Below are 60,948 nucleotides of genomic sequence, written 5' to 3'. Positions count from 1 at the left end.
TCACGTGCAGTAAGGCCTGAATAGCATACAGGTTTGGGCTGATAACATTATGGAAGTGGATCTCCAACAGAGATTTCAACCACAACCCCGAACATTCAATGGCATTACCATTGTCAACTGTTGCACAGCAGAAAAATAGATTAATACAGGACAAAAAAAAAGCCAGAATCCGGGGATTACCATTGATCAGAAAATGAAAGTGACCAGCCGCATGAATGTAGTGGCTACAAGAGCTGGTCAGAAGCTGGAAAGTCTGTGGAAGCAAGTGGCCTTTGCTACCCGACATAAGGCAAAAGCCGGAATGGGGGGATACTCTGCACTTGCTTCACTGGTGGAGCTCCTACAGCGCTCATGTAGCTTAGCACCATCCAGGACAAAGCAGCCCACTTGATTGGTACCTCATCCTCCACCATCTTAAAATTCACTACCACCAACACAGTGTGTACCATCTATGATATTCACTGCAATAGCTCAGTGTTTCTTGAGGCTGCACCTTCCAAACCCACAACCCTACCATCAGGAAGGACAAAGAGAGTGTCTACATGGCAACATCACCACTTACACGATCCCTCCAAGCTGCACAGCATCCTGGAGCTGTATTATCACTGGGTCAAAAACCTGAAGTGTCCTCTTTAAGAGCATAATGAGTGTCCCAACACTGGATGGGATCAGTAGGTGAAGAGGGTGGATCACCGTCACCTCAAGAATGCAAGTCCCGGCTGAAGTATGCTAAAGACTGAATTGTTTAAAGTGCATACGTGATCATAAAAGCGAAAGAGTGTGGGTGCTAGAAATCTGAAACAGAAAATGCTGGAGAAACTCCAAGGGTCTGGCAGCATCTGAGGAGAGAGAAATGCATACACGAACCTGTTTGTATCTTAATAAAACAAAGAACTCTTGATGCTGAAATCTGAAACAAAAACAAGTTGTTGGAGAAACTCATCTTTCTCCTTTTATCATTGTGAGGCTGTAGTTGATCCTTCATGCTATGCAGCCATATTTTACGTAAATTATTACTTAGCATTTACAGCATAGTAATAGCCAATTTCAATCCAACTCCACACCAGTAGCCTCACTTCATCTCACTGAAAAAAACCTGTATTTAAATGAGAGCTACTATTGTTTGGAACAGTGCGTGTGCCGATGTTGATAGTGCACTGTCACAGAGTTATCATGGCGCAAATATGGCAATAATGTGTGAACCTATGGGATCTGGGGCAACCCCATCTCGGTTATGACCCGCCTCCTTGCCCACCCACTCGGTTCTCAGTGGTTCCATGCTGTGAGAGCTGAGCTCCACCCATCGCACTGAAGCTGGGGAATCTCTGCTCAGTGTCACATGCTTGACAGTAGAGTCAGAGCAGGATCATGGCAGCAGCGAGACTCTGCCGCTGCTCCTGTGGTTGTCTGCTGTGGTGAGGAGCTGGCGCTTTCTGTTGCATCTCTTTTGTCAGGACAGACTGTAGTGATCGAAAGAGAAAGGCAATGGAGTACATGCTGACCCAAAGTATCGATAACGCCAGGTTGGAATTGCTGCTGGAGCTGGACATGATGGATGTGATCGAGGCATTTTACCCTTTGGAGGACACAGCACTCTACCAGGACAATATGCTGTCGCTAGAGCAGCACTCGGATGGAGTGCCAGCGAGTAGGGCCAGGGACGGTCAACAACCGCTCTTCTACTCAGTCAGATATGGCACAGTTGAGGATTTACTTAACTTTGCAAATCAGGTGTGCAATACATTCCGCAATCATCCCCAACACTTCCGAAACCGCGAGACGGGAGTAATATTGAACAAGGTGAGTGAGCAATGTTTTGTGTACATGCAAGAGGTTGTTCATAATACGGTAGTTTCTACCGTGTGGTCTTTTAAAGATTGTTTTTAAAATATGTTCCATGATCTCGTAGCGCCTCTAAAGATGGAAATTGGCCCGAAGTGGATCCAAATCTTTTTGAATATACTAGATATTGCCAGATAAGACGCTTGCATTTACGTAGCGCCTTTCATTACCTCAGGGCGTCACGAGTTGTTTTACAACTTATGAACTACTATTGATGTGCAGTCACTGTTGTAATTTTAAAAAGGTAGCCAGAAATCTGCATCTAATTTGCCTGAAGAAATCTTTCTAACAATTAATGTTGATAACATCAATTGGAACCATGAAGTGCAGCAAATTGTTTTTCCTTTTATTCCCTAAACTAGAAAACAAGGCTCTTTACTTCACAATGTTTAAAATGTTAACATGGTCTGATTGGAACAGGTTGCGAACAGCAAATGGGATATTAAAGAGCCATGAGCAATTCCAAAGTCACAAATTGCAGATCACCTGCAGCAAAATAATTTTATGTATAACAGGGTGTTACAAACAGCAATGTGCTTTTTTGTTACAAATGATATTAATTTATGGCAAGGACACTGAGGAGAACTACCTTGCTCTTTTCATATAGTGCCAAGGGATCTTTAGCATCTACCAGAGAAGATAAAAAGGCATTAGTTTAGTGTAGCATCTGAGAGACAGCATTTTATAGAATCGTAGAATCTTTCAGCATAGAAACAGACCCTTCAGCCCAACCCATCCATGCAACCAAGTTTTCCAAACTAACTATCCCACTTGCCTGCGTTTGACCCATATCCATCGAAACCTTTCCTATTCATGTGCTTGTCAAAAGGTCTTTTAAATGTTGTAATTGTACCTGCATCTACCACATCCTCTGGCAGTTCATACTGCATACAAACCGCCATCCATGTTAAAAAGTTGTCCTACAGGTCCCTTTTAAATGTTTTTCCTCTCACCTTAAAGATATGTCCCTAGTTTTGAACTCCCCCACCCTAGTGAAAAGACCTTTGCTATTCACGCCATCTCTGTCCCTCATGATTTCTCAGTGTTGCATTTGTGTGACTGCTAGATTTCTGATGAATGGAAAATGTTCTGCAGCTTAACCTATTTTTAAACTATTTTTAAATCCACCACTGTGCACTTCGTGTGCAGATGTGCATTTACCATTTACAGTAGGTCTGTGTTCCTCAAATTGTCATTGGGGGGGAAAAGGTTAAACTAACTTTCTTATTGCAGTCTTTTTTGTGGCTTTCTGTTTATTCTACAGAAGGATATAGTTATTAAAAATGGACATTATCAAGTTGATTCAGAAGTCTTCCTGTTTCCATGGAAGTTTGCCCATAGGAACATTGGTCCTGGTTACATTCCTCGCGGTACTTTTGGAAGGTGCCACCTTGCACAAGACAGAGAAACAAAGAAGCGAATGGCATGTAAATTAGTAAGTCACTTAGTGTTATGAATACATTTTTAATCTACGTAAAGATATTTTCAGTGCATATATTTTTATTATTAAAACTATACAAAACTGTTTAAGAATATAAGAATTTTTCGTAGTTAAAAAGTGAGTTGCCTTAATAAAACCAACCCATTGAGAAATCTTAATCCTTCAACTTACTGTCCGAGTTCTCAAATGGATTTTATACTGTTCACATTAATGACTTCTTGAAATTTGCATGACAACTTTTTTTCAAGAAATGGTTCCATGTGACTTCCCTTTTTATTTCTAACTTCCTAATTTTAATTTGAGACTCCTGGTATTTGAGTCCAACAGCACAAATATTAATGTACCCCAGTCAGTTTTTATTATTTCCTTTTGTAACCTTCAAAATTTCAATGAAATGAAAACTTGACAGCATTTTTTAAAAAGTCGTGCATTCCATCCTATTCCATTATCTGTCATTTACTGCAACCAGGCAAATTGATGCACCTGGGCACAGACACAGGCAAGTCACTCCTACACTTGTAATGCTCATTTGATTTGGGTGAAAGAAGACAGTGTTCCTAAGATCTGCATTAAAAATGGACTTTTCTGTATGTAGCAAACTTGTGGTTTTATAGTTAACGGACTATGACTGGTTTCATTTACTTTACTGCGCAATTTGTTTTTTTCAACAAGGCATATTTTGTAAATATAAAAATGTGTAAAACTAATTAAACTGCTAAAATGTCATGATCTTTATCTGATCATTTAGTGATCTAGAAAGTAAGTATATTTGCAAATGTCTTAAATTAATTCTCCAAGTATTTGCACATTGCACTTAATTAAAATGTTAAAATGGCACACCCAAGTTTTTTGCTGAGATGCCCTTGGAGCACACATTAGCAGGAGAAGTCATCACACCAGAGATGTTCATGAAGCAGATTCCCAGTTTTGAATATGCTGTCAGAGGAAGTGAAATCAAAAGCCAAATCTGACAGGAAATAAAGCTACAGGGTGGGAGAAGAGGAAATCCTGTCAGGCCTTTTTCACTTGTTTCCCAGGATTTAAATAAGGGGTGACATGGTAAAGATAAAGTTGCCATAGCCCTACCAGACCCATACAGCTATTCTGTCATTAGAGAGGTTTAACCTGAGGATCACCACATCTCGGGTGAGGGAAGAAGTTCAGCTGATGTGGGAAATGAGCCCACACCACTGGCATCATGGCACATCACATACTTGCCTTCCAGCCAACTGAGATAATTGACAGCCATAGCAGCTGTGATTGTAGCTTGGCCAGTAGGTGGCCAAGGGAAAGCTAAAATGTGAAATGATAAGTCATCAAAAAATGGAAAACAAAAGGGGTGAGAAGTGAGCAGAAAAGGATTTTGTTTAAAATGTAATCTGAAAATTAAATAATTTTAAGATTTCCACATCTTTTGGGCTTCCCTGAAGGGCTGTGTGGGAATGTGCATTGTACATTGCTGGACAAATGACAATAAACTGAATTTTGCTGCTGGTTTGTTTTGAATTAATGCAGTGCCAGAAGTTGATACAATTGGCCTTTGTATCACCGGGCTAATGATAAGAAAGGCTAACCAGGATTCCAACTGTCATAGTGTGAAGGTTTTTAGATGCCAACGGACGTCTGTGTCAGGCTCTCCAAATGGTAAAATATCCTCCTGAAGTTTATAGTCTACACTTAGATTGCTGTGAGCAGTTTTGGTCCTCTGATGTACGGAATAATATATTAGAATTGAAAGCATTTCACCAAGTTTATTCCAAGTGTGGAGTAAATTTCATATGAGTAGATTGAGCCTGTAATCAGTGGAGTTTAGAAGAATTACCTTCTTGAAATATAAATATTCTTTTGGGAGATTTAACAGGGTGAATGCTGAGAGTCTATCTCTCAACATGGGAGAGTCTAGGACCAGAGACTCAAAGTAAGAAGTCACCCATTTAAGACTGAGCTGAGGAGGAATTTCTTCTCTCCACAAGTAGTGAATCTGTGGAATGCCTTATCACAGAGTGCTATGGGTTTATGTGTAGCTAAGTATGTTCAACGCTGAGAGATTTTTAATCAATAAGGGTTATGGGGAAAAGGCAGGAAAATGGAGTTGAGGATTATCAGAGCAATCATAACTTCATTGAATGGTGGAACAGACACAATAGGCTGAAGTTTTGCTCTTGCATCTTTTGATGATCTCACATCATGAATGACCATTTAGAGGGGACACAATATTTCAGCTTGTATTATTGTCTTCAGGGTAGGAGGCAAGGGAATTAATGAAGTAAATGTGCTCTTTTCTTTAATTTTCCATATCATTACTGTAAACCTATACATGCAAATCATCTTTCATGAGTCATATAATCAATTTTGTTTTAAATTCCAAGATTCCAGTGGAATTTTTCAAGCCTGCTGATATACAAATACAAGCACAATTTCGCCATGAGAACATTGCAGAATTATATGGTGCGTTACTGTGGAATGAAACCATACATCTCTTCATGGAGGCAGGAGAAGGAGGTTCCGTTGCAGAGAAGTTGGAAAGTTGTGGGCCTATGAAAGAATTTGAAATCATATGGTTGACCAAACATGTCCTCAAAGCACTTGACTTTCTGCATTCCAAAAATGTAATACATCATGACATTAAACGTAAGTGATTTTTTTGCCCTTTTATGATTTTTTTGGGATAACAGCAAATCAGTTAAAAAGTCTGTTCTGGAAAAGTATATGTAAGAATGATTTGTTCATTTGTCTTATTGTTCATGTCTTCCCAGCCAGTAATATAGTTCTCATGTCAACCAAAGCAGTAGTGGTAGATTTTGGCCTTTCTGTCCAGATGACTGAAGAAACCTACATTCCCAGAGATATTCGAGGAACAGAGGTGAGAATGGTTATTGTGTTCCTAACATTAAAGTTGTATAGGGCCACACTTTTTAAACTCTTAATTTTATTCAGGATAGTGCTTTTACTTGACTCTGTAGGACTTTGTGGGCCATCTCAATCTTTCATGATTACTTTTGGTGTAATGACCAGATTACTTTCCTCAGTTAGCACTTTTCTCAGGTTCTCTGCAGACTATGACTATGAATTGGCAGTGGTGTTTCTTATGCACCCTGTTAACAATTAGGAACCGTAAGGGTATTGAGGTCTATCAATCTCCATGTATTCAGACCTGTCGTTTCACTTCCTCAAGTCTGATTTAAAAATAAATATGATGTGCCATGTGTTTAATGTTTGGAATACATGTATCTCAGGAATTTGCTTTGGTATTATTGCACGTATTCTTTGATTTTCTCCCATCTTTGGGGACTGCTTCGTCTTTGGTCAATGATCTGGTCCATGTTTGGGGAGACTTTTCAGGTTTTATGATGAATGTGGTTTGCTGATTGACTCAAAGTTTTCAGAGAGACTATAATATAGTGCACAACACTAAAGAATGTGATGAGATTGTAGTGGAATGAGTCAGAACTATTTTGAAGAAAAAGTGCTCATATATGCAATAAACCCTTGTACAACATAAGATTTTTTTTCTAAATTTTTGCTAAACTTGACTTTATGCACATTTCTCTCATGTTGTGTTCCAGAGCAGGTAAACAGATTTATAGAAAGCCAAAGACATAGAACATTTATTGAGGGGCACAAAAGCACATGATGTAGGATATGATTTTTCATTGGTTATTGCATTATGAGTTCCTAATTTACAATGCATCATGCAAAGTAATGCAAGGAAAGCAAGGTTGTTGACATCATAGGGAAAGCAATTTTGTTGACATCACATACATGGCTGAGGGAGGGACAAGATTGACAACTCAAAATTCTGGGAGATAAGATCTTAAGGGAGGACAGGGGAGGGTGAAAAAGAGGTTGTGGTGTTACATTATTAATTAGGGAGTCACTTACTACAATAAAGGAGGATGGTAGCTTGGAAGGGTCATCAAATGAAGCTTTGTGAGTGGAACTTAAGAATAAAAAGAGGCAGTCATACTGAGGAGTACTGTATATTGTAGGTTCTTTAAAAAAAGACAGCAGGCAATTGAGGAGCAGATAATCACTGAAGTAAAAACAATTTGGTAATTATATATGGGGATTTCAACTTCCTTAACATTGATTGGGCTAACTTAGTATAAAAAGTTTAGAGAGAGCAGAGTTCTCAATATATTTGGAAGAGCTTTTTATATCAACAAAGTGGCAAGAAGGGAAGCGTTTTGGTGATAGTGACCACAGGGAAAAAGCTTTGTCTATTTATCCTATCCATGCCCCTTATAATTTTGTAAACCTCTATAAGGTCACCCCTCAGCCTCCGACGCTCCAGGGAAAACAACCCCAGCATGTTCAGCCTCTCCCTGTAGTTCAAATCGTCCAACCCTGGCAACATCCTTGTAAATCTTTTCTGAACCCTTTCAAGTTTCACAACATCTTTCTGATAGGAAGGAGACCAGAATTGCATGCAATATTCCACTCAGGCCTAACCAATGTCCTGTGCAGCCGCAACATGACCTCGCAACAGATCTTATTAAAGAAAGCAAGATCTGGCCAAAGTGGACTGGATATGGCAATTTGAGGAATAATCCACAGCAGAACAGTTGGAGGTGTTCAAGAAGGAAATAGGGAGAATACAGGCCCAACCTTTTCTGTTCAGGGCGAAATGTAGGAACAGCAAGCCCAGAAAACCCTGGATGTCTAGGAATATTCAGAACTGGATAAAAAGGAAAAGAGAGGCATATAACAGGTACAGAGGGAGCAAATCAACGGAGGCTGTAGTAGAGTGTAGAATGTGCCCGGGGGAACCTAAGAAATCAATTAGGAGAGTAAAGAGGGGCATGAAAAGCACTGGCAGGGAAGAGTAGACAAAAACCTAAGAGATTCCACAAGCATATTGAAGGGAAGAAGATAACCAGGGAAAGATTAGGGACCACATCTGTGCATGTAGTTGGACAACCTTGGAAGAGTGTTAAATGAGTACTTCACATCTGTCTTCACTTGGGAGAAGGAGGATGCAGTTAAAAAGTTTGGGAAGGTGGACAGTAAGGTCCTTGAGCAGATTGATATAGAGAGTGAAGAGGTATTGCAGGTTTTGGTGGGCTTAAAATTGGATAAATACCCGGGTCTGAATGAATTGTATCCCATACTGCTGTGAATATGACAAGTGTCAGCCACCCAGCCAAAATGAGGAAGACATTCTGTGGTTACAAGAGATATAAACAGATTGACCAGAAGAACAGATCAATGACAGATGCAGTTTAATCCTGATAAGTGTCAGATCATGTGCTTTGGAAATATAACATGACAAGGAATTAGTTGATGAATGGTAATGTACTAGGAAGCTCAGAGGAACAGAATGATCTTGGGCTACTTGTCCACAAATCCCTGAAGATTCTAGATTAGATTGGTGCTGGAAAAGGACAGCAGTACAGGCAGCATCTGGGGAGCAGGAAAATCGACGTTCCGGGCAAAAGCCCTTCATCAGGAATAGTTCCTCTATTCCTGATGAAGGGCTTTTGCCCGAAATGTCGATTTTCCTGCTCCTCGGATGCTGCCTGTACTGCTGTGCTTTTCCAGCACCACTCTAATCTAGAATCTGGTTTCCAGCATCTGCAGTCCTTGTTTTTACCTAGTTGAAATCCCTAAAGATGGCAAGGGCGGGTTAATAGGGTGTATGGCATTAGATTAGATTAGATTACATTAGATTACATTACAGTGTGGAAACAGGCCCTTCGGCCCAACAAGTCCACACCGACCCGCCGAAGCGAAACCCACCCATACCCCTACATTTACCCCTTACCTAACACTACGGGAAATTTAGCATGGCCAATTCACCTGACCTTGCACATCTTTTGGACTGTAGGAGGAAACCGGAGCACCCGGAGGAAACCCACGCAGACACGGGGAGAACGTGCAAACTCCACACAGTCAGTCGCCTGAGGCGGGAATTGAACCCGGGTCTCTGGCGCTGTGAGGCAGCAGTGCTAACCACTGTGCCACCGTGCCGGCATATGGGACACTTGCCTTTATCAAATAAGACATAGATTTTAAGAGTTGTACAGAACTTTGGTTAAGCCACAGCTGGAGTACCGAATGCAGTTCTGGCTACCATACCATAGGAAAAATGTGATTGCCTTGCAAGAGTGCAAAGGAAAGTAATCAGGATGCTGTCTGAGATGGAGCATTTCAGCTATGAAAAGAGGCTAGATAAGCTCAGATTGTTTTCTTGGAACAAAGGTGGTTGATGGGGAACCTGTTAGAGATGTATAGAACTGGGTGGCATGGTGGCTCAGTGGTTAGCACTGCTGCCTCATAGTGCCAGGGTCCCAGGTTTGATTCCAGCTTCAGGTGACTGTCTGTGTGGAGTTTGCACATTCTCCCTGTGTCTGGGTTACCTCCAGGTGCTGTGGTTTCCTCCCACAGTCCAAAGATGCGCAGGTCAGGTGAATTGGCCACACTAAATTGCCCATAGTGTTAGGTACATTAGTTAGAGGGAAATAGGTCTGGCTGGGTTATTCTTCGGAGGGTCGGTGTGCACTGATTGGACCAAAGGGCCTGTTTCCACACTGTAGGGAATCTAATCTATGAGGGACATTGACAGGGTGTATGGAAAGCAGCTTTTCTGCTCAGTTGAAGGGTCAATTGCAAGGGCGCAGCTTTAAGGTGAAAGACAGAAGTTTAGAGGCGAGTTGAGGAAATTTTTTTTGTGCATGAGGATGATTGGATCGGAAATGGCATTAGAGGCAGGTAGTCTTGACTGTTAAACCTTGACTGTTACTTGGAAGAGTATTTGAAATGCAATAACATTCAAGGCTAAGAGGTAAAAACAATGACTGCAGATGCTGGAAACCAGATTCTGGATTAGTGGTGCTGGAAGAGCACAGCAGTTCAGGCAGCATCCAAGGAGCTTCGAAATCGATGTTTCGGGCTTTTGCTGCTCCTCGGATGCTGCCTCGGTTTTTACCTCTTAGCCTTGAATGTTATTCGAAGCTCCTTGGATGCTGCCTGAACTGCTGTGCTCTTCCAGCACCACTAATCCAGAATTCAAGGCTCTAAGAGCCAAGCACTGGCAAATGAGACTACTGTAGATGTAGTGTAGCTTTGATGGCACAGACTCAATAAGCCAAAGGGCCTTTTCTGTGAGTATGATTCTATCGAAGAATAGAAACCTGGTACTCTTAAGGTGTGAAACAAAATTGAAGCTTTGAAATGCCGATGGAGATTTCTTTGCAGCCAATTCACTGTGAAGTTGAGGCATGGAAGTCCTGCTGATGTGCTTCTTGTGGAGAAACTCAGAAGATGGGGATGTTAAATCCAAGTGAAATAATCAATGAATGTAAGGATGAAGGACATAAGAAATGTTAGCAGGATTAGACTCTACAGCTTCTTCTCCACAGTTTAATAAGATAATTCTTGATCATCAGCTTTAACTACTCATTCCCCATATCCCTGGATTCCATGACAGAGTCAAAATACAGTCTCTGTCAGCCATAAATATAATCAATGATGGTGTATCCACAGCCTAGGAGTATTAAAATACAGACAGTTCCCAAGCTGCGAACAGGTTTCATTCTTGAGTATGTTTTTAAGTTGATTTGTATACAAGTCCGAACACAATACAGGGCAATATAAAATAGCTATTCATAAGTATGAGGATATATTCGCATGTTAGATTTTTAAAATTAATATTAATACACACCTGTATTGATTTTGTTCATCAATACAAGTATTCATAAATCAGGCATTCATAAATTGGGGACCACCTATGCAAAAATTAATGACTTATTAAATTAAAATGTTTCTTCTTGTCTCCTCTTTAAATGGTTGACTCCTTATCCTAAGCACGGGATGACACTGTAGATTCTCCAGCCAGTACAGGCAACCTCTCTACTGTCTACTCTATCAAGCCTGTTCAGTTTCATATATTTCATGAGAACATCTCATTTTTAGTGACATTCCAAAGAGTATATACCTAATTTACTCAGCTTCTCACATAGGACAACTTTCTCATTCCATCTAGTGATGCACAGCCTCCAATATAAGAACATAATTCCTTGTAAATGGAGACCAAAATTTTTCCAGTCCAAGTCTGGTATTATCAAAGCCCTGTACAATTCCAGCAAGAATTCCTTATTTTGGTTGGTCTCCTTGTAATAAAGACCAACGTATCTTTTGTCTATTTACTTGCATGCTACCTTTGTGTTCATTTATGAGTGCACCCAAGTTCCTCTGAACATCAACATATATAACTTCTGTGTCCTTTTTAAAAAAAAATTCTGCTTTTCTGTTCTTAGAATAAACTCATAACATGCCCTTCATTAGACTCTCTGTAGCCAAAATATCCTGATAAATGAGTCATTAAAGGCTCTACGCATTCCACATCTGTGTCATGCTAACCAGGGGAGGATCCTAGCTCAATCCTGAGTGTGCCAACCTACCTGATCTTGAACTAGGAAGCAGCAAGATGATATTACCTTCAATATCCCTGGGATACAAACATCAAACTTTCTCCAGAGTTTCTGCTTTTAACTATCCAATACCTGCTGTGGATAACTGTGAACATGACACTGGAATAGATCAAGACTGTCAAGATCCCAAGGAACTGTGCTCCAGTATTCCTTTAGGAAAAATATGTTAAGTAAAAATGCTGATACCAATAACTTCCATGAGTAGAAAATTAGTTTTTGATGTCAGTAGTTGGACCAGAGTCTGAAGAGACTTTACAATAAAAATTAAAAACAAAGTTGAAACCATGCATCAAGGTTATTTCCAAACGCAAGAGGCAATTAGATAATTCCTTAGGCTGTTGATGGATTTCTGCCAGGAAGTTTTTCCCTTGGTAAACTAACGACATTTCTTTGTATTAAAGCGTGCATTATCCAGCAACAGATATGCAAAGGAATTGCCCAGTAGGCTTTTGTTTTACTCCCGTAAGTTACTGTACAAATTTAAAGGGACAGTGTTTCTATAATGAATTACTTTAACAACTTGTTGTTTGTTGCCATTTTGTCACTGTGCTATTGCACACAAGCTGCAAAATAGTTTCTTTGCTGAATGCCATTTCATTGTGTGCTGCATTTGAACAAATACATTTCGTAAACAGTGTTTCATGAAAGCGGTTTCCCTTTAAATGGGACAAACATGGGTCCAGCAGAACAAATTTTACATACCTGAATTTTCAGTAGTCTTAATAAGTAACTTCTTTAAATAAGCACATTCTTTCCAGAAAGATTTGTCATACAGGTGAGTAACAAATAATATTCACAACCTTTTGTAAATGCTGGGTCATACTAGTATTATACAAAGCTCTGTTCACAATTGTATTGGAAAGTGCTGTTGATTAGTTTATTCAGTATTTTATGTTACAAATAGTTCAGTTCTATTTAACTCTTTAATTGGCCAGTTTATCACTTTGGAGGGTGGTTGTGAGCTAGCAGTGACATGTGAGGTTTGCACAAAGCTATCTCAGACTCTTGATGTAGTCATTGGTCTACTGTCTGCAGCAAATTAAATATGGCATACCACAAATCCAATGGCTGTGACAGGCTAAAAATTTATTCACTACAAAAATACATAAACAATCTGATAACATTAAATGTGGGATATATGCGATTATAACGTTAAAGATTATACTTGATTCTCAAAACCAAGTATCAGTGTTTATGATAGATTTTTAAAATTAATGATGCTTGGAATATTGACATAACTGCCATCTGTTGCCCATCCTAGTTGTCCCACTCTAGTTTTCTCCAGTTTAAGACAATTGATTGGCTTGCTGGGCTATTTCAGAGGACTGTTAAGAGTTAATGAAGTTGATGTTAAATTGAAGCCATCTAAAGTCAGACTTGGGACCAACCGATTTCCTCCTCTAGAGGACATTAACCCAAACCAGTTGGATTTTTAGAATAATCTAACAGCCTTCTTTTGCCAGTCATTTTAAAAAAAAATAAGACCTTAATTGTCGGATTTGATCTCTTGTTCTCGAAAAAGTCCAGGTCTTTGGATTACTAGTCAAGAGACATAACTCTTTCCCAACTATACCTCCTTTCCATCTATTCACAGAATATTGGGAGAAGAATGTTTGCAGTTTATTAGAAATATTTTGTCTACAGTTTACGCAGTGAATGTGCTCACTAATCATTTTGATGCACTCACTAATCTTGATGTCCTTATGCGTTGTTGCAATGAAAGGATACAGCATTTAGTGTAGTTCTTTTTAAGGGCAGTACATTTAGTCAGAGATAACAAAAGCCATTAATATTCTGCAGCAGCCTTGTGTTTCCTGTTACTTTCAAAAAGATTAACATGTCTTTAGAGTTCAGTATTTTTGAAAATATTATCTGGTAACTGAGAAGTAATATGGCCTAGTGATGGCTTTATATTTAATGTACTTTATGTGCAATTGATTTTCTTAGTAATGAGGTTTGTTATGGCTAGAGGTAAAAGCTTTGTGAAAATGATTTTTTAAGTCATGAATTAACTATAGATCTATGTTATGTTTTAGTTCTATATGAGTCCCGAAGTTATTACCTGTCGAGGCCATTCAACAAAATCAGACATCTACAGTCTTGGTTCTACAATCATCCACATGCAGACTGGGAATCCACCCTGGGTGAAGAGGTATCCTAGGTCAGCTTACCCATCATACCTGTACATTGTAAGTTTTTCCATAACTAAATCTAAATTTTAAAAAATGTAGGTATTACATTCAAGTTAAGGGCAATGTTGAATAAGAAGGCTTAATTGGATAAATGCGAATATAAAGAAATTGCATTGTTGCAAAACAATGGATTGCAATTTTAAATTGAGAAACTGGATGAGGGGTCAAGATACCAGGTGAAGGTCACTACCAAATAATATGACAAAGAATATCAAGAAGTAGTCATTATATTTGGTCATCTGATGGGTAGGTAAGTAGATTCAGACATGACTGAGAAATGTAAGAAGTACTCCAATTTTATGACCCATGGAAGCATCAATTTTTTTTAATTAGCTAAACCAATTTTATTGAAAAAGGATATTTATCCTTTTTTAGAAGCAAGACTGAATGAGTAAGTGTAAAACTAACTGCTGTTGTTGTGGAGAAAATATAGAGAGTCACCAGGAGATGCAGAGAGTTCTTCAAAAAGTAGGTCTTTTATTTGCAAACAAAAAACCGTGACACTGAGAAAGCAAATTCTCGAATGCCCACAAACCTAATGGTCCGTGGATTTTTATTTTTTTTAATCATGTTTCTGTTAGCTTATCAGCATGTCCAACTATATTAATCAAAGTACCTCACTCTAGCTACACAATAAACCAGTGATGTTAGTTCCCATTATCTCTTTAGTTGTACATTCTACTTACTGTTATTCTAATGTCACGGTTAGATATTTATTGTTAATTCTGCTACAGTGATCTTCAATTCCAGACTAACCTGTCATGAGAGATATTTAGCTATTCCATCTATTACAATAATCTCCTGTCTCAAGCTGACTCTACTAACTATTAATTAGATATTTTAATGTCATGTCCCAAATATTTATTGTCCCAATCCTGTCATAATAACACTTTACAGAGGAACTTGCTTTATTACTTGTGTTATCTCATCTCGCCATAGTGACCTTTCAGCTTTAACCCTACTCTGCTAATTGGTGTAAGAACATTCCACTATTTTTATCCCATCTTGCCTTCCACAGACCACAGATTGCCAGTGGTCTTCATGCTTTAACCCTTTTCATGCTTTCATGTTCATTTTCCATACTGTCAGTTAAAATTTTCCTGTAATAATACCTCATGATGAGTGAAGTTAGTCAGTTGTTTCTCTACAAGATTTTGCTTACAACATTATCATCCACTAAGTTGTAAAAAGTGCAACTATCAGCGGCATAGTGAGGCAATCTGGACATCTGAGTGAACAGGACAGCAATTGATATATCTCTTCAACCAATAATATTGAATGATTGAGAAATTAATACTGGAAAGAGAATGACTGATTGTGGATTAAAATGGGTAAATTTTGTATCAAATTAGATTTCGAAAGAGAAATAAAGGGAAAGGAAGGTTCAGGGGTTTAAAATTTTAGAAATAATTAAGAGAAAGGAGTATGTTTTACCAATCTTTTTTACCAATCTCTTCTAATGGACATTGAGTATGTGTATCCTATAGAGTAGGAACAGCCTGGAGTGTTTCCCAGTTTATTGGTTTGTTAATCCATCGAGATGGAGGAATTAAGAATGGGCTTCTTTGCTCTCGCTAGGGAGGAGAAAGTTGACCAGAATTTCAGCTCCCACTCCCCAACTTCACAGATCCTGTCATTTCAGTTAAGAATAGAATCAAACTGGACCCTTGTCTGAAGTAAAAGGGCAATTGTGTTTAATATACTGGAAAATGTTTGTATCTATGGAACAAGGTACCCTGAATGAAGAGTGGGGATGGGAGAAAGCTAGTGAGAAAAATGAGTGAGGGCTCAAAACTAAATTGTAAATATAAGCAGAGTAGTGGCTTGCTTCTTGCTTATCTTTTTGATGGTCTTATTTTTGTATTTGTAAATTTGAGTTCTGTTGTTAATTCTGTGTCTTTCCCTGAAGATCCACAAGCAAGCTCCACCATTAGAAGACATTGCAGAGGACTGCAGCCCTGCCATGAGGCAGTTTATTGAAGCCACTTTGGAGAGAAATCCAAAACAGAGGTGGTGTGCAGGACAGTTGTTAAGACATACAGCACTTAGCCCTCCACCTGAAGACCAACCACGTTGCCAGAGCCTTGACTCAGCTCTCTTTGAAATAAATCGCACCTTTAAGAGAAAAGAACTGGAGTTACCTGAACAAATTTGTGGTATGTCCTTTCAATTTGTATCTGATGGGGCAACAGAAGTTATTTTTAAACCAATAACATGGATAATTTTAACCTGCCTCTCCAGCATGGGATCAGCTGGAACTACATTTTACACCAGCCCAATATTGCTTTCCGAGTCTGATCAGGTGGAGTGTGAAACCATTATTCCACCTGATCCCATCAGTTTCTTAGTGGGTGAAGAAAGTCCAGATTCCCCCCCCCCCAATTATTTTAATCTGTGATCATTGACTAGGATGAACTGTGGTTTAACTCTGCCCCTCTCTCTCCACATATCACCACGTTTGATTAACCTATCAGGGTTAGAATCTGGGTTCACATCAATAAATAAACAAGCTTTTAGAAAGTATCATGCATGACCTCAAAATGTCCCAAATTGCTTTATAACCAGTGACTTACTTCGCAGATATATATTTGCAATGTAGGAAACATGACAGATTTTCAGCAAACAGCAATGACAGAGTGACGAGGTAATCTGCCTTCTGTTAGTTGAGGGATAAATGTTGGTCAAGTCATTGAGGTGAACATCCCTACAGTCTCTTAAACATTGAGAGAGCAGACAGGGTGTTGCTTTAACCTCTTGCCTTCACAACAATACCCTAACAATCCAGCAGTCAGTCTGAGCTGAGTTAGCATGACACCCAGGTTTATGTGCTCACGAAAAGAGTGGCCACTGGAGTGTAAAGAGTGGACACATCGGAGTAACTTTGCGCTCAGCATGAGTTAGTGCCTTCAGGAGTGGAGGTGAATCAATTTGAGCTGGGGATTGTGTAGATGCAGGGAATGTGAGAGTTGCAAATATTTTTTTAAAATCCTGAAGCTCACAACACAAATTGGTGTTTCTCCATTCAAATCCAGTGTACAGTTACAAATTGAGCTGAAGTATTAGCTGAGATCAATAAAGATGTAAAGGATATAGAGGAAGAATGTTGCTGTAACAGTGGCTAGATTCAATCCTGAGGGATAAAATTTCCACTGTTTATGAATGATAATAAATAACATGTTTGAGGAAAAATAACAAGGTTAATGGCCTTGTTTAAATAGCAAACAAAGGGATATCATCTGAAGGCATTAACCAGTTTGTTCAAAATATCACTAAAAGACATAGTACTTCTACTGATGATCTGACCAGGATAGTTAAGCCCCTTGTTTTAGCATAGTATCTGACCTACAGTATTTTACAGCTCAATTATCTTTACCTTCTGGTTGTAGGTTGGGAATATTTTATTCTTAATGGCTTTGTTCAACTGGTAATTGTTGTCTGTAAATTTCTCCCCTCCTTTCCTAAAGTCACTGGTTACATTTAAGACCTCATTAAACTCTATGGTCCTTAGTATATCTGCCACCAGTTAAACCACACATTCAGCTTCTTTGCTTCTACCTGGTTATGGTTCAGCAGAACGGATGTATTGATGATTGCCAATAACTAACAAACAATGTGATTCCATGATGTTTTGTTGAAAGCATGCATTTGGATAGGCGTTTATTTTAATTTCCATCCCTGTGCCCCATCTGTTCAAAAATAGCGGCTACCAAATTCAACTGTCAATTTGGAGGAAAAAAAGGAACAGCTCTGAGGTACTTAAAATTAAATGGAATTTTGGGTTTTATTACAGGATGAATGTTTTACACTTATAAATGGGAATAATAAGCAAGATCATATTGGAGTACTGTGTACAGTTCTGAGTTTCATAGTGTGGAAAAGTGAAAACAATAGAAAAGGGTATATCATAAATTTATTGATATTCGGTCTGGAAAGAATAAATCAGACTTGTAAAATTAAACTGTCTTTGTTAGAACAGAAGAGATAATGGGATGATTTGATCAAGATTTTTAAATGATGCCCACACTGGATTAGTTAGTAATGAAAGCAGAAAGCATTATTTTTTAAATAACTTGAATAAGTTTGATTTGATTTATTGTAGTCACGTGTACCTAAGTACAGTGAAGTACTTTGTTTTGCAAGCAGTACAGGCAGATCATAGGGTACTTGGACAGAACAAGGTATGCAAGGTTACACCTGCACAGGAGTATGCAAAGCAAGATCAAATTAGTTGAAGGCCGAGAGGTCCATTCAGCAATCTAATAATGGCAGAGAAGAAGCTGTTCTTGAACCTGTTGATGCGTTCAAGCTTCTGTATCTTCAGCCTGATGGAAGAGTTTGGAAGGGATCATTACCAGGATGGGAGGTTTCTTTGATGTTGGCAGCCTTCCACGGCAATGCAAAGTCTAAATGGAGTCTATGGATGGGAGGTTGGCAACCGTGCTAGTTTGAGCTGTGTACACAACCTTCTGTAGTTTCTTGCAGTCCTTGATAGAGCAGTTGCCATACCACGCCATTATGCACCCAGATAGAATACTTTTATTGTGCATCTGGAAAAGTTGGTGAGGGCTGTTATGGACGTGCCAATTTTCCTTAGCCGCTTGAGGAAAAAGAGGCAATGTTCCTCTTAATCATCACATATGCGTGGGATGTCCAGTACAAATGGTTGGTTATCATCACTCGTAGGAACTTGACACTCTTGATTAAGTGATTATTTAAATAGGGAATACAGACTAATGGGAACATGGAAGTCACGTGGAATTAAGGATGTTGCTTGTGTAGAGGATAAAAGTTAAACCAGCCTGGTTTCAGTGTTGTTTCTGTTATGAGAGTAATTATACAAACTGGATGTCGTATTCAAGTTGTTTGATAACAAAAGACATTCGGTGATCCAAACCTAAACCATACCCAGCTCATTTTCCAGCAAAAGCACAAGTCAGAATAAAGCACTGATGCTTCACATGAACCTGTGCACTACCTTCCTTTATCCCAGATTTTGTGTACTGTTCTTTCAATTTGTTTTTTTTTTAATTCCAAGAATTTAAAAAATACTTTAAACAGTTGGGAGTCTGCATTTTTCTATTTATTGTGTACGGTAGTTTGTAAATAAAATGCAATTTTGCTACAGACTGAGTGCTAAAGGGATCTTCTCCATAGATGTTAAAATCACACAACATCAGATTATAATCCAACAGGTTTATTCGGAAGCATTAGCTTTCAGAGCACTGCTCCTTCATCAGGTGGTCAATTTACAAATTACCATGTACAATAAATAAAAAAAAGTGCTGACTCCCAACTGTTTAAAGCATTTTTAAAATTCTTGGAATCAAAGACAAATTGTAAAAGACTGTACACAGAATCTGGGATAAAGGAAGGTAGTGCACAGGTTCATGTGAAGCATCAGTGCTTTATTCTGACTTGTGTTTTTGCTGGACAATGAGCTGGGTATGATTTAGGTTTATATCACCGAATGTCTTCTGTGTCAAACAACTTGAATACAACATCCAGTTTGTATAATTACTCTCATAACATAGACGTAACATTGAAACCAGACCGTTTAACTTTTATCTTTTACACAAGCAGCATCTCTAATTCTACAACTACCTGATGAAGGAGCAGTGCTCCAAAAGCTAGTGCTTCCAAATAAACCTGTTTGACCATAACCTGGTGTTGTGAGTTTTAACTTTGTACACCCCAGTCCAACACTGGCACCTCCAAATCTCCGAAGATAAGACTGGTAAAATTAAACCGAATCTGGTAGAAATTCAACAGTAAACCTTAACTGTAATGTGATATGAGAGCTTAGTTTTAGAACAGTACAGGTATTTTTTTATATCCAAGTGATAGTGTAATATTTGTGCGCACAAAATAATCACATATACAAATTTCCCTGTTTTGCAAATAAAAACATATGCAGGCATATATTCGCTATTGAGATAATGTGACCTATCTCCCCACCAATCAGCTTGTTAAGAGTTGATGGGTTGAGTTTTGAATTTCTTGCCCTATCACAGGGCTCAACAGTGGCAGCCAGTTCACCAGAACAATGCCAGCCTCTGCGTCATAAAGCCCCAATTAAGGCATGCTCCCCAGGATCCAGTGAGAGGAAGGTTTTGTTTCTTCTTGTTGCAGATTGGGGTTCATAGGCAGAAACAAGTGTAGGAATTTGGAGCCAAGGGAACAGATTTGGCTGTCAGTAACCAATCATCCCATCAGGACCTCTGATTCCCTCTCACGGAGTCAATTGGAGCTCCCTTCCTCGTGAGGCTCAGTCACCCTGGTTCCCCGGCCTGGAAACCAGCTACCTTCTGTCTACTGGGAAGACAGGTAATCAGGAAAGTGATAAACTGAGGGCCTTAAGTGATTGTTTATTGACCACTTAAGGGGCTTAATTAGTGAGGGGTAGGGAAAATTCTGCTCATTTTGCTGCTTTTCTTTAAATAATCCTGCAAAATAAATCAACCCTTTGAGGAAATAAATTAGGCTTTGTAATGTTGGGAAAGCAGAAAAATGCAGAATTGTATGTAACAGATGGAAGCATCCAGTGCATATCATCTACATAGATAAGAGATTAGGAAAACAATCTCATCCACTGTTACATTGACAAGTGTAATCTCATCATGATCCTTGAGGGCAGAGCTGTAAAGTTATGTTACCAAACCTGTCCTGCACAGTACTGAACTCTTGGAGTCATTGTGAATGTCAACAAGCAGCCCAACACCCACAGCCTTGTCAAATAAATATTAGTCTGGGATCCTGTGGTTAGGTGAGGCACAGAAAAGGCAGATTGTTCGTGACTGGGAGATTGCAATCAACACTGCCCTATGTAATGGTGCAAATTACAGTTAAGTGGGGGGTGAGGGTGCCTGCTCCCTTATTTACTGGGATTGCTTTATGTTGATGATTGTAGAGGAAATTCCTAAACCACCTCACATTTTGCCCATTACACCCATATAAACTCAAAACAGCTGCGCTTCTCTGGCATTGGCAGGTGACTCTTAATTTTCCACTTAGCCTTTGGGCTGGGCATCTTTCTTGTTCTAGTACACTAGCTGGCAGCCTGTTGCTACCAGATTAAAATGACCCTCCTGATTTTTGCCTCAATATTGGCATGCGATCTCCTTCACTTTTCTTCCAATAGATCACAGATCCTTTAATTTAAAGGCCAATTGGTTAGGCTCACATTAAAAGCCAGTGACCAGAAGGAGGACCTGACACTAATTGGTGCTTTCACCTCCCCCATTCATTCAGCATAAATGTCAGAAACTGCCAGAGTAGTGCTGCGTAGAGTGATTGCAAAATCTCTGAAGCTGAAATGTTGAAAGTTGAGACAGAAGTGCTGAAGCAATATATATTATTTCCTTTCCTGTAATACATGGTTTGGTTTTAGGAAGTTCTTGAGTAGGGGGAAGCTTGATTTTCTTAACTTGATTTTCTTAACTTGATTTTATGTTAATTCCAGATACTTCTGTGAGCAGCACTGAAGAATCAACTGTGGGGAAAAGGAATCGGTCTCTCTATATTGATCTAGGTGCCTTGGCTGGATACTTCAACATCATCAGGGGTCCTCCTGGGGCAGAATATGGCTGATTTGTTTTCCCTTCATCTGCCGGTTTCATAGTGTTGCAAAGATCAAGCTACCTGTTGTAGAATCAGAGGAGTCAGTCTGATGGAGGAGTCACAGAACATTTCATCATTGTGATAATGGCATTAAGAACAATTTTTTAAAAAATGTCACATTACTAATTTTTTCTTCGCTAATATCCCCATTGTATGTTTCCTTAGTTTGAAAGGTGCAGTGATGGAAGAGGACAGTGTGAGGAATATGAATAATTCTTGACTGACTCCCACAACAAAAGCACTGTCACTTCTTTTAGTCTGTTATACTTAATTTGATTGATGGATAAATGTTCCCAGTCTCCCCTTCTTTGCTTTCAGTGATTATCGCTGATTAATGTATTTCTCTAATGGAAAATTTATTCAAAATGATGAGAATAGACTTGTCAGAATACATGTGTTCCTATGGAAATGAGAACATGTAGAATAAGAATAAATGCCATGCAGATGACTAAATTGCACACAGTGTGTGCTGTGGGTTTACAGTAACCCTGTAGCTCTATACATATAATGAGCTGATAGTTCTGTACACCCTATGGGATGGCTTAGCCTCTGCTTTGTTCTGCAAAGGGTTCGTTAAGCAATAATGGAAACATAGCATGCATTAGCAGCATGTTGTGTCTCATAGTTTTTATTTTGGCTGCCAAAAAGGATTTTAAAAAATGAAGTTATTACTGAGGTAGCAACTTTAGGTAGCATAACACCTAACATGTTGTTGTTAGCCTATTTTAACATTGTTACTGATTAACATATTTTATTTTCTGTTGGAAGACTCTGAGAAAATTTGCAGCTGAGCTGAATGAATGTTAATTGTTCTGCTGGTACCTTCAATATTCAAATTGTTACCCCCCGCCCTCCCATCTGATGAAGTGCAATGTGGTTATGTTATTGGTCTGGTAATTAATGACCTGAATTAATATTCCAAAGAATATTTGATAAAGTGAGAATATAAATTAATCTAATGAGAAGTTTGGAAATAATAAAAAATGGTGACCATGAAGCTATAGGGTTGTTATAATAACCCGACTGTTTCATTAGTGTATTCTTCAGGGAGAGAAACCTGTTGTCATCCATTCAGGTGCATCTATAACTAGACCAAAGCGATTGCATCTTAACTTCCCGCTGAATTGACAAATCAAGCCCACTATCTTGCATTAAAATACCTAACAATACCCTCCAATATCATCTCAGGGAGACTAGAGATGGTCAATAAATGCTGGGTTCTCTCATAATGGCAAAATTCTGAGTGAATTGAAGAAATGCAGAAAAAAGATATTTGTCTAAATATTTCAGTACATAATTCAAGCTAGTTAGTGTAGCCTGGAGAGGTTTACTGAGTATTACTGAAACCCTGGATTTGAATCTTGCAGGCACTTATGATACAAATTTTGCTTCATGTTGAGTATGAGTGTTCTCACTCTTTATCCATGTAATGCTGTTATACATTTTAATTTTTAAAAAGTCCAAGATTACTGACAAGATTTTATTTTCTCATGAAAATGTTTAAAGTTCCTGCTGTGAAACGAATATTTTTTATCATTTTACATGTTTGATCTATATTCTTGTCAATCACTGATCTAAAATACACAAGGTACAATCAGTTCAGACCTTCTGATAGGATGCATACATACTAGATTGCTTCACCTTAAAGAGTGGCATCACCAGAAGCTTGTGATCATGTGATTTGGCTGACCGGGAGGTGAAGTGAACCCATAACACATTTTTCTTTAAGGAAACGTGGCAATGAAATTGCCAGAAACTGCAATCAGATTAAGTCAACAGAGCTAGTTGGGCCCCAAAGCTCAATCAAAATGTCATCAAAATTGATCAATTTTGAAGCTCCATTGGTTTGTCGGTGTTGATCATTGCAACATCCTCAGACCAAGGTAGGAGGAAAATATCAGCAACCCTGATCATAATTCCTGAAAAGTATGGTTTCCACACAGTCTTGAGGTAGATTTGGCTTTGGCCAGGAGATCAAAAGGAATTGAGGCAAGTTACAGATGTTGATGCCTCATGTTTGCATGATGTTGAAAGGAGAGTGTTTTTGTCAGTACGATAGAGTCAGGGAGGAACACCTGCTGCTTCTGACTCCACATTCAAGCAAATTTTCTGGAAGGCATTTCTGGTGGGTTGTCACACAAGCAAAATCTCGATAACAGATTTTACATACCAGTCCTTTACCTGTTGTAACTAGCACATTTAATGGGGCTTAAACCTATGTTGGATATCTACATGTGCTGGCTAAAAAATATGCAACATGAATTTGGAAGTGGGATCAATGCTTGTGTGAAGTATACAAATTAGAAAGCTAAACTTGGTATGCCTAGCCAGAGATTAGTCATTGATGAGCAAAATAGGAGCCATATCTGGAGCCATTCTTAAGTGGCTCCTGGACTGGTAAATTGAAAAATGCTTTTTTGGTTTTACAATAAGTTAAGTGGAGCCAGCAATGCTTCCCTCAACTCCTCTCAGAATTTGAGCTAAAGCTGGTTGCCTGAAGGAGAAGTGTTGCCTCAGGCAAGCTGTCAGTGGTAATGTGACATGTGCTGACATTTCACACCAATTTACAATGAAGAGGCCTGATGATCAGTTTCTATTCATCTTTTTGGTTTAAGTGCATAATTGACACAAAAATAGATCCATTCAAAATCTACACTGGATATGCTAAAGCAATCTAATCTCTTATGATCCAGTCAGAACCACCAGTATATTAACTGATTCCCAGAAATTATCATCTGCTTCTCAGTCCCTCTGTCCCTTCTGCATTAAATGCTCTCACAAATTTATGATACATATCATATTTTGTTTAGTAATTGGCAGTTCACAACGAATGCTTTGTGAGAGCTATTTTCCAGCTGTAATCAATATGAAAACATTGTGGAAACAATTTGATTGATCTTGGACCTTGTACTTGATGTACTTTTTCTTCCTTATTGTTGTCTTTTTCAACTCTTATGAAGGTTTTGACTGATTTTAAGTGTACGATTTCATGGTCATCAGATTGTTTTGCAACTTTGTACACAAAGTAATAGTTGAATAAACAATTATTTAAATTAACTATTTTGAAACAATAGTTGAGTTCTGAATATTTTTTCTTCTAGTAGTGAAATGATGTGAGCTGACAGTTGCATAGAAAGTGATAACTGACAATTCACACAGACTGAGGCTATGAATTCCATGCTCATGAAGGCTATTAATTATGAATTGGTGTAGCATTTGTCAGTGTGCACTCCATAAAGTGATTTATTCCAGGTTAGCTCTGGTATTAACAAGCTAAGTTACCACTGTTTCATAATTTCCTAATATAGTAGGCGGGTTAAACACACAGTGAAAATCGCTTTCATCCACCCTAGTGATGGGGCATCAATTTTCTACACATCAAAACAACAATATACTGAGTGGCGGCAGCATTGAGAGAGCAACAGCTAGTAAAATGGTGAGTGCAACTTGGTGACCTCATTGGGAATTAAAACTGACAGCTAAATGGGCAACAAAAGTACAGAGGTGGATGGCTTTTGCTTCATTTTCTGTTATAAGCACCAATACATGGCAGGGAGTGAGAAGCACAAATCTTGGCTGGCAGCAACCCATTATAAAACATGGGAATGGGGAAGGTATGGTACTCCTCTGTGAAGGTGCAGGTGAAGTTCACAAAAAGTAAACTTTTTGTACAAAGTTTCAGTGGTGTCCAGTGATTGGAGCTTGCATTATATGTGTTCAAAGAGGCTTTTAAAGCATTTTCCACATTTAACCAAACACTAATTTCAGGCAGAGACTAGGTATGCCTAAACAATAGACAATAGGTGCAGGAGTAGGCCATTCTGCCCTTCGAGCCAGCACCACCATTCATTATGATTGTGGTTGATCATCCTCAATCAGTATCCTGTCCCTGCCTTATCCCCATAACCCTTGATTCCACTATCCTTAAGAGCTCTACCCAACTCTTTCTTGAAAGTATTCAAAGACTTGGCCTCTATAGCCTTCTGGGGCAGAGCATTCCACACACCCACCACTCTCTGGGTGAAGAAGTTTCTCCTCAACACTGTGAGGACCAAGACAGAAGTCACAATAGTTGAAATGTGGGACCTTGTGTCTGTTCTACCCCCAAACTGAGCAAGGCACTTACTTATTTCTATGTATGTCTAAGTAACGTCTGTTGAATGGAGCCAAATGCCAAGATGTAGGATCATGCCTATCGTATCAAATTAGTTTGACAACATTGATTAGGTGAAAATCCTCTGAGCACAGTTAGCCAACTGTGTAATTCCTGCTTCTTCCCAGTGCATCACTTGTGGAAGAATTGGAAGATTGGATTTGGACTCTGCTGTTATCAATGAAAGACAGGGTATCATTAAACTATGCTTGAACCAAGCTCCCAGGCCAAGTTATGTTGTTAAATCTGCCAAGTTGAGGAATGAATATTTCTCATTCCTCATCTTCCCTATGATCTGCAACTAACCTGCAATTTGCTGACGCCAAAAGGAAGTTTTATGCATTTTTGCAACTATACAGCCCTAAAACTATTTACATACGGGCATATATTTTCTAATCAACCCGTTTTAGCTTGCCTTAAGTACTGAGGCCAAAGTGAAAAAGAAAAGGTGTTATGGTATCCACAAACATGTACCTTAAAAAGGCTTCATACTAAGACGCAATGTAATGGGCTCACTAAAATATTCACTTTCTATAGTGACCCCAAGCTTCATTACTTGTATCCTACCTCCCACAAAGTGTCACTCATCAGTCAACTTTCTCCTTGATGATCAACAGTGATTCCCAGCCTAATATTGCCACAATTTTAATATTCTTTTCCACTCTACAAACCTTTCTTTCACCTCAGTTCTTCCTTTCTCTGCAATTACTTATAACTCGACAACCTTCTGAGATTTCTCTGCTGCTTTAATTCTGGCCTTTTGCACATCCCTGATTTCCATTGTGGCTATGCCTTTAGCTGCCTAGACTCTTAACTCTGGATTCCTTCTATAAACATCTCTGGCTCTATCTACCTCCCAGCAATCTTTTCATTAACCCGTTAAAACTTACTTCTAACACAAAATATTTGTTCAGCTTTGTCCTATTATCTATTCGTGGTCCAATGTTAAAACTTATCTGATAAGGTTCCTGTGAAATGTTTTAGGACATTTTATACCGTTAGAGCCTCTATATAAGCACAAATGTTCATTGTGATGGAGCAGCAAACTTGTAATCAGTGAAGGGTGAGTCTTATAGTGATAGAGTCCTACAGTATGGAAACAGACTCTTCGGTCCAAAGGTCCATGTCGAACGTAATTCCAAACTTAACTACTTCCACCTGCCTGCTCCTGGCCCATATCCCTTCTTATTCAAGTACTTATCCAAGTGTCTTTTAAACTTTGTAACTGTGCCCACATCTACCACTTCCTCAGGAAGGTCATTCCACACATGAATCACTCTCTGTGTAAACAAAAATGATCCCAGTGTATTTTTAAAATCTCTCTCCACTCCTTTAAATTAGGCCTCCTAGACTTGAAATCCCCTATCCTAGGGAAAAGATTCCAAGCATTACCCTATCAATGCCCTCCACGATTTTATAAACCTGTATAAGGTCACTTCTCAACCTCCTGTGCTCCAGTGGAAAACAAAACAGCCTATCCAGCCTTTTTTATAACTCAAACCACCCACACCTAACAACATCCTAAATATTTTCTGAACCCTCTCCAGCTTAAGGTCCTTCCTGAAACAGGGAGACCAGACATGGTCACCTTTAATAATGGAAATGAAGACCAAAATAAGTAAACAGGAAGAGAACAGTTAGAAGTATTCCACTACACTGTGCACTACCTTGCAATAGGCAGGTGTAGATACCATCTTCACTGATAGCACAGTAGCATGGGGGGTAGCAAAGGAATTTGCCAACTAGTCCTGAAATCACCCCTGAAAACATAATCATGTTTGGTGACCAACAGAAGTTGGAGACACAAATCATATTAAGAGTTACTTCTCCGATAGATATAGGACAGATGTCAGTAATAGTTTCTTTACTCAGAGAGTAGTAAGGGTATGGAATGCTTTGCCTGCAACAGTAGTAGATTCGCCAACTTTAAGTACATTTAAGTCGTCATTGGACAAGCATATGGACGTACATGGAATAGTGTAGATCAGATGGGCTTCAGATTGGTATGACAGGTCGGCGCAACATCGAGGGCCGAAGAGCCTGTACTGTGCTGTAACGTTCTATGTTCCATATTCAATCACAGAATCGCTTACCCCTCTCCCGTGCAGCTTAAAGTTCCAACAAATCATGGGCATTCCTCTCTCCCTGTCCTGAGACAGAGTCTGTAATTGGAGGAACAGGAATGGCAGGAGAGAGGAAATCCATGACTGGATGAGCTGGAGGAGTTATTCTGGCTGGTCCCGGGCCCACCTTGTAGCTATGTTTCAGGAGGACAGGGCAATCGGCTGTACAAAGAGGTGAGAACCCTTTAGGAATAAACTCAAGTATCAGCTGTCCAGGGATGTGAGGGGCCAGGGTCTGAGTATTCAACAGGAAGTAATGGCAGGGTAGGGCAACAAGCAAGGTCTGATTGTTGCGAATGGGTGAGGTCCCTGTGTCTGTATGAGATTCCTCAGATTAGGTGTTTGTTATCTGATTTCTTACGGATTAGGTGGATTGGCTACACTAAATTGCCCATTGTGTCCAGGGATGTGCGGGTTGGCCATAGGAAATGCAGGGTTACAGGGTGCGGGACAGATGATCTGGGTGGGATGCTCTTCAGATGGTTGATGTGGACTTGATGGGCCAAATGGCCTTCTTCCACACTAAAGGGATTCCATGATCTGATGAGCTCTTGCAGACCAGCCATGGTCCACAGCCAACATTTTGAGGGGAAACGTGTCAAAGAAGGTATTGGTTCATATTCCACTCAAAGAAGCATGTTAATATTTGAATAAACCAAACAAGTCACAGAGATACAGAAGCTGCAGCCATTAAAGATCCTACGATGTACAAAGACAATAATAACGGACATAACAAGACTCATTAATTCAACTGGCTTTGCCACAGAACTGTCTTGTTCTGATCCAGGGCACAAGATATAACACAATTAGCAATTCATTTGATGCAAGAGATGCAAGTTATTGTTAATTTACTTGCGTGCAAAAACTTTAAGATCATTCAGAAATGAGGACCTTGGATACTTCTCTTTTACTCCTGCGTTGGCTTGGTTCAGCCCTTGGGAAATTACTCTGTGCGAGTGTTTTTCAAGTGTGTTGTGGGCTTCCTGTTTGAAAAAAAAATGCATCTTTTATCAGTGGTGGTGTCAAAACCATGCCTACCAGCATTTGAGAAAGAAATATTCTTTTGTACTTTTTTTTTGAAAGTCCTATCTTCTCAGTTCCTTCTAATTTTCTGTGGTAAACACTGCCGAGAAGATGCAGCGTGATATTCAGGTAAAGGTAGTTGTGGTGTCGCAGGAGTATAAAAAATATAATCAGCAGTTCATCAAGGGGAAATTCTACTTAAATCAGAGATCAGATTAATGTTCTAACTTAATTAATTTTCTTTTCATTGTTATGGGGCAATTCAGATTTAACAGAGACCACATTGGCCATTCCTTTTGTGCAGGTTGGGTTTGTGGATTAAATACTACCCCATGTTGTTCAGATTCCATTATATTTTAGACCAGAAATTGCTGTGAAATCACTTCATTATAAAAATGCATTAATGGCACCCACCATTATAGATTTTGTAAAAACCTGCAGCCTAAAATCGTTATTCCGTGAGTCACAATTCTCCACAAATTGACTAACAAACTGTTTCTTTCTGCTAAGGCTTCACTACAGCTGTTTTTCACTGTGTGATTTCCCTTTGAACTTGACATTTTGTCAATAAATATTATCCTGTCTGTTGTTGAAAACAGTTATGGAGTCATAGTGTCATACATCATAGAAACAGGCCCTTTGCCCCACCGTGTACATGCTGCCTTAGAAGAAAGAACAGTACAGCAGAGGAACAGGCCCTTCCTTTGGCCCACCAAGGCAGCACTGACACATGATGATTAGGGGGTTAGATAGGGTTGACAGTGTGAACCTTTTCCCGCGTATGGAGTCGGGTATTACAAGGGGGCATAGCTTTAAATTAAGGGGGGGTAGATATAGGACTGATGTTAGGGGTAGGTTCTTCACTCAGCGAGTCGTAAGTTCATGGAATGCCCTGCCAGCAGCAGTGGTGGACTCTCCCTCTTTATGGGCATTTAAGCGGGCATTGGATAGGTATATGGAGGATAGTGGGTTAGTATAGATTAGGTGGGCTTGGATCGGCGCAACATCGAGGGCCAAAGGGCCTGTACTGCGCTGTATTGTTCTATGTTCTATGTTCTATGTTCTATGACACTTTTCTCAACTAAAAACCCTTTGCCTGTGTGATCTGTGTCCTTCTATTCGCTGCCTATTCGTGTATCTGTCAAGATGCCTCTTAAATCTGGTTATTGTATCTGCCTCCACCATCTCCTCTGGCAGCACATTCCAGGCACTTATCACCATCTGTGTAAATAACCTATGTCTCTTGTAAATGATATTGCTACTTTAGGGAAAAGACTCCGACTATGCATACCTCTAATAATTTTGTAAACTTCGATCAGGTCATCCTTTGGCCTCTAATATTCAAGTGAAAACAGACTGAGTTTTACCAATCTCTCCTCATCCCTAATACCATCCAAACCAGGCAACATCCCGGTAAACCTTTTTCTGTAAGCTCTACAAAGTCTCCACAGCCTTCTGGCAATGTGGTGGCCAGGACGGAATGTAATACCAACAAACATCAAAAGACACTAACCCCATTTACCTACACTTGGTCCATAGCCCACTCTGCCCAAGCATTTAAGTGCTAGTGTAGATGCTTCTTAAATGTTGCGAGAGTACCTGCCTCCATCACCCTGTCAGGCAGCACATTCCACATTTTTTCACCCTCGAAAGAAACAAACTTTTTCTCAGTTCTCCTCTAAACTACTTTCTCCTTGCTTTAAACTTGATACTGTCTGGTTTCAGACATGTTTGTCATGAGGAAAAAATTCTCATGAATATACTCTGTCTAGGCCTCTCAATTTTGTATACTACAGTCAGATACCCTCTTGGCCTCCTTTGCTGTAAGGAAAACAAATCCAGCCTATCCAGTAATTGAGTTATTTGCCACAGAATTACTGACCCACTCTTGTAGCCATAGTATTTATAATGGTTTGACCAGTTCAGTTTATGAATAATAGTAATCCCCAGGATATTAAAATTTTGTGGTGATGAAATTGGAAGTAATGCCATTAATTATTAGTAGAAGGCCCTAAGAGCAGAACTAGGCCATTTGGCCCATCGAGTCTCCTCTGCCATTCAATCATGGCTGATTGGCTTTTCAAACCTTTCCTCCGCTTTCTCTCCGTAACTTTTGATCACCTGAGCAATCAACCCCCCTCCCCCACTCCAACCTCTCACCCTCACAACGCGCAGCCCTCCAATCCCTCTGCTTCAATCCCAACCTCACCATCAAGCCAGCAGATAAAGGGGGCGCAGTGGTAGTCTGGCGCACTGACCACTACACCGCTGAAGCCAAATGCCAACTCGAGGACACCTCTTCCTACCGCTCCCTCGACCATGACCCCACCCCCCCCCATCACCAAACCATCATCTCCCAGACCATACAGAACCTCAACACCTCAGGAGATCTCCCACCCACAGCTTCCAACCTCATAGTCCGGGAACCCCGCACTGCCCGGTTCTACCTCCTTCCCAAGATCCACAAGCCTGACCACCCTGGCTGACCCATTGTCTCAGCATGCTCCTGCCCCACTGAACTCATCTCTACCTACCTCGACACTGTCCTATCCCCCCTCGTCCAGGAACTCCCCACATACGTTCGAGACACCACCCACGCCCTCCACCTCCTCCAAGACTTCCATTTCCCCGGCCCCCAACGCCTCATCTTCACCATGGATATCCAATCCCTTTACACCTCCCTCCGCCATGACCAGGGCCTCCAAGCCCTCCATTTTTTCCTCTCCCGACATCCCCAACAGTACCCTTCCACCAACATTCTCATTCGTTTGGCCGAACTGGTCCTCACCCTTAACAATTTCTCCTTCGAATCCTCCCACTTCCTCCAGACCAAAGGGGTAGCCATGGGCACACGTATGGGCCCCAGCTATGCCTGTCTCTTTGTTGGCTACGTAGAACAGTCCATCTTCCGTAGTTACACCGGCACCACTCACACCTCTTCCTCCGCTACATTGATGACTGCATTGGCGCCACCTCGTGCTACCGCGAGGAGGTTGAGCAATTCATCAACTTCACCAACACATTCCACCCTGACCTTAAATTTACCTGGACCATCTCTGACACCTCCCTCCCCTTTCTGGACCTCTCCATCTCCATTAATGACGACTGACTTGACACTGATATTTTTTACAAACCCACCGACACCCACAGCTACCTGGATTACACCTCTTCCCACCCTACCTCTTGCAAAAATGCCACCCCGTATTCCGAATTCCTCCACCTCCACTGTACCTGCTCCCAGGAAGACCAGTTCCACCACAGAACACACCAGATGGCCTCCTTCTTTCGAGATCGTAATTTCCCTTCCCACATGGTTAAAGATGCCCTCCAATGCATCTCGTCCACATCCCGCACCTCTGCCCTCAGACCCCACCCCTCCAACCGTAACAAGGACAGAACGCCCCTGGTGCTCACCTCCCACCCTACCAACCTTCGCATAAACCAAATCATCCGCCGACATTTCCGCCACCTACAAAAAGACCCCACCACCAGGATATATTTCCCCCCCCACCCCTTTCCGCCTTCCGCAAAGACCGTTCCCTCCGTGACTACCTGGTCAGGTCCACGCCCCCCTACGACCCACCCTCCCATCCTGGCACTTTCCCCTGCCACCGCAGGAACTGTAAAACCTGAGCCCACACCTCCTCCCTCACCTCCATCCAAGGCCCTAACGGAGCCTTCCACATCCAAAGTTTTACCTGCACATCCACTAATATCATTTATTGTATCCGTTGCTCCCGATGCAGTCTCCTCTACATTGGGGAGACTGGACGCCTCCTAGCAGAGCCCTTTAGGGAACATCTCCAGGACAACCGCTCCAATCAACTACACCGTCCTGTGGTCCAACATTTCAACTCACCCTCCCACTCTGCCGAGGACATGGAGGTCCTGGGCCTCCTTCACCGCCGCTCCCTCACCACCAGACGCCTGGAGGAAGAAAGCCACATCTTCCGCTTCGGAACACTTCAACTCCAGGGCATCAATGTGGACTTCAACAGTTTCCTCATTTCCCTTCCCCCACCTCACCCCAGTTCCAAACTTTCTGCTCAGCACTGTCCCCATGACTTGTCCTACCCCCTGCCAATCTTCTTTTCCACCTATCCACTCCACCCTCCCCCCCGACCTATCACCATCATCCCCTCCCCCACTCACCTATTGTACTCTATGCTACTTTCTCCCCACCCCCACCCTCCTCTAGCTTATCTTTCCACACTTCAGGCTCTCTGCCTTTATTCCTGATGAAAGGATTTTGCCCGAAACGTCGATTTTACTGCTCCTCGGATGCTGCCAGTACTGCTGTGCTCTTCCAGCACCACTAATCCAGAATCTGGTTTCCAGCATCTGCAGTCATTGTTTTTACCTTAGCAATCAACAACTCTGTCTTAAATATACTCAATGACCTGGCCTCCACAGCCTTGTGTGGCAATGAATTCCACAGATTCACCACTGTCTGGCTGAAGAAGTTTCTCCTTATCTCCTTTCTAAAGGGTCTTCCCTTTACTCTAAGGCTGTTCCCCAGGTCCTTGTCTCTCCTGCCAATGGAAACATCTTCCCAACATCCCCTCTGGCCAGGCCTTTCAGCATTCTGTAAGTTTCAATCAGATCTCCTCTCATTCTTCAACACTCCATCGAGTATAGTCCCAGAGTGCTCAAACATTCCTGTTAAGCCTTTCATTCCCAGAATCATTCTCCTGAACCTCCTCTAGATTCACTCCAGGGTCAATATCCTTCCTGAGTAGAGTGGTGCTGGAAAAGCACAGCAGTTCAAGCAGCATCCGAGGAGCAGGAAAATCGACATTTCGGGCAAAAGCCCTTCATCAGGAATGCCTCTATTCCTGATGAAGGGCTTTTGCTCGAAACGTCGATTTTCCTGCTCCTCGGATGCTGCCTGACCTGCTGTGCTTTTCCAGCACCACTCTAATCTCGACTCTGGTTTCCAGCATCTGCAGTCCTTGTTTTTACTTACATCCTGAGGTATGGGACCCAAAATTGCTCACAATACTTTAAATGTGGTCTGACCAGAGCCTTATAGAGCCTCAGAAGTACATACCTGCTTTTATATTCTAGTCCTTTTATGATGAATGACAACATTGTATTTGCCTTCCTAATTACTGACTCAATCTGCAAGTTTACCTTAAGAAAAATGCGGACTAGGACTCCCAAGTCCCTTTGCACTTCAGACTTCTGAATTTTCTCCCCATTTAGAAAATAGTCCATCCCCCCTTGCTCCCTTCCTAAACAGCAGGGGGGGTTACTTTAGCACTTTCCCACATTATATTTCATCTGCCTCTTCTTGGCCCACTCCCCTAATCTGTCCAAATCCTTCTGCAGCCTCCCACCTCCTCAATGCTACCTGTCCCTCTACGTATCTTTGTATCATCTGCAGAAATAGCCAGAATACCCTCAGTTCCTTCATCTAGATCATTAATGTATAAAGTGAAAAGTTGTGGTCCCAACACTGACCTTTGTGGAACACCACTTGTCACCGGCTGCCATCCCGAGAAGGACCCTTTTATCCCCACTTTCTGCCTTCTGTCAGATAGCCAAGCTTCTATCCATGTGAGCACCTTGCCTCTAACACCATGGGCCCTTATCTTACTCAGCAGCCTCCTGTGTGGCATCTTATCAAAGGCCTTCTGGAAGTCCATATAGATAACATCCATTGGCTCTCATTGGTCTAACCTGCTCGTTACTTCCTCAAAGAATTCCAGCAGACTTGTCAAGCAATGATCTCCCCTTGATGAAACCATGCCCTATTTTATCACATACTTCCAAGTATTTAGAAATCTCATCCTTCACAATGGACTCCAAAATCTTACCAATGAATGAAGTCAGGCTAATCAGCCTATAATCTCCCATCTTTTTCCTTGCTCCCTTCCTAAACAGCAGGGGGGGTTACTTTAGCAATTTTCCAGTCCTCTGGGACCATCTCTGACTCCAGTGACATGCCTCCACTATCTCTTCAGCTTTGTCTTTCAGAACTCTAGTTTGTAACCCATCTGGTCCAGACAATTTACCCACTTTCAGACATTTCAGTTTTTCTAGCACCTTCTCCTTGGTGACAGCCACTGTACTCATCTCTGACCCCCTACTCTTGAATTTTTGGGATATTACTTGTGTCTCCCACCATGAAGACTGACACAAAGTACGTATTCAGTTCCTCAGCCATTTCTACTTCTCCAGGAACATCATTTTCCAGCAGACCAATGTCCACTTTTGCCTCTCTTTTGCCCTTCATATATCTAAAGAAACTTTTCCAATCTTTCCTTTTTTTTACCAGCTTGCTTACCCTCATATTTAATCTTCTCACTCCTTATTTCATTTCTTGTATCCTCTGTTGGTCTTTGTAGTCTTCTCAATTCTCTGGCTTCCCACTGCCTTTCACCACATTCCCTGCTTTCTCTTTTGCTTTTATGGCTGCCCCTGACTTCCCTGGTCAGCCGTGGTTGCCTCATCCTCTCTGTACCATGCTTCCTTTTCCTCTGGATGAATCTCTGCTGTGTCTCCTGAATTACTCCCAGGAATTCCTGCCATTGCTATTCCACTGTCTTTCCTGCTAGGCTCCTCCCTCAATCAATTCTATCCAGCTCCACCCTCATGTCTCTGTAGTTGCCTTTATTCAGCTGTAATACTGTAAACCTCTGATTCCACCTTCGCCCTCTCAAATTGCAGTGTAAATTCTATCTTATTATGGTCATTGCCCCCTAAGGGTTCCTTCATCATAAGCTCCCTTATCAAGTCTGCCTCATTGCACATCACTAAATCCAGAATTGTTGAAGATGGTCATTGCCTGACATTTGTGTGGCACTGAAATACAATGCATCAAAGTAATCTTGCAATAAAATATCCCCCTTTATCAGGTCATTGTTTGCTATCTCAAAGAGTGTAGTGCTGGAAAAGCACAGCCAGTCATTTGAGGAGCAGGAGAGTCAACATTTCAGACATAAGCCCTTCATCAGGATTATAACTTTACTGCAGAGCCTCTTCCAAGGATGCCTAATTGAAGAATTCTCCTCCTCCCTCTACAAGGATCTCAGTGAATCTCTCTCACTGCACCCTCCAGGTCAACTCCAGCATCTGCAGTCCTCACTTTCTCCATTGTTCACCATCTACCAAGCAAACTTGCAAATAAGCCAACGTCTCCTTCAGAACCCTAAAAAGGAAATTATCTCAGCAAACTGAATAACAAATCAAAGATAGCCAGAGCATGAAATGTTTCTGTTAGTTTCATATCCTGACACAGGGAAGCCTGGCATTCCAGAGTTCCTCCCCGACAGCCGCTGCATTTGAATCTAGTTACTTTGGTTATATCTGTCTCCTTTTAAAATCTCACTGACTGCAATTTAGAAGTTGAATATACTGATAGGCGATCCAGGATTATGATCCCTGGTCATGAGACTTGCCATGCTATTTGTCTCTTTATTTTTGAGATTCTTAATGAGCTCACAAGCTCAAAACACTGAGAAAACCTGATTTTCTTCGAAATCAGGAAGTCGTGACGTTATCCGTGCATGTAATTTTCAAAACGTGCCCTCATCTGACCTTATTTCCTTAGGGAATTGAAAATCCAGCCCTTATTTCATTTACTTGGGACATCATTTCATGTTTATCTGATGCTTTTGTTTCCTGAGTTCAGACTGCTCAGTAGTTGAGGAAAATGAATCTCGTGAACACAGCCTTTTCTTACGGGCTACTTCGCGGTAACGGAAGTAGCAACTGGTTGTATACCTCACAAAGGGAAGCTGTGGCAACGCGAACAGTAACTGCTTCTATGTACCACTTAGAGAGCACTGCTTCACAGGAAGCACCAGCAGCTCCTAACGATAAATAGCTCTTACCACTAACTAACCGTACATTGTACCAATTCATTGGAGAAATTTTTTTGTTTTGAAATTCAAGGGATATCATTTCTCATAATGAAAACCAACATTTTGTTCCTGTAATAGCTTGTCTATTGATGCTAACTCTGGATGTGTTTGTTGTTTCCTTGATATGTTTATTTGTAGCGCTCTTGCCTCATTGGCTGCAAGTTGTGAACGCAGAGATGTACAAACACAGGCGACAACATAGGGTGTCAAAAGTGTTAGTTTTGGTTTTTTGATGGTACCAAAATAGCACTTCCACTGTCCTTCTGGCATGGTCCAAGCTAAACATCACCTTATTGATATAACACTGATTTGAAATGTAGTGCTGACCTCAACCTCATTGCTCCGTCGAACATTATTTCTTAACCATACACAATCCCCCCTGCATTCATCAGGAAGCACCCTCAGCCAGGCTTTTGAAATGTATCTTCAACCACTCCTAAACCATGACAGAAAAAATACTACTGGACCTTGTTTGAAAAGTGCTCAGTGTTTAAGAGTAGGTGAACTTTGCAGTTGGTAGTGCTGTGTGCAGCGAAGGCTTTGCTTCTGATTTCAAGAGTTCAGATCAGGTTTCTGGCTTCTACATTTATCACCATCTTCAGGCAACAGCAGGACAAGAAGTGATAAAGAGGGAAGTGGGAGGAAGGGCTGGGAGAAGGACTCTTAGCAGATTGCTGGGTAATATAGACAAGGCCCACAAGAGCTGACCAGCTGACACTGACTAACCCGACAACTGCATCCATGTTAACAGCATGTGGATGTATTGAGATCCATACAGCCCCACAAAGCAACAGACACAGGACTTTGTGAGGCAGAAGCACTGGGTTCACTGCCTCACTATTTTGGAGTAAGCTGACCATATTCACTGGAGCATGTAGCCCGATTCTGGAAATTCTAGTTGTCCTCCAGAAGCCTGCTGACGTGTGGATACAGACCCTGTCACCAGGGATATAATGAGCAACTGAGGAGAAGAAAGAGGGGGAAGGAAAAGACACAGCACAAGGAGGAAGGGGAGGGGCAGGAGAAAGGGAGAAGGCAGCCAGAACATCCCTTCTCTGCCCAGGTCAGCAATGAGCTCCTCATGTGGTGACGTTCCACTGAACGCACCCCAAATCCTCATTATACAAGAGAGTGTCACAGCATTCACCTCAGCCTCCTCCTCAGCTCTTCGGTATGACTGAAGCCTGTTTTTTTTTTCAAAACAGTTCATTCCACATGATGTCACAAACAGTGCCAATCTGATTTCCCAGTAAATATATTTATGCTGTTCCTTAATCACAAGCACCCAATATTTCTTTTTTTTAATTCTTTGACCCACATTGTGTTTACTGTTAAGGGACCTGTAGACTATGCCCACTAATGATTTCTTTCTCCAATTATTCCTCATCCCCACCCAAGTTGATTCTATATCCTAATCACCTGAACCAAGGACATTACTAATAATGGAATCAATGCAAAAATTGAGTAACATGATATCTTTCCATTTTTTTCAAAGCTTCCTTTTTCTCTTGAATGTTATAGTCTCTTAAATTCAGAAACTCTGCAGTTGGTAGTGCTGTGTGCAGAGAAGGCTTTGCTTCTGATTTCAAGAGTTCAGATCAGGTTTCTGGCTTCTACATTTATCACCGTCTTCAGGCAACAGCAGGACAAGAAGTGATTCTCATCCAAGATACATCTCCATATTTATTCCAATTTGCACTATGGAATTGTTTGCTTTGCCATAAATAATACACACATTCAGATACAGAGCCATTAGTTGTGTCTTCTTATTATCTGTTAAAACATCAAGTTTTGATTGCAGGTGCACTCTTTTTGTTTTTGTCCCATCCTGCCATTCCCTGACTGCCACGTCCTATATTACTTTATTCCTCTTTTACCTTGTCTTTATTTTTTAATATAACACATCTTTCCATATTTGGTCCAAAGCCCTGTCTATTTCTATAGTATCGTAGTTCACAGGTATACTGGCTCCAGCACAGTTCAGGTGTGGACATTCCAGCAATACACTCCCACCCCATTATCTCACTAACAATGCCACTGGCCCATAAATTGGATGCCACTTTGCCCACAGCAATCTTTCAGTCATTTTATCCATCTCTCTAATTTGATGTACTATGTGCCAATTTGCATGTGTCTCAGGTAATATTCCAGAGATGATGACATCTGAGGTTCTGCGTTTTAACACAGTTCCTCACTCCTTTGAATCTAAGTAGAACCTCTTTCCTAGTTTTTAGATTAGATTAGATTCCCTTCAGCCCAACAGGTCCACACCAACCCTCCGAAGAGTAACCCACCTGGACCCATTTCCCTCTGACTAATGCACCTAACACTATGGGCAATTTAGCATGGCCAACTCACCTGACCTGTACATCTTTGGACTGTGGGAGGAAACCGGAGCACCCAGAGGAAACTCACGCAGACACGAAGAGAATGTGCAAACTCCACACAGACAGTCGCTTGAGGCTGGAATCAAACCTGGGATCTTGGTGCTGTGAGGCAGCAGTGCTAACCACTGAGCCCACTGTGCTTCTAAGTATGTTTTTGCTACCTACAAGGACTACGACCATTGGATTCTCTTCCTTCTACTGTAAGCTTTTTTTCCAATCCTGAGTAGATGTCTGGAGCACTGGCACCTGGTAGGCAACACAGCCGTTTCGACTTTACTGTTTGCTCCTGTGAATGGTGTCAATCCCACTCAGTATACTATCTGTATTAACATGGTAGTCCTTGGCGCTTTTTGTCCCTTTTGGACTGAAGGGTCTTTTTCTGCGCTGTATATCTCAATGACTCCTGTACCATGGTGACATAGTCAACTTGCTCATCCAGCCTGCAGCCCCTGCTCTTATCCAAATGAGCATGAAAGAACCTCAGATATATCAAGCAACTTAAGAACTGACACTCCTACAATGATGCCCTGTGGTTTGCCTTATCTACCTCCCCAGTAGTGAACTACATAGAACATAGGAAATTACAGCGCAGCATAGGCCCTTCAGCCCTCAATGTTGCACCGACCTACATGAATTACAACTTGGTACAAAGAATTTGAGTAAGATTTTCCCCTCCCTGATGTGTATCTGTGTCTGAAGTTCGGTCTCCAGCACATAAATTCTGAATGGAAGCAACTTGAATGTCAAAAACTTGCTGCAAACATTGCAATGTAATCACCTGTGCTGTGATCTTTAATGAGTGTTCATTAGTTATTTAATTATATTATTAATTTACTTTTTTTGCCTTTGTCATGCCTCATTGGGTTCCACACTGGAAATGAAGCCCTGTTATTCCTGGAGTTGTCCCAAAAGAATTCTATCAAAGTACACGAAGTCCCCAGTTTACTTGTTAGATGGACCAGTTAACAGAAGATATGGAACAAGTTTATGTACTTACCAAAAACAACTATTTATTATAAATAAATAGAATGTAACCACAGGAAAGCAACTATGATCTGTCAATAAGAAAAGGCAGTTTAGCTAAACAATCTGTACTGGTTGGGGATTCTGGAACTAGGGGAATCGTTTGTGAATTAGGGCCAGACCATTCAGGAGAGATGCTAGGAAGCACTTCTAAACACAAAGAGTGGTACTGGTTTGAAATTCTCTTCCAGGCGTGATTATTATTAATTTTAAAACTGAGATAGATACATTTTTGTTAAGCAAATGCATTCTGGGATATGGGCCAAAGGCAGGTGCATGGAGTTGGCACAGTTCAGCCGTGAACTCATTGAATAGTGGAAATCCTTCAGGAATTTGTGGACAAACCTGTGGATCTCACGATCCCTCTGTTTTTCTGAGCTTCCAGGCATCCTGCCAGTCATTGTGTTCTTTCTTCTTGCAAAGTACATCACCTTACACTTTTCTGGGTTAAATTTGACCCACCACTGATCTGCCCATCAGACCAACCCATCCTTATCATACTGTAACCTCACTATTAACCATCCTCCAATCTATGTGTTATCCACAAACTTTATTATCATTAGCCCTGATTTTCTCATCCACAATATTTATGTATATTACAAACCATAAGAGACCTGATACTGACCTCTGTGGTAAACCACTGGGCAGAGTCGTGCTTTAAGCTGCATTCATGGGGGTGCGGGGCTATTTTGGGTGGCATGGTGGCTCAGTGGTTAGCACTGCTGCCTCACAGTGCAAGGGATCTAGATTCGATTCCCACCTTGGGTGACTGTCTGTGTGGAGTTTGCACATTCTCCCTGTGTCTGCGTGGGTTTGCTCCGGTTTCCTCCCACAATCCAAAGTTTTGTAGGTCAGGTGAATTGGCCATGCTAAATCGCCCATAGTGTTAGGTGTGTTAGTCAGGAGTAAATATGGGGAATGGGTCTGGGTGGGTTGCTTTCCGGAAGGTCAGTGTGTACTTATTGGATCAAAGGGCCTGTTTCCATACTGTAGGGAATCTAATTAAATGTTACTTGCCACTTGTCAACTTAAACCTGGATATGCAGAATCTGGTTTCCAGCATCTGCAGTCATTGTTTTTACCTCTTAAACCTGGATATGTCTAGGTCTCGCCGCATTTGGATAAGGACTGTTTCAATATCTGAGGAATGAAAATGCACAATTGTCAATGAACATCCCCACTTCTGACTTTATGATGGAGGGAAGGTCATTGATGAAGCAGCTGAAGATGGCTGGGTCTGGAACACCACCCTGAGGAACTCCCTGGATATGTCCTGTTTCACTGACATCAAGACCCAGCAGATGTTGTGGCACAGTAGTATACAATTCTCTGAGAGATATCAACATGGATCCTGGGCGCCATGAGGTCTCATGGCATCAGGTCAAACTTGGACAAGGAATCTACCTGTGAATTACCACATCCCAACCCCTGGCAGATGACTTAATGCTCCTTCATGCCAAAAACACTTGAAGGAAGCACTAAGGGTAGCAAAGCACTCTGGGCGGAGGCATTTCAATGTCCACCACTAAGAGTGGCTCAGCAGCAGCACCACTGACAGAGTTGGTTGAGTTTTGAAGGTCGATGTTTCTAGTCAGGATGCTGCAGCAGGTTGTGAAAGAATCAACAAGAGGGAAAGCATTCTTTGCCTCACCCTCACCTAACTGTCAACGGCAGGTACATCTGTCCATAACAGTATTGCTAACAGTGAATACCGCACAGTCCTGCCTTCACATTGAGAACACCTCCCCCTGCCCCCATTGTGTTGTGTGGCACCATCACCATGCTAAATGATATAGATTTCAAGCAGATCTCGCAACTCAAGACTGTGCATTCATGAGGAGTTATGGCCTATTAGGAGCATATAATCTACAACATCATGGAGGAGAAAGTGAGGACTACAAATGTTCGAGATCAGAGTTCAGAATGTGGTGCTGGAAAAGCACAGCTGGTCAGGCAGCATCCGGGGAGCAGGAGAATCGATGTTTCAGGCATAAGTTCTTCATCAGGAAGCCTGATGAAGGGCTTATGCCTGAAACTTCGACTCTCCTGCTCACCAGATGCCGCCTGACTTGCTGTGTTTTTCCAGCACCACATTCTCAAATCTACAACATCATGGCCTGTCATATTCTACACTCTATCATTACTAACAAACCAGGAATCAACCCTGGTTAAATATAGAGTGCAGGAGGGCATGCCAGGAGCAGCACCAGGCATTCCTAAAAGTTAGGTATTAACCTGGTGAAGAGACAACACAGGACTACATGCATGCTAAACAACATAAGAAGCAAGTGATAGACAGAGATAAGAAATCCCACAGCAAACAAATCAGATCTGAACTCTGCCACACCCAGTCAACAATGGTGGTGGAAATTAAACAATTCACTGCGGGGGAAGACTCTACAAATATCCCCATCCTCAATAATTGGGGAACACAGCATATTCATGCAAAAGATAAAGCTGAACATTTGCAATAATCTTCAATGAGATGAGGAGTGGATAATTCACCTTGGTCTCGTCCAAACATTGTCAGCATTACAGTTGTCAGCCAATTCAAATCACTCAACATGAGATCAAAGGTGGTACAGTAGATCAGTGGTTAGTATCTGCAGGCCTCGCTTTTGCCCAGTGGTTAGCACTGCTGCCTCATAGCACCAGGGATCCGGGTTTGATTCCAGCCTCGGGCGACTGTCTGTGTGGAGTTTGCACATTCTCCCCCTGTCTGTGTGGGTTTCCTTCAGGTGCCCCGGTTTCCTCCCACAGTCCAAAGATGTGCAGGTTAGGTGAATTGGCCATGCTAAATTGCCCGTAGTGTTCAGGTGTGTATAGGTTAGGGAAAAGTAGGGAAATGGGTCCGGATGGGATACTCTTCAGAGGGTCATAAAGTCATAGCATGGAAACAGACCTTTCAGTCCAACACGTCCATGCCGACCAGATATCCCAACCCAATCTAGTTCCACCTGCCAGCACCTGGCCCATATCCCTCCAAACACTTCCTATTCATATACCCATCTAAAAGCATCTTAAATGTTGCAATTGTACCAGCCTCCACCACTTCCTCTTGTAGCTCATTCCATACACGTACCACCTTCTGCATGTAAATGTTGCCCCGTAGGTCTCTTTTATATCTTTCCCTTCTCACCCTAAACATATGCCCTCTAGTTCTGGACTCCCCAACCCCAGGGAGGTCGATATATCTTATCCATGCCCCTCTTAATTTTGTAAACCTCTACAAGGTCACCCCTCAGCCTCTGACACTCCAGGGAAAACAGCCCCAGCCTGTAGAGCCTCTCCCTATAGCTCAACTCCTCCAACCCTGGCAACATCCTTGTAAATCTTTTCTGAACTCTTTCAAGTTTCACAACATCTTTCCTATAGGAAGGAGACCAGAATTTCATGCAATATTCCAACAGTGGCCTAATCAATGTCCTCTACAGCCGCAAAATTACCTCTCAACTCATGTACTCAATATTCTGACCAATAAAAGAAAGCATACCAAACGCCTTCTTCACTATCCACTTTCAAGAAGCTATGAACCTTGAAACAAAGAGAACTCCAAGGTCTCTTTGTTCAGCAACACTCCGTAGGACCTTGCCATTAAGTGTATAAGTCCTGCTAAGATTTGCTTTCCCAAAATGCAGCACCTCACATTTATCGAATTAAACTCCTTCTACCATTTCTCAGCCCATTTGCCCATCTGGTCAAGATCCTGTTGTAATCTGAGGTAATCTTCTTTGCTGTCCACTACACCTCCAATTTTGGTGTCATCTGCAAACTTACTCACTGTACCCCTTATGCTCACATCCAAATCATTTATGTAAATGACAAAAAGTAGAGGACCCAACACCGATCCTTGTGGCATTCCACTGGTCACAGGCCTCCAGTCTGAAAAACAACCCTCCACCACCACCCTCTGTCTTCGACCTTTGAGCCATTCTGTATCAAAATGGTTAGTTCTCCCTGTATTCCGTGAGATCTAACCTTGCTAACCAGTCTCCCATGGGGAACCTTGTCGAATGCCTTACTGAAGTCAATATAGATCACATCTACCGCTCTGCCCTCATCAATCGTCTTTGTTACTTCTTCAAAAAACTCAAGCAAGTTTGTGAGACATGATTTTCCACGCACAAAGCCATGTTGACTATCCCGAATCAGTCCTTGCCTTTCCAAATACATGTACATCCTGTCCCTCAGGATTCCCTCCAACAACTTGTCCACCACCGAGGTCAGGCTCACTGGTCTATAGTTCCCTGACTTGTCTTTACCGCCCTTCTTAAACAGTGGCACCATGTTAGCCAACCTCCAGTCTTCCGGCACCTCACCTGTGACTTTCGATGATACAAATATCTCAGCAAGAGGCCCAGCAATCACTTTCCTAGCTTCCCACAGAGTTCTAGGGTACACCTGATCAGGTCCTGGGGATTTATCCACCTTTATGCATTTCAACACATCCAGCACTTCCTCCTCTGTAATATGTACATTTTTCAAGATGTCACCATCTATTTCCCTATTCTATATCTTCCATGTCTTTTTCCACCGTAAATACTGATGCAAAATACTCATTTAGTATCTCCCCCATTTTCTGCGGCTCCACACAAAGGCCGCCTTGCTGATCTTTGAGGGGCCTTATTCTCTCCCTAGTTACCCTTTTGTCCTTAATGTATTTGTAAAAACACTTTGGATTCTCCTTAATTCTATTTGCCAAAGCTATCTCATGTCCCCTTTTTGCCCTCCTGATTTCCCTCTTAAGTATACTCCTACTATCTTTATTCTCTTCTAAGGATTCACTCAATCTATCCTGTCTATACCTGACATATGCTTCCTTCTTTTTCTTAACCAAACCCTCAATTTCTTTAGTCATCCAGCATTCCCTATACTGACCAGCCTTTCCTTTCACCCTAACAGGAATATACTTTCTCTGGATTCAACTTTTAGATCTGGTCTATCCTTTTCCATCACTATTTTAAATCTAATAGAATTATGGTTGCTGGCCCCAAAATGCTCCCCCACTGACACCTCAGTCACCTGCCCTGCCTTATTTCCCAAGAGTAGATCACGTTTTGCACCTTCTCTCGTAGGTACATCCACATACTAAATCAGAAAATGTTCTTGTACACACTTAACAAATTCCTCTCGATCTAAACCCTTAACACTAAGGAAGTCCCAGCCTATGTTTGTTTAACATCCCCTACCATAACTACCCTATTATTCTTACAGATAACGGAGATCTCCTTACAAGTTTGTTTCTCAATTTCCCTCTGACTATTAGGGCGTCTATAATACGATCCTAATAAGATCATCATCCCTTTCTTATTTCTCAGTTCCACCCAAACAACTTCCCTGGATGTATTTCCGGGAATATCCTCCCTCAGCACAGCTGTAATGCTATCCCTTACCAAAAACGCCACTCCCCCTCCTCTCTTGCCTCCCTTTCTATCCTTCCTGTAGCATTTGTATCCTGGAACATTAAGCTGCCAGTCCTGCCCATCCTTGAGCCATGTTTCTGTAATTGCGATGATATCCCAGTCCCATGTTCCTAACCATGCCCTGAGTTCATCTGCCTTCCCCGTTAGGCCCCTTGCATTGAAATAAATGCAGTTTAATTTATTAGTCCTATCTTGTCCCTGCCTGTCCTGACTGTTTGACCTGCTTCTGTTCTCAACTGTACCAGTCTCAGATCGATCTCTTTCCTCATTGTCTCCCTGGGTCCAACCCCCCCCACCCTTACTAGTTTAAATCCTCCCGAGCAGCTCTAGCAAATCTCCTTGGCAGTATATTAGTCCCCTTCCAATTTAGGTGCAATCTGTCCTTCTTGTATAGGTAACTTTCACCCCAAAAGAGATTCCAATGATCCAAAAATGTGAATCCTTCTCCCGTACACCAGCTCCTCAGCCATGCATTCATCTGCTCTATCCTCTTATTCCTGCCCTCACTCGCTCGTAGCACTGGGAGTAATCCAGATATTACTGGTCTCGAGGACCTCCTTTTTAAATCCTGCCTAACTCTCTGTAATCTCCCTTCAAAATCTCAACCTTTTCCCTTCCTATTTTGTTGGTTCCAATGTGGACAATGACCTTTTGCTGGTCCCTCTTCCCCGTGAGAACATTCTGCACCCTCTCTGAGACATCCTTGATCCAGGCACCAGGGAAGCTACACACCATTCTGATTTTTTGCTGCTGGGATCGATGTGGACTTGTTGGGCCGAATGGCCTGTTTCCACACTGTAGGGATTCTATGATGATTCTAAGAGTCTATGGTTGGAGGCAGTAGTTACTGCAAAGGTAATGGACCCTGACAACATTCCAGGAATTGCACTGAAGACATGTAATCTGGAACCTGCCACATCCCTAGCCAAGCTGTCCAATACAGTTACAACACTGAGATGAGAGTAACTGAACTGGACGTCAAGTGCACACTTGATCAAGTGTCGCATTGGAAGCTGTAGCAAAATTGGATTTAATGGGAATCGGGGGCAACCTCTCTGCTAGTTGGAGACATACCTGGTACATAGACAGACTGACATGGTTAGTGGAGATCAGTCATGGTGATGGTGTTGTTTGGGACATTGTAAAATACAATTCCATGAGCATGACTATGTCAGGTTGTTGCTTGACTTGTCTGTGCGAGAGCGCTTCCGCTTTTGGCATGAGCCCCCAGATATTAATAAGGAGAACTTTGTATGATTATCAGGGCTATGTTTGTTGTTGTCATTTCTGGCACTTTGTTTGAGTCCAGGTGGTCCGCCTTTGAGCATTCAGTTATCCTTTGAACCTGAATTCTCTAGCCCCTGGCCCAAATAGCTTGTGGTGGCTGAAGAGAATCATTCTCCAATCACAGTTGAATATCAGAAAGAATCAAACTACTGTAAATGTGTTGAACTTAAATGATAACTTGTTTCTCTCTCCTTAGATATTCACATTTTGGTAATAGTTGCTTGGTCACACAAAGGGAAGGCATCTTCCTGTATCATAGCTACCTTCCATTTCATCATCTTTTGAGGACATTTCTTTTAGTCTAAAACATAGAAGCTTCTTGCTGTCACTCTTCAAAGTTTTCAATCTCTTTGACAGGACTCTTGTGGTACCTGGGCTTTTGCCTGCCTATTTAAATGGGGAAACCGATCCGCCCACTCTTACCTCACGTGCTTTCCTATGGCCCTCTCTCTGTTTTTAATCCACCCACTCCACTGAGTCAGTCGTTTTTGGGAGCTGCTTCTCCTGGTGAACAGTCAAGGTCTTTTCCCCAGGGTAGTGGAATCCAAAACTACAGGGCATAGTTTTACGGAGAGATGAGAAAGATTTATAAAGGAACTAAGGGGTACCTTTTTCACACAAAGGGTGATGCGTGAATGGAATGAGCTGCCAGAAGAAGTGGTAAAGGCTAGTACAATTACAATATTTAAAAGGCATCTGGATGGGTACATGAATAAGAAGGGTTTGGAGGCCAATAGAGGCCAAATGCTGGCAAATAGGAGTGGACTAATTTAAGATATCTAGTTGGCACGGACAAGTTGGACCAAAGGATCTGTTTCCATGCTCTACATCACTTTGACTCTGTGGTCATCCAGAATCACTGACTGACCCTTTTTTCTTGACCTCAGCATGTCTGCTCAATGATATTGACTTTGTCAATGTTAATTCTTCTCTTGACCACAAATTGACTGGCAATGTTTCACATAAAACTCTAGCAACAATTTTATCCATGAATCTTCTTTTGAGGCTCCACTTTTAAGCTAATATACAGTCTCTGCAAGTCTGTACACATCAATAAGGAAAACATAAATAATTTCCCACAGTTACAGGGTAAGCATATGAAATTAAATCTGCTGAATAATGATTTTTTTTGTATATTGAAGTAGGCTTCAAGTGTTTTTTGTCATAGATAACCTTTTACGCAAAGGGAGGTAAGATACAAAGTGTGAAGAGGACATGAAGAGGTGACAAAATGTGGAGTATAATGTAGGTAAATGTGAAATTGCCCATTTTGGCAGAAAGAATAAAAAAGACCTTCTGATCCAAATGGTGAGAGATTGTGAAACTTTGAGGTACAAAGGTATCTAGTGTCTTTGTGCATGAATTGCAAAAGGCTAGTATGCAGATACATCTGAATAGGAAAGATAATCAAATTTTATCATTTATCACAAAAGGAACTGAATACTAAGGTATGGAGGTCATGCTTCCGATATGCAGGGCACTAGTTCTGAGACCACATTTTAATTTTTTTTCTAAATTTCATTCATTATTGTCACATATACCCAGGTACAGTGAAAACTTTTGCACTGTGCATAAAATAGGTCTTCTTACTGAGGGAAGGATACAAATGCATTGGAGATAAGTTAAAAACCACACAACACCAGGTGATAGTCCAACAGGTTTATTTGGAAGCACTAGCTTTTGGAGTGCTGCTCCTTCATCAGGTGGTTGTGGAGAATAAGATCGTAAGACACAGAATTTATAGCAAAAGTTTACTGTGTGATACAACTGAAATTATATATTGAAAAGACCTGGATTGTTTGTTAAGTCTCACATCTTTTAGAATGACCATGTTGGTTTCAGTTCTTTTATACGTAAATCCCAGAATATTTTTTGAAGTTACATTCTCAAGTGAACTTTAAAAATAGGTGCCAAGTCAACTCAGATAATGCATTGAAGGTGTGAGGTTAAAGTCTGTCTGCCTGTGCCTCAATGTTCAGACTGATTCTATTTCTAAAAGAGGGATTTACAGAATCTTACATGGATTCATGCAGTTTTTGAGCAAAATGAAATGTAACTCTGCAAGTACAAATTCACCCACAAACTTATGTGTGTCTGTGTGCATGTGAGTGTTTGTGAGAGAGTATGTGTATGTGTAAGTGTGTGAGTGTGAGGGGGTATAAGTCTGCGAGAGGGTGTGCGTGTGTGTGTGGGACTGTATATGTGAGAGTATGAGAGAGAGCTTGTGTATGAGAGAGGGAGTGCATGAGGGTATGGGTCTGTAGAAGGTGTGTGTGTGTGTGTGTGTGTGTGTGTGTGTGTGTGTGTGTGTGTGTGTGTGTGTGTGTGTGTGTGTGTGTGTGTGTGTGTGTGTGTGTGTGTGTGTGTGTGTGTGTGTGTGTGTGTGTGTGTGTGTGTGTGTGTGTGTCCTCATAAGAATGGGGTATGATGCTCACCTCAGCAACCGCCAGTTCTGATGTGCCACAGCAAGGAACCGTAATGACCTCCTCAGGAGACAGACACGAGCTGCAACTGACAGTCCAGTACTTCCCAGGAGCCGAAAAACTACACCATGTTAATCGCAGCCTGCAACACATTATCAATGAAGATGGTCACCTTGCCAAGACCTTCCCTATACCTCTACTGCTCGCCTGTAAACAATCACTAAACCTCAAACGGATCATTGTTTCCAGCAAACTGTCTGGCCTTCAGGACAACACCATACGACCTTGTCAAGGCAGATGCTGCAAGACATGTCAGAGTGTTGACACAGATACCACCATTACGTGTGGGAACACCTCCCATCATGCACGTGGCAGGTATTCAGATGACTCAACCAAAGTTGTCCATCTCTTATGCTTTTGGGTGACCATCCTCCAAGGCAGACTTCGGGACAATGCAAAGTGGCTGAGCAGAGGCTGATAGCCAAGTTCAGTACCCATGGGGATGGCCTCAATTGGGACCTTGAATTCATGTCACACCACAGATGACCCCACTGTACTACACACACACACACAGACACACACACACAGACATACACAAACACATCTTCTACAGACTCGTGCACTCACGCACTCCCTCTCTCATAAACAAGCTCTCTCTCATACTCTCACATATACAATCCTACACACACATACGCACACACCCTCTCACAGACTTATACCCCCTCACACTCACACACATACACGTACTCTCTCACAGACACGCACATGCACACAGACACATAAGTTTGTGGGGTGAATTTGTACTTGCAGAATTACATTTTATTTTGCTCAAAAACTGCATGAATCCATGTAAGATTCTGTAAATCCCTCTTTTAGAAATAGAATCAGCCTGAACATTGGGGCAGAGATAGGCAGGCTTTAACCTCACACCTTCAATCTGAACTGACATGGCACCTATTTTTAAAGTTCACTTGAGAATGTAACTTCAAAAAAGGTTCTGGGATTTACATATGAAAAACTGAAACCAACATGGTCATTCTAAAAGATGAGAGACTAAACAAACAATCCAGGTCTTTCTCAATATATCATTTCAGTTGCATCACACTGTAAACTTTTGCTTTAAATTCTGTGTCTTACGATCTTAAACTGATGAAGGAGCAGCACTCTGAAAGCTAGTGCTTCCAAATAAACCTGATTAGATTACTTACAGTGTGGAAACAGGCCCTTCGGCCCAACATGTCCATGCCGACCCACCGAAGCACAACCCACCCAGACCCATTCCCCTACACCTAACACGACAGGCAATTGAGCATGGCCAATTCACTTGACCTGCAGGAGGAAACCCACGCAGACACGGGGAGAATGTGCAAACTCCATACAGTCAGTCGCCTGAGGCAGGAATTGAACTCAGGTTTCTGGCGCTGTGAGGCAGCAGTGCTAATCACTGTGCCACCCACAAATCTGTTGGACTATAACCTGGTGTTGTGTGATTTTTAACTTTGTACACCCCAGTCCAACACCAGCATCTCCAAATCATTGGAGATAAGCTCAGAGAATGTTTACTAGGCTTACTGGAATTGTGGTGTCCTCTTATGAAGGAAGATTGGGAAGGCTGGCTAAAATCAGCTGGAGCTCAGAAGATTAAGAGGTGATTTTATTGAAATACACAAGATTCTGAGAGGTCTTCATAGGGGAGATGTATAAAGGGTTTAGAGCTAGAGGTTATTGTTTAAGAATTAGGGTTCACCCATTTAAACAAGAAAGGAGATAACTTTCTTTACTCAAGGGGTGGTAAGTCTCTGGAATGCTTTTCCTTAAACAGTGGTGGAAGCACAGCCCTTGAACATTTTCAGGTGGACAGATTTGTATTAAGCAAGGTGATCAAAAGTGATCAGGATAGACAGGAAGAGGATTTGAGGTTACAATGAGATTAGCGTGACCATACTGAAGGGTCAAGCAACGTCAAAGGGCTGAATGGCCTACTCCTGCTGCTAATTTGAGTGTTTGCATATTTGTATCTTCAATAATTCCCACACCTGGCAGTGATATCATCTCTGCAGTCATTCATTGTACATAATAGTTTGCTGACCCGCTTACTGCTCTGCTTTGCGTGGAAATGTGGGGTGCAAGGAAAATCTTTCACTCCAATTCAGTCACACTTTTATAATCCCATTTTCTCCTGTACTCTTTGATCTCTTTAATCCTAAGAACTATATCTAACACCTTCTTGAAAACATTCAATGTTTGAGCTTCAACCACTTTCTGTAGCATCTCATAGGCTTACCACTCTCTGGGTGAAGACATTTCTCCTCATTTTCATCCTAAATAGCCAAACTCATATCCTTAGACTGTGAGTCCTAGTTTTGGACTCTTTGGTCACTCAGAACATCCTTCCAGCATTTACCCCATCTAGCCCTGTTGGGATTTTACAAGTTTCTATGAGATTGACCCTCATTCCTCTGAACTCTAGTGAATATTGTCCTAACTGATCCAACCTCTCTTCATTCTTCAGTCCTGTCATTCCAGGAACCAACCTGACAAACCATTGTTCACCCTCTGCTCATCATCTCCACTGGAGATATCAGGGACCAGGTAAAAGCATTGTGCTTCAGCAATGCCTCTAACAACGTTCTCCTGAAGTCTACACACTAGGAGAAAAGGAATGCTCTTTTTCCTGTGAATGCCAACAATGGACCACCCTGGCTAATGAATCTGGCCTGGTCAGAGGTGGCTGCAGAGATCAGAGCCTGTAGGCAGCTTAGGAGAGCCTGACTCCAGTGTCACAAGAGGATTATTGGTCTGTAGCTCTGCCAGGGTGTGTACCATGTTTGCTCAGTGCTACTATGAGTGTGAGTTGGCATTGTAAAGTAGGCATTGCACAGGATTGTCACATAGGAGGATGGGTGCCAGATATGCCATCACATCATATCCAATCAATGCCCATCACTTCAGTGCAACTACCAGTGTAGCATTATGGACAACACAGTGGCACTGCTTCACAATATTTGCCATACACTTAATACAGAAAAACATAAAACACTCAGCAGTCCATGCACCATCAGCACCATCACTGAACCTTTCACCACACCAAGGAGCACATTGGAGAGCTTTTCATTAGAAGGTTTGCATGGGACAGGGACACATTCACAAATGGTGACTGTATTGAGTGGATCCCCTTTGGATTTCAGCCCTCCTTGTCTGCCTTGGTCAGGTTTGCTGGTATCAGCCAGTGTGGCTGCCACGTTTATTGGTTTAGAGAGGCTTCAGCACTAGCAATACGCATTTAACAATTACAAAGCCAGAGAGTGAGCTGATCAACCTGGAGAGGCTTCACTCTAACACTGTAAAGATTGAGGCAAAGAAACATATTGATTATGAAGGAGGCAAATAACTGAAGAAGTTTGTACACACATAAGCTTGGAGGAAATAGTCTACACTGTCAAGTACATGCCTCAGCTGTACAGTTAGAATTGTGAACCCATGTGTTTCCTAGTTTTGGCTTCGGAGATTGCTCATCTGAATGCAATTCCTTCAGGCTGAGGTATTCATGACACACAATGAATAACAAACTTGTGCCTGGCTATAAAGGTCAAGAAAGCCTGTAGGATTAAATTGATTTTTAAAAATAATTTTAGCATGATTGAGGAAGTAATGGATTAAATTATGTTCTGCTTAATTGCATTTAATTGTAAAACATTTTCTGCAAGGAAATACAGTTAACTGGTCAGGGCAAAGTAAAGTCATGGCTTTAATGTTTTAGGGCTGTCTTTTATGACCTGAGCTAATGTAAACCCAGGATAATAAATGCTTTAAAGTTAAAAAAAATGCTTACTTAATGCACAACTATATTTTAAATTTGTAACTTAAAAATGTGTAACAGGCGTGCATATAATGGTTTTGTATGGATATTTTAAAATTCATTTATTTTGCTGTAATTTATGTATTTTGCTGTAATTTATGTATTTTGCTGTAATTTATGTGTTTTGCTACATTTTGTGACTATATTTTGTTGCTTCGGTCTTTACATTCTTCAAAATGGTGATAGGGTGTGTTTATGCTACGTGTGTCCTATTTCATTTGGAGAACAAAGGAAGACCTTATGGTCTTTCCAAATACCTTTACTTTACTTGTTTCAGGCACGCAACAGTTACTATGGAGTCAAAGGTGGTTCCTTTAACTAAAAGATATCATTTGGCTTTGGGATGTTCCAGAATACTTGGATGCATCAGTTGGGATATTTGACATGATATTAATCACTGGGGTATGACAGGAAATAATCTCAAACAGACTCACAAATTACTCTGATGGTGCCTCATAATCTTAGTGCAGATTTATAAAGCTAATGCTTTCTTCTTTGGTTATCCCTTGTCACTGAGTAGCAAGTTTATTTTGGAAGTCTTGCGTCAGGCATACAGACATGTGGCCAGCACCACATAGTTGATTGATAGTAATTGGTGCCTCAGTATTGCGGATGCTGTTATAAAGTTCCTGAACTGAAAAGGAACAGACCGTAATTAAAAGGATGATCCAAAAAATGACTGACATCTCAGGGCACAAGTCACGGAACATAGGAATGTAGGAGCAGGAATAGGCCATTCAGCCCTTTGAGCCTGTTTTGCCATTTAATGAGAGACAGTCATATATATATATATTAGAGTCGTAGAGTCATAGAGATGTACAGCATGGAAACAGACCTATTAGTCCAACCCATCTAGGCTGACCAGATATCCCAACCCAATCTAGTCCCACCTGCCAGCACCTGGCTCATATCCCTCCAAACCCTTCCTATTCATATACTCATCCAAAAGCCTTTTAAATGTTTCAATTGTACCAGCCTCCACCACTTCCTCTGATGGCTCATTCCATATATGTACCATCCCCGTGTGAAAAAGTTGCCCCTTAGTCCTCTTTTATATCTTTCCCCTCTCACCTTAATCCTCTGCCCTCTAGTTCTGGACTCCCTGACCTCCGGGGAAAAGACTTTGTCTATTTATCCTATCCATGTCCCTCATAATTTTGTAAACCTCTACAAGGTCACCCCTCAGCCTCTGACACTCCAGGGAAAACAGCCCCAGCCTGTAGAGCCTCTCCCTATAGCTCAAATTCTCCAACCCTGGCAACATCCTTGTAAATCTTTTCTGAATCCTTTCAAATTTCACAACATCTTTCCGATAGGAAGGAGACCAGAAATGCACACAATATCCCAATATTCCAAACCAATGTCCTGTACAGATGCAACATGACCTCCCAACTCCGGTACTCAATATTCTGAACAATAAAAGAAAGCATTACAAACACCTTCTTTACGATCCTATCTACCTGCGACTCCATTTTCAAGGAGCTATGAACCTGCATTCCAAGGTCTCTTTGTTCAGCAACACCCCCTAGGAACTTACCATTAAGTGTATAAGCCCTGCAAAGTTTTATTTTCCCAAAATGCAGCACCTCGCATTTATCTGAAATAAACTCCATCTGCCATTCCTCAGCCCATTGGCCCATCTGGTCAAGATCCTGTTGTAATCTGAGGTAACCTTCTTCACTGACCACTATATCTTTACCTTTGGTGTCATCTGCAAACTTACTAACTGTACCTCTTATGCTCACATCCAAATCATTTATATAAATGACGAAAAGTAGTGGACCCAGCCCTGATCCTTGTGGCACTCCACTGGTCACAGGCCTCCAGTCTTAAAAACAATACAACACCACCACCCTCTGTTTTCTACCTTTGAGCCATTTCTGTATCCAAATGGCTAGTTCTCCCTGTATTCCGTGAGATTTAATCTTGCTAACCAGTCTCCCATGGGGAACCTTGTTGAACGCCTTACTGAAGTCCAAATAGATCACTTCTACCGCTCTGCCCTCATCAATCCTCCTTGTTACTTAGAGTCATATCTTCAAAAAACTCAATCAAGTTTGTGAGACATGATTTCCCACACACAAAACCATGTTGACTATCACTAATCAGCCCTTGCCTTTCCAAATACATGTACATCTTGTCCCTCAGGATTTCCTCCAAGAACTTTCCCATCACAGATGTCAGGTTCACTGGTTTATATTTCTCTGGTTTGTCCTTACCAACCTTCTTAAACAGTGGCATCATGTTAGCCAACCTTTAGTCTTCCGGCACCTCACATGTGACTTTCGATGATACAAATATCTGAGCAAGAGGCCCAGCAATCACTTCCCTAGCTTCCACAGAATTCTAGGGTACACCTGATCAGGTCCTGGGGATTTATCCACCTTTATGCATTTCAAGACATTCAGCACTTCCTCCTCTGTAATATGTACATTTTTCAAGATGTCACCATCTATTTCCCTACATTCTATATCTGCTGCGGTTCTGTTCGCCGAGCTGAAAGTTTTTGTTGCAAACGTTTTGTCCCCTGTCTAGGTGACATCCTCAGTGCTTGGGAGCCTCCTGTGGAGCGCTTCTGTGGTGTTTCCTCCGGCATTTATAGTGGCCTGTCCCTGCAGCTTCCGGTTGTCAGTTTCAGCTGTCCGCTGTAGTGGCCGGTATATTGGGTCCAGGTCTATGTGTTTGTTGATGGAGTTTGTGGATGAGTGCCATGCTTCTAGGAATTCCCTGGCTATTCTTTGTTTCGCTTGCCCTATAATGGTAGTGTTGTCCCATTCAAATTCAACATGAATTTGACTGGGACAACACTACCATTATAGGGCAAGCGAAACAAAGAACAGCCAAGGAATTCCTAGAAGCATGGCACTCATCCACAAACTCCATCAACAAACACATAGACCTGGACCCAATATACCGGCCACTACAGCGGACAGCTGAAACTGACAACCGGAAGCGGCAAGGACAGGCCAGTATAAATGCCGGAGGAAACACCACAGAAGCGCTCCACAGGAGGCTCCCATGCACTGAGGATGTCACCTAGACAGGGGACGAAACGTTTGCAACAAAAACTTCCAGCTCGGCGAACAGAACCACAGCAATGAGCACCCGAGCTACAAATCTTCTCACAAACTTTGAACATTCTATATCTTCCATGTCCTTTTCCACAGTAAATACTGATGCGATATACTCATTTATAATCTCCCCCATTTTCTGCAGTTCCACACAAAGGCTGCCTTGCTAATCTTTGAGAGGCCCTATTCCCTCCCTCATAATGCTTTTGTCCTTAATATATTTGTAAAAACCCTTTGGATTCTTCTTAATTCTACTTGCCAAAGCTATCTCTTGTCCCCTTTTTGCCCTCCTGATTTCCCTCTTAAGTATACTTCTACTGCCTTTATGCTCTTCTCAGGATTCACTCGATCTATCCTGTTGAGACCTGACATATGCTTCCTTCTTTTTCTTAACCATAACCTCAATTTCTTGAGTCATCCAGCATCCCTATACCTACCAGCCCTTTCTACCACATGTCTCTGGACTCTCGTTTGCTCATCTCTGAAGGCTTCCCATTTTCCAACCATCTCTTTACCTGTGAACATCTGCGCCCAATCAGCTTTTGAAAGTTCTTGCCTAATACCATCAAAATTGGCCTTTCTCCAATTTAGAACTTCAACTTTTAGATCTGGTCTATCCTTTTCCATCACTATTTTAAAACTAAGAGAATTATGGTCACTGGCCCCAAAGTGCTCCCTCACTGACACCTCAGTCACCTGCCCTGCCTTATTTCCCAAGAGTAGGTCAAGTTTTGCACTTTCTCTCAGAGGTACGTCCACATACTGAATCAGAAAATGTTCTTGTACACACTTAACAAATTTCTCTCCATCTAAACCCTTAACACTATGGCAGTCCCGGTCTATGTTTGGAAAATTAAAATACCCTATCATAACCACCTTATTATTTTTACAGATAGCTGAAATCTCCTTCCAAATTTGTTTCTCAATTTCCCTCTGACTATTAGGGGGTCTATAATACGATCCTAATAAGGGCATCATCCCTTTCTTATTTCTCAGTTCCACCCAAACAATTTCCCTGGATGTATTTCCGGGAATATCCTCCCTCAGCACAGCTGTAATGCTATCCCTTATCAAAAATGCCACTCCCCCTCCTCTCTTACCTCCCTTTCTATCCTTCCTGTCGCATTTGTATCCTGGAACATTAAGCTGCCAGTCCTGCCCATCCCTGAGCCATGTTTCTGTAATTGCTATGATATCCCAGTCCCATGTTCCTAACCATGTCCTGAGTTAATCTGCCTTCCCTGTTGGGTCCCTTGCATTGAAAAAAATGCATTTAATTTATTCGTCCTATGTTGTCCCTGCCTGCGCTGTTTGACTTGCTTCTGTTCTCAACTGTACCAGTCTCAGATTGATCTCTTTCCTCACTATCTCCCTGGGCCCCACCCCCCACCTTACTAGTTTAAATTCTGCTGAGCAGCTCTAGCAAATCTCCCTGCCAGTATATTAGTCCCCTTCCAATTTCGGTGCAATCTGTCATTTTTGCACAGGTCACTTCTACCCCAGAAGAGATTCCAATGATCCATAAATGTGAATCCCTCTCCCATACACCAGCTCCCCAACCATGCATTCATCTGCTCTATTCTCCTATTTCTGCCCTCCTAGCTCATAGACCGGGAGTAATCCAGATATTACTACTCTCGAGGACATGAACAATATGGAATGTAGGGAAGTAGATGGTTACATCTTGAAAAATGTCCGTTTTACAGAGGAGGAAGTGCTGGATGTCTTGAAACGCATAAAAGTGGCTAAAACCCCAGGACCTGATCAGGTGTACCCTAGAACTCAGTGGGAAACTGGGGAAGTGATTGCTGGGCCTCTTGCTGAGATATTTGTATTATCAATAGTCACAGGTGAGGTGTCCGGAGACTGGAGGTTGGCTAACATGGTGACTCTGTATAAGAAAGGTGGTAAGGACAAGCCAGTGAACTATAGACCAGTGAGCCTGATGTCAGGATTGGGCATCGGGCTGAGGGATGAGATGTACATGTATTGGGAAAGGCAAGGACTGAAATGGGATAGTCAACATGGTTTTGTGTGCGGGAAATCATGTCTCACAAACTTGATTGAGTTTTTTGAAGAAGTAACAAAGAGGATTGATGAGGGCAGAGCGGTAGTTGTGATCTATATGGACTTCAGTAAGGCGTTTGACAAGGTTCCCCATGGGAGACTGATTAGCAAGGTTAGATCTCACGGAATAAAGGGAGAACTAGCCTTTTGGATACAGAACTGGCTCAAAGGTAGAAAACAGAGGGTGTAGTGTTGTGTTCTTTTTCAGACTGGAGGCCTGTGACCAGTGGAGTGCCACAAGGATCGGTGTTGGGTCCTCTACTTTTCGTCATTTATATAAATGATTTGGATGTGAGCATAAGAGGTACAGTTAGTAGAGTCATAGAGTCATAGAGATGTACAGCATGGAAACAGACCCTTTGGTCCTACCCGTCCATGCCGACCAGATATCCCAACCCAATCTAGTCCCACTTGCCAGCACTCGGCCCATATCCCTCCAAACCCTTCCTATTCATATACCCATCCAAATGTCTCTTAAATGTTGCAATTGTAGAGCTTGCAGATGACACCTAAAGTAGAGATATAGTGGACAGCGAAGAAGGTTACCTCAGATTACACCAGGATCTTGATCAGATGGGCCACTGGGCTGAGAAATGGCAGATGCTGTTTAATTCAGATAAGTGCGAGGTGCTGCATTTTGGATAAGCAAACCTTCGCAGGACTTATACACTTAATGGTAGGGTCCTAGGGGGTGTTGCTGAACAAAGAGACCTTGGAGTGCAGATTTAGAGTTCCTTGAAAGTGAAGTCGCAGGTAGATAGGATAGTGAAGAAGGCATTTGGTATGCTTTCCTTTATTGGTCAAAGTACTGAGTACAGGGGTTGGGAGGTCATCTTGCAGTAGTACAGGACATTGGTTAGGCCACTGTTGGAATATTGCATGCATTTCTGATTTCCTGCCTATCGAAAAGATGTTATGAAACTTGAAAGGGTTCAGAAAAGATTTACAAGGGTGTTGCCAGGGTTGGAGGATTTGAGCTATAGGGAGAAGCTCTACAGGCTGGGGATGTTTTCCCTGGAGCGTTGGAGGCTGAGGGGTGACTTTGTAGAGGTTTACAAAATTATGAGGGACATGGATAGGATAAATAGACAAAGTCTTTTCCCTGCAGTGGTGGAGTCCAGAACTAGAGGACGTAGGTTTAAGGTGAGAGGGGAAAGATATAAAAGAGATCTACGGGGCAACATTTTCATGCAGAGGGTGGTACGTGCATGGAATGAGCTGCCAGAGGAAGTGGTGGAGTCTAATACAATTGCAACATTAAAAAACATTTGCATGGGTATATGAATAGGAAGGGTTTGCAGGGATATGGGCCGGGTGCTGGCAGGTGGGACTAGATTGGGTTGGGATATCTGGTCGGCATGGACGGGTTGGACCAAAAGGTCTGATTCCGTGTTGTATATCTCTATGACTCTACGACTCTATGACCTCCTTTTTAAATTCCTGCCTAACTCTCTGTAATCTCCCTTCAGAATCTCAACCTTTTCCCTTCATATGTCATTGGTTCCAATGTGGACAATAACCTCTTGCTGGCCCTTCTCCCCCTTCAGAACATTCTTCACCCTTTCTGAGACATCCTTGATCCTGGCACCAGGGAAGCAACACACCATTCTGATTTTTTGCTGCTGGCCACAGAGAGGCCCTAACACAATTGATCTCTTGGAACCCGATGTACCCCTCATTGCATTAGAGCTAGTCTCAATACCAGAAACTTTGCTGTTCGTCCTACGTTTCCCTGTGAATCGGTCACCCTCTACATTTTCCAAAACAACATACTTGTTTGAAATGGGGGTAGCCACAGACGATTCCTGCACTAACTAACTACCTCTCTTACCTTTCCTGGAGTTAACCCATCTATGTGACTGTTTCTGCAACTTTTCTCCCTTCCTGTAACTGCCATCCATCACATACCGTTGCTGTTGCAAATTCCTCATTGCTTGTAACTGTCTCTACAACCGATCTATTTGATCAGATAGGATTCACAACGAACATCATTTATTGCAGATATAATCCACAGTAAACCGTAAACTCTCCTTAAACTCCCACATCTGACAAGAAGCGCATGACCTATGACCTACTAAAGGTCATTTTTGCTCCTTCACAATCTACAGACCCAGAAAATAACACCGTAGTATTCTTTTACAAAACACTGCTCCAGCGTAAATTAATAGTTATGACTTATATTTTAAGTTTAATCAAAAGACATATTTCAAAAAACATATAATCAAAAAAGAACCCACTCTACTCAGTACTGCAGACTTTCTTAGGCCACATTTATCACTTTTCACTTATCTGTTTCTGTGCTGAGACTTCATCCAAACAGTTCCTCCAAGATCAGTTGTGAATTTCACTGTTTGTTAATTTTCCCAGAAACACTCCGATGTCCAGCGATTCGTGAATTCAAACAGCAAAGGCAGTGACTGTGCAGGTTCACTGTGGTGTCAGTTTCTTTTTCTCTCTCTCTCTCTCTATCTCTCTCTCTCTCCTGCACTGACCTCACCATGTGCTTCCTTTGTCTGTTTCTCTCCCTTTTTAAAACTGCTGTTGTTTTGACTTTTTTTCTCCGAAGTTCCAAAACAATGCAACAGCATTTGAAGCAGTAATTGCTGCTCCTGGAATTCAAGGAAATCACCTTCAATATCTAAAATATCTCAAAAAGAGAAGCAGCTCTTACAGCCAGAAATTTTTCCCGTCCTCCATCTTAGATTACTATATAGCAT

At 41.6% G+C, this 60,948-nt stretch overlaps 1 protein-coding gene across 1 annotated transcript; it reads left to right on the top strand.

Annotated features, from left to right (window-relative positions):
- The first annotated feature begins 808 nt into the window (after positions 1–808).
- Positions 809–24,589, top strand: map3k8 (mitogen-activated protein kinase kinase kinase 8). Its single transcript, XM_043690564.2, has 7 exons — positions 809–1,800; positions 3,107–3,277; positions 5,653–5,914; positions 6,040–6,146; positions 13,752–13,904; positions 15,817–16,063; positions 21,367–24,589. Exons 1-7 carry the CDS (start codon positions 1,486–1,488, stop codon positions 21,492–21,494), a joined length of 1,383 nt encoding a protein of 460 aa, XP_043546499.1. The 5' UTR covers positions 809–1,485; the 3' UTR covers positions 21,495–24,589.
- Positions 24,590–60,948: the final 36,359 nt, after the last annotated feature.

Source organism: Chiloscyllium plagiosum, unplaced genomic scaffold (assembly GCF_037043375.1).
Source record: "Chiloscyllium plagiosum isolate Xiang-an unplaced genomic scaffold, Cpla_swu_hap1 HiC_scaffold_5, whole genome shotgun sequence".
In the NCBI taxonomy this organism is placed as follows: domain Eukaryota; kingdom Metazoa; phylum Chordata; class Chondrichthyes; order Orectolobiformes; family Hemiscylliidae; genus Chiloscyllium; species Chiloscyllium plagiosum.
The sequence above is the reverse complement of the archived record's forward strand: the minus strand, read 5'-3'. Positions and strand labels throughout refer to the sequence as shown.

Excerpts from the sequence above, each read along its gene's own strand:
- map3k8 (XM_043690564.2), top strand. The coding sequence starts at position 1,486 with ATGGAGTACATGCTGACCCAAAGTATCGATAACGCCAGGTTGGAATTG. Across the intron at positions 13,905-15,816 it reads ACCCATCATACCTGTACATT|ATCCACAAGCAAGCTCCACC; the intron begins GTAAGTTTTTCC and ends CTTTCCCTGAAG. Across the intron at positions 16,064-21,366 it reads GTTACCTGAACAAATTTGTG|ATACTTCTGTGAGCAGCACT; the intron begins GTATGTCCTTTC and ends TGTTAATTCCAG.